The following is a 72,089-nucleotide window of genomic DNA, read 5'->3' as shown; positions in this document are numbered from 1 at the left end:
TAATCCAAGTGACAGAATCTTCGGTGTATATAAACACTGTGAGCGAAGTCCCAAAATACAAATCCAAGTGAATAATATCTTCGGTGTGTATTCACACAGTGAGCGATGTTAAGGCCAAAGATTATCCCAATGAACTATCCAAAAAGCTGACGCTGGGTGAGTGACAGTCTGACAAAAAGCAGGATATCTTCAGTGTCATTAAACACACGAAAAACGAATAGGATCAAAGACAGTCATAAAAACTCACCCAGGCGCTGTGCGTAAAGAGAGTTGGATCAAAACGGGGCGAGCGCGTCGCCACGGGGAAACGGGTTGTCCAAGCGGAGGTCTGAGTGGTGCGCGACTGCTTGGAGTACGCGCCGGTACGAAGGGCGCATCTGGCGCAGAGGTCTGAGTGGTGCGCGACTGCTTGGAGTGCGCGCCGGTACGGAGGGCGCATCTGGCGCGGAGGTCTGAGGGGTGCGCGTCTGCTTGGAGTACGCGCCGGTACGGAGGACGCATCTGGAGTGCGTCTGAATGCGCGTCAGGAGTGAAGAGCGCGTCTGCGCGGAAGAGCGCGCCGGCTCGGAGAGACGCATCCTCCCGTAGAGTATTAGGAAGCGATGCGCGTCTGGAGTGAAGAGCGCGTCTGCTGCGCGGAGGTCTGGATGCGCGTCTGGGCGTCTGCTGCGCGGAGGTCTGGATGCGCGTCAGGACGTCTGCTGCGCGGAGGTCTGAAGTGGATCACTGGGATACCTCCCGTGGAAGTTTAGAGAGCGCAGTCCAGTGTCTCCCTCAGGCAACGGCGACAGGAGGCGAAGGCTGGAGCGCATCTCACGCCGGAGATGAAAACAGCATAAACAGACAGAGGACCTCCCGAAGGAGTCTTGGTGATAGAGAATATGATACGGAATGATACGGCACGACCCGACAAGGGACAGAGGGGAAGAGCGAGGTACTTAAAGCCCACAGGGGAACTAATTAGAATAAACATCAGGTGCGTGAAGGTAATTGATACTTGAACTAAAAGTGTGTGTTCGGCACCAGACCAATCAAACACATAATGACAGGTAGTCCAAGGGTGTGGCTGCTGAGAGCAAACGAACGCGAGGGTGGGGGCTAGTGAGGTGAGGAGAATGCAATTGATTAACAGAAACTAAAGGAACAGAGCGAGTAGGCTTAAAGGAACAGAGCGAGTAGGTGAGCAATGGACAAAACCTCACACCTTATCCCCTATGATACCTACTGTATCTCCCACGAACAAACTACATGCACCCCACCTGTATGGGGCCCCGCCCCCATGGTGGCACCGCCCATATAGCAGTGACTCTGGTCACCAAACACTCTTCCTCGCCAAAACCCGTCCCAGGAAAAGATCCCTCAAGAGGGAACTCAGGGCCGCGCAGAGCGGGACGCTCAGCCAATACTAATATAACTAGGTTATCTACATAACCTATCGTTATATATCGTATTTGCTTCGCGTCCCGCTCTGAGCCTTATGAGATAATGGGGAAGAGCGGACGCGAGGCCCGACAAATGTACCCCCTGAGGACCCGTAAGCCCACATCAAGGGGTGCGGGGAGCCCTGTCACCCCATCCTTCCTAATGAAGGGGGGGCGCAGTCAACTCCACCTGAATGCGAACAAGAGGGAACTAGAACCCCTTGAACACACCGTACAGGCGGAACCACGTGTGACTCAACACACTGTGGCCCATACCCATACACTCCTGCTACCCGACCAAAGGACGGGAAGCAGGAAAGGCCACAGACCCCAGAACCGCCTGGGAGACAGAACCCCCGGTCATGTCCATGAGGTAAAACCTTACAAAGGGGCCCGGGGAGGACCATGAAGCCGCAGCACAGATGTCCTCCACCGAGGCCCCACCCAGGAGAGCGGCAGAGGCAGCCACCCCACGAGTGGAGTGCGCCCTGATGCCCCCAGGGGGATCCTGCCCAGCCAACGTGTAGCAGAGGGTAATACCCTCGCACAACCAATGGGACAGGCGCTGCTTCGACAGTGCCTTACCAACACGAGCCCCACCGTAACAGACAAAAAGCTGGTCGGTAACCCTGAAGTCCTGAGTACGGCTGAGGTAAAACCCCAAAGCACGGACTGGACATGACAGGTGAAGGCCCGCATCTAACTCACTAGTGTGAGGAGGAGGACGGAAAGCCTGAACCACAATATCCCGGGAGCGGAAGGAACTCCGGATATTTTTAGGCACGAAAGCAGGATTAGGTCGCAGAGTGGCACCGCAATCGGTCCGAAAAGACAGGCACTCTGGACGTACCGAGAGAGCACAGAGCTCACCTATGCGTTTAGCGGAAGTGACAGCCAGTAGGAACACGGTCTTGAAGGACAGCAGTCCCAAAGGCGCCTGCTCGAGAGGCTCAAACGGGTCCAAGGACAACCGACCGAGGACCAACTGAAGATCCCAAGTCGGAGCCAAGGAGCGTTGCACCGGCTTAACGCGTCGAGCGCCAAGCAGGAAACGCTTCACAAGAGGGTGGCTGAACAAAACAGTCCCTTCAAAACCCTCATGATAGGAGGATATAGCTGCCGCATATACCCTCACCGTCGAAGCTGACAGTCTACCAAGAAGAGACTGGAGATAACTCAGAACAGCATCCAGGGGGCAGGAGACTGGGTTCCAGCACCCCCCTTACACCACTCTCGGAACGCACGCCACCTGCCCGCGTAAACCGCGACAGTGGAGGGAGCATGCGCACACCGGATGGTATCAACAACCGAGGGATCCATCCTCTCCAGACTCACCCTCCCACCAGCCACACCACCAGGCGTTGACCCAACACCGGAGGCTGGAAAAGCACTCCGTTGTGCTGTGAGAGGGCCGTCGCTGACCACGGAATGACCCAAGGAGGAGCGACCAGAAGCTGAATTAAGACCGGGAACCACACTGATGTGCCCCGGTCCGGCGCAACCAGGATCACCGTCCTGCGCTCCCTCCGTATCCGCTCCAACAGCTGACTCAACAGCTGTACAGGAGGGAAGGCGTACAGAAGACCGGGCGGCCACGGAAAGGTCGAGAAGGCATCCACCCCCAAGGGGGGATGATCTGCTCGACTGAGCGAGAACCACAAGGGGCACTTGTGAGAATGTCGGCACGCAAACAGATCTGCCGAGGCCTCCCCGAATCGATCCCAGATCTGTGTGACTATGTCGGAGCGGAGTTCAACACATTGATATGCAGGGTAGCCGGGCCAGCATGACCTGTCCAGCTGCCCCCCACTGCATGAGTCCGACACACCCCTCCCCAACCTGTGAGAGAGGCGTCGGTGAAGACCGTGACGTGTGAGCCCCTGCTGCCCATGGGGACCCCAACGGAGAGGATACCCAGCCTCCTCCAATGGGCGAGGTCTCCCCATATCGACAAAGGAACCGTCAACCGTTTCCTTTTGTCCCTCACCGGATCCATTCTCAAAGAGGTAAACCACCTCTGTATCCTCCTCATAAAAAGGAGGCCAAGAGGAACCACCACGTGAGCAGCTGACATAAGGCCCAGCAGACGCATCACCTGCAGCGCCGTAACCGTCCCTCCCAGACGGAAACCCTCGAGCGCGCGACGGAGAACCCACCGACGCCGCTCCGAGAGTGTCGCCAGCATGGGCTTCGACCTCAATGTCAAGCCCAAGTACTCCACCTGTTGACTGGGAAGAGGGGTACTCTTCTTCCAATTCACAGCAAAACCCATGCTGGTGAGGAATTCCACCACTAGCCGAGTATGAGACCTGGCAACCTCCTCTGAACGGCTGAGGAGTAGAATGTCGTCGAGATAGAATAGGACTCGTATCCCCCGACGACGTAAAGGCCCCAGAGCAGCCGCCACGCACTTGGTGAATGTGCGGGGAGCCAGAGAATAACTGAATGGCATTCTGTGGTACTCGTACGCTACGCCCTGAAACAGGAACCGTAGCAACTTCCTGTGAGGAGGGAAAATAGGAACGTGAAAATACGCATCCTTCAGGTCTATGGAGGTGAACCAGTTCCCCCTCCTGACAGCAAGCAGAAGGAGTTGGACGGTCAACATCCTGAATGGTCTCGCTACAATCAACCGATTGAACGCGGACAGATCCAGTATAGGTCTGACCCCCCCTGTTTTCTTGGGCACCAGAAAATAACGGGAGTAGACGCCTGACATTGCGTCCTCGCTCGGGACCACAACGACGGCCTGCTTCGCCAACAGAGATTGGATCTCGTCGGCCAGGGCTGTCACTGCGTCCGACCCTAATAATAGGGTCGGTACCAAACCTGAGAACGGAGGATGGGGCTGTGCGAACTGCAAAACCAGCCCCGCCTCTAACGTTCTCCGCATCCACCGATTCAAAGGGCATTCCCGTCGCCATATGTGAATATAATCCCACAGCGCCCCCGCCGCCAACTGACGCTGGGCCGCAAGGAACAGTAGATAGTTGGCCCGTTCCCCCCCGTCGTGCAAAGCACCCAAGGGAGGACCCCGACAGAAAGGGCCGGTTTGATACGGGAGGAGCTGTCATCAAACTTGTGGACACACACTCGCCCCCTGAACACCCCTCCAGCGCATGCTGAGGAGTCGTTCCGCAGCTAGACACGCAAGGCATGAGGACCCCATGGGCTCCTACACGCCGAAGCCCTGCAGTGATATTGCTACCACTCAAATCACGCTCGCCTCTCCTTTGCAGACCACTGCCGGTTTGACGGGAGTGGGAGGCAACAGCGCGATACCCCGCCTGGCGAGGGCGAAGCCGGGGTAACCCCTGCTTAGCATTCAACAGAAGAGGCACCGAGTCCCCCTGCTGACCACTGGAGCTAGTGGCAGCTGTAACACCAGGTTCCACCCACCCACAACCTGCGGTGTAGGAACCACGCGACGACGGAACATTCTCACGGACAGACCCAGGCTCAGCCATCAACTGGGTGTCAGCCCCTGCCCCCATGAGAAGCGAAAAATGGGGCCGCATACGCTTCAATGAAGGTTTGCGGCCTGCTCGCGGCAAAATGACGACGGGTTGGTATACCAAACCCGAAATCACCCAAAATGGCCGATCCCTCGGCCGCCAAGGCTGTCGGCCTCGCGATACCCTGTTGACTCTCCAACCAGGGCACCACTGGCGGGGGAAACATGGCCGCCTGTCGAGGATCTCGCCACAGTCGTTGACGAGACCATGCTCCCACCTCTGGCTGCACAGCGTGAGGCGGTGTAGGACCCAGATCAATAACCGCCTGCGCCTCCACAGAACGCCCAAAAAGACTATCTGTGGAAAAAGGAGTCGTGAGGAGAGAAAACCTATCCTCTTCCCCAAGAGGAGACTGCTCCAACCAAGCATGCCTAACAACCAAAGTCGATAGCATCCGAATCCTCCCCGCAGTTATAGCTTGCGACTGAGTCAAGATCTCTATAACACCACAAACATGAATCACGTTTACAATGTCGGTCTGACCCAAAGACCTACAACCCGATGCCATCTTGGATAGGAAAGTAGCCAGCTGAGCCATAACACTGGCCGCCGCTAAATGCCATCCTGCAGCAGTATACCACTCATTCGTCCATACTGCCACCCTCCGAGCCGATATGCTATCAAGCATCGGCCGGGCGGAACGTCGTTCATCCCCGCCTGGGCACAGGAAAAAAGCTACCTGGCTGCTCAGCCAAGGTACCCCCGGCCTGCACCCCGTTGTCAGCCCCTTCACCCGTAAAAAAGGTAAATAGAGCTCAGCAAACCCCCCCACATCCACCACCGACTGACCTTCATCAATGAAGCTGGCAAGAGGAGGGAAAAGCGGAATCCCGCGGCGGGGATTATTAGACATTCCAGCGTCAACATCAGTGTCAGCAGAAAAAGCAGTAGTAGCATTAGCGTTAACAGCATGTTCCAGGATCGCCAGGACATCGCCCACTACAGTGGAACGATCGCCAAGCCGCCCCGGCCCTGGTGCCGAAACATACTCCACAGCACGACCAACACCGACATCGATGCCTACTGACACAGACCTCACCTTTGTACAAGCCGACCCGTTAGCCAAACCTTGTACGCTGCCCCTCGGTCCGTCGCCGTCAGCCGAGGAACCACCAGCATAGGTCTCATGCGTCGTCAAAACAAACTCCGGAGAATCCAGGGAAACACAATCCTCCGGTAAGCCCTCAACATTATGAACCTTCCTTAATCTTTTCATCCTGCTAGTTATCGTATGGTGCACGCAGCCATTACGCTGGGACGAAAATAGAGGAAGAGTGTTTGGTGACCAGAGTCACTGCTATATGGGCGGTGCCACCATGGGGGCGGGGCCCCATACAGGTGGGGTGCATGTAGTTTGTTCGTGGGAGATACAGTAGGTATCATAGGAGATAAGGGATATCTCATAAGGCTCAGAGCGGTACGATATATAACCTCAGTTGCCTTTCGAGTTTAAATAAAGGTTTGAAACTGAATTATAAACAGCTGCGTTGTCTGTCACAGTGTCCCGTCTGTTGGTTATCAAGGTCGCAGTCGAAACAGACTTAAACTTGTGCTCAGGCCAAGTTTGTACGTCAGAAGGGCAACTCAATGCTCAAAATACTTCCTCGTTCCTCCTTTCAATTGATCAAAAAAATTTGGGCTGACTGTCTAATAGAACAAGTGTAATCTTGTTATGGAATAAACAGGTGACTAATAAAACATTTGAATGTCAAAATAACCTCCTCTAAATATTGTTTGTGACGTCTAACATACTCGTCTATAAGGAAAGAGGTCAGTTTTCTGTCCTCGTGATGAACAGTCAATAAGGAAAGTGGCAATTATTATTATTTTTTTTAACCAAGGTTCTTTTTCAGGTTATTACTTTCGATAAGCAAATGACATAGAAACCTACATCACGTTGTACTTCAGCCAGGGTTGGCCTACACAGATAAGAGGGTTATCATTCAATAATATTTACTTTGGCCAGTTCTTGTATGAGGCAGCATCTAAAGGTGCTCCCATAGTCGAGCGGACCGTACACGGAGCAGACTCCCGCGGGCTCAAAACGACCCAAAGGGTACTCAAAGCAGACCCAACGCAGAGTCCAAGTGCGAAGCTCCTATTTTCTGACGCGCGGACATCCGCGGCGCCCACTTGGTGTCACACAAACTGGCGCGAGGTGTAAACTGGTGTAAACTGGCGCGAGACATGTAGGAAATTGGTCGGCGGAGATCCGCTCGACTATGAAAGCTCAAAGAGTCCAGTGGACCTCTGCAGAGTCCAGTCCGTGTACAGTCCGCTCGACTATGGGAGTACCTTAACTCCTAGACCTTGTCCCACATGCCGGATGAGCTAGCATGATGCAGAGTAAGCTAGCATGGTGACAAAGGCCATGTGCTTCTACTCCACTAGATCAACTGTGGTCAAATCGTCATGGTTGATACATAGAAATGTATTGTTAAAACATTACTAATCAAATCTAATTTAAATCAAGCACTCCATCATTCTGCGAGTTTGCTCTCTTAAGATTTCAGGGGGTGGGGGGGGACGGTACGATGACAACCAGGTGAGGGGTGTGAGGGGGAGAGGAAGGGGAGGATACAGGGGGGAAGGGGAGGTGTTAAGATGCCTTAAAAGGGATCTTCCACACTACTTATAGAAACAATCATGCCTATTTCCTACCGTCTAGCACAAACGCCTATCCAACCTCAAAATTAACAATTACAAATATATATATATATATATATTAGAGGTGGGCATAAATAATTTTTTTTAATCTAGATTAATCCATCTGCAATCCTGGATTTAATCTAGATTAATCTAGATTAAAATGGCTCAAAAAATAAATAAAAACTGCCGAAGGCATTCAAAATATGTGTGTTCTACCCAAATAATGACCAGAAGTAAGTCCTTACTTTTTCTTTCCTCCTTATGTTTCTCAGGCCAGGTGGCCCATTACACCATGAGCCCATCTCCCGTTTCCAAAATGCATTACAGACTGTTTGAAAAAGCTGTTTTGCTATGATAATTGGTAATGAAATATCAAAATAATGTTCAATAAGATGTACTTGTGTTTAATAAGTTGTTTTATTCAGAAGTTAACACAAATAAATAATATTACCAGTACAGTACAGTATCTAGCACACTCTCAGGAGCAAAACAGAAAGAATCATTTCAAACTTGAACTATGTGACATGGCTTGAATCAACTGCTCCAGTGGAGTTGCTCAGTGGCCAATGGTGTCAACTGTGGTTGTACTGGGCAGCTCCCAGGTGTGAATGGAACTGTGTGAATGTGAAGCAGGGCGTTCCTGAAAAAGAGCATCTGTGCTCAGCGAACCTACCCTGGATAAATAAAGGTAAAAAAAAAAAATGTAAAAAAAAAAAATACATTTTTTTTTTTTTAGATTAATGCGTTAATTATATTATCGCGCGATACTAGTATAGCGTTAACGCAGCACGTTAACGCCGTTAACGGCCCAGCTCTAATATATATATATATAGCAGGGGAACCGTCTGTGACTATAGAAAGATAACATTAATAAACCAGAGTGGACCTGACTGAGAAGAATGTGAACCATTTCACCACAGTAGAGCCAACTGAGGCTCCATAAGAGTCAAGAGAGCCAACCGAGGCTCGATAAGAGTCAAGAGAGCCAACTGAGGCTCGATAAGAGTCAAGAGAGCCAACCGAGGCTCGATAAGATTCAAGGGAGCCAAGTGAGGCTCGATAAGAGTCAAGAGAGCCAACTGAGGCTCGATAAGAGTCAAGGGAGGCAAGTGAGGCTCGATAAGAGTCAAGAGAGCCAACTGAGGCTCGATAAGAGTCAAGGGAGGCAAGTGAGGCTCGATAAGAGTCAAGAGAGCCAACTGAGGCTTGATAGAGTCAGGAGAGCCAAGTGAGACTCGGTAGAGTCAGAGCCAGCTGAGTGACAGAGATCCAACTCTAAATATTTCAGAGTTCACCGATTATCTGTAACTACAGGCCATCTGAACCGATACACCGTCTCCATTAGAAACATGGAAATAGAAATCAGAATCTTGCCGTAGGGAAGGCAGACGGGCGTGAATACAGAGTCAGTTGGCACCGTTAAGGCCCTGTAGTGAAAGTGTGACTAATGACATGTAGAAGAGGAACTGATAATCCTGACAAAAACGGAACATTTACATATATATTTTATATTTTTATAAATCTACACATGTTGGTCCATGCGGCCTACGTGACAGCCGTGCACAACGACAACGGGTTTATACCATCCAAAACACGTCGGTTCTTTACATCTGGGCCCGAAGGCGAGCTTTGTGCAGTTTTGTGAATCTTCACCAAAAAGAAAAAAATCTAGTCAAAACATTCAGTGATATGATACGCATGAGGTCAGCCAGCTTCTGCTTGGTCAGAGGGACAGGAAGCCTAGTTCGGCTCAAAAGCAGGAAGTGAAGATTGCAGAAAGCCGTGGCACGTTACACTGAAAACAACAAGGCTGGCCTGTGGTCGAAACACATAACACTCTTACAGGAGGCTACGTCGATGACAACAAGTAGCATATTCATAAACGGAGAGGTAGAAGGTTCAGATAAATTAAAAGGAAAAGTGGAATCAATTTACTCTTTAAACAAAAGACCTTTATACTCTTATACCTGTATGAAAGGTCACAAAAAAAGTCAATTCTACAATCGGACGGATACCATTTGTGCTTTTCAAACCCACATCGGCAGATAACAACTGTCTGCCGACACCTTGCATCTTTCTTCCCATTATACGTATATAGGCAGGTCCTTAAGGTCCCCAGAGTTTGCTCTGAACAGGGTGAATATACATTTTGCTATGATGCCCCTCTAGCTCATGGAATGAACTCCAACGGTCCTTAAAGTTTGAGATTCTCCCCTCTGTTGCAGAGTTTAAAACCTTGATCTCCAACCTTTGTCAATCAAGTTGTACATGTTTTAATTGATTTGTTATCCTTACTCATCTTATTGTTATGATTTTATATTCTGTGTGATTTTATATATACCTTTTTTCCCCCCTCAACTCCCGTATGTACACTCGACGTCACTGTAAATGAAAACCGTGGCACAATACACTGAAAACAAATAGCATATTCATAAAACAGAGAGGTAGAAGGTTCAGATGAGAGCGACAAGAGTAATGAAATCACCACGTGGTTAGAAGACTGCGAGGACAGAGAGGAGAGGAAGCCCACAGGGCTGAGTCCGGTTGCTCTTGGCCGTTTCTCAGCTCCTGGCTGGGCTGGGCCTAATATTCAGCATGTGACAGGGGATTATGGCTGTGCTGAATTTGACACCACTGTATGCAAACCACGCTATAGGAGGCTATGACCCCTGCACCGCTGAACGACTACACACCCTAACCCGTTCTAGTGACTGGCTTGTCCTTAAGGTCGGAACAGGGTGAATCTGCATTTCGCTACGATGCCCCTCAAGCTCATGAAAACAACTCCAACAGCCCTTGAAGCTCGAGATTCTCCCCTCTGTTGCAGAATTTAAAACCTTGATCGCCAACCTTCGTCAATCAAGTTGTACGTGTTTTAATTGATTTGTTATCCTTACTTTTGTCTCGCCTTGTTGTCCTATTGTTATGATTTTATATGGCTTTTTTTTTAATGTACAGTCGACATGACTGTAAATGTGAGAAACCTCAGTTGCCTCAGTCGCCATATCGTTATGGATCGGCTGTCGATAGAGCTGTTCATCTATTGTTAACATTCTACCGCTACGGACCTCTAAAGTGTGTCTTAGTTCCGGAGGTTCTTTGGCTTCGACGAGGTCTTCTAATATCGATTTCAGCTCGGGTCACCAGACATCAACGGCATCTTCCATCCGGTCATTTAGTGTTTGCAGCAATGTGGCTAAAAAAATACGACCTTTTACCTTTCAGTAATTTTACCTCTGTGCCAACAACATGTTGCCCACTCTGCGTAGCGTTCATAGCCTATTGATACAGATGGACCTGCTGAAAACGCAGAACCCCCCCCATCAACATATTTCTGCCGTTCCATGAGTGGAGACTGGAGAGAGCCGTGTAAAGTGGATTGGATTAATGAATTAAGTAGCCCCTTTCGTGACTGTGACGCAGCCAACACGGCTGTGTGATTTAATTCACGGTGGATCGCTGTTGTCGTTTGAACAACTTCAGATTTCATGGGAACTACCAATCCCCCAAATCAAGAATGTTTAAGATGAATGAAGTAAGATTTTGATTATTTGAAATATGGCCTGTGTAGACTAAACTATGCACAGAATTATGTCAGTCTACAAGGTCCGGATTCTACATGGTCCGGCAATGTAGACTTTGTAGACTCCACTACGGACCAATTATCAGTGAATGTTCATGCATTTTTAAGAAGGGCTACTTCCACAAAAAAACAAAGAACTCACCAAAACATCTCAGTAGCACCTTATCTAAATGTTCTATTTCATATATGGAGATTCATATTTATTTATGTATTGCATGCATTTCTACATTTTATTTCCTATTTTGTTTATTCATCCCAGTATCTTTCTTTCTTATGTGTGGATACAAGGCATTTACATTCACATTTACATTTAGTCATTTAGCTGACGCTTTTATCCAAAGCGACTTACAAGTTCTGTACGACAGGTCATCAGGAAGGATACAACTCTATCAGCTGAGTAACAATATTCATCAAAGTGTTGCGTGTTACAGTGTAGGTTAGTTTATTAGGACAAGTGCATGACAGTAAGGTTAGTAGGGTTAGATTTTTTTAATTTTATTTTTTTAATTTTATTTCAGATAATGGTTGAAGAAGTGCGTCTTTAGTCGACGGCGAAAGATTGGACGGGATTCGGCTGTCCTAACTGGGGTGGTTTCATTCCACCATTGTGGGGCAAGGACTGAGAATAGGCGTGTAGGTCGGTGGCACAGTGGTGTAGTGGTTAACACTGTCGCCTCACAGCAAGAAGGTCCAGGGTTTGATTCCCGCTTGGGGACCAGGTTTCCATGATGCCATGTACCCAGGTGGGGTATCTCCCAGGCCTTTCTGTGTGGAGTTTGCATGTTCTCCCCGTGCTCGCAAGGGTTTCCCCCCGATAAGATAAACCCAATGGAAAAACATGCACAACAACAGATCGCTAACGCTGTGGCGTCCTTGACGAAGACGGACAGGAGCACTTGGATTGGTCCCCTGGCGCGGCTCACGTTGACGCCTGTCTGCTCCCGGCTGCCCTTGGGGGGGAAGGACGACGGGATGGGTTAATCGCAGAGACGAATCGCATCTGCGATCCTAAAGAGACAATGCATGCGTGTGTGTTCCGGTGTGTGTGCTAAACTAACCGCTGTGTGTACCACTAAAACATTGAGTGTTGTTGCATGCCGAATAAAGACCTCTGCAACAGGTCCTGCATTATTATAAATATATGTGTTTGAGGATGATATCCTTCAAACAGGCAATCGTGATGATATAATTTGGGCAGTGCTGAGCTGGGTTCCTTTCCTCCAGTGTATTTGTCCCCCGGCCCCACCCAATGGCCCCATGCACACACACACACACACACACACACACACACACACCGAAGTAAAAATTAAAATTAAAATTAAAAATTTGAAGAAAAAAAAAATTTGAAAAGAAATTAATATTAATTTTTATTTATTTTTTTTAACTTCGATTTTTTTATAATGTTCGAAGCTTGTGCCATCGAACGAAGCTTCGAAGCTTCGAAGTATTTAAGACAGCCCTAGAGCTCAATAACGTTATACCTCGGGTCGATGGTCTCTAACTACACACCCTCAAGACCCCTTAGAAGTTCGTTCTACATCTTCTGGACGCCTCAGACCCACTCCTATCCAAGGTCATCAAAGAGAAGCAGGCTATTCTGTCCTCACTCCACAATGGTGGAACAAACTTCCCAGTCTGGACAGCTGAAACCCGCCCAATTGTCTGCTAAAAACAACACTTCTTCAATCAATATCTGAATAATAAATAAATAAGAAAATACTAACATTCATACTGTCTTTTACCATTATGCACTCTGCTACTAAGGAATCGACCTTGCCTATATTACTACTACCTACTATGCACTAGGGTTGGGAACCAGAGGCCTCACGATACGATATTATCACGATACTTACAGTAAGTCACGATACGATAGTATTGCGATTCAAAATATATTGCAATATGCTGAGTATTGCAATATTAATATTGTGATATATTGTGATTTATTACATTTTTTTCAACTGCAAAGTAAAACGTTGTCAACATGTTTTATCTAATAAAATAAAGTTTTCAGTGTGTTCATCTCACTTCAATCATTTTTATTGCAGCAAATGGGATTTTCTCAAGCAGACAGATGTCAACACTGTAATCTGTGTTGCATGTACCTGACAAACTTTGTATTACAGTCATATTCCAACTTAACTGAATGCACACGTGTGGACTACTGTACTATTGCAGGTATTGAAATGAACAATGCAACTTCCTTATACAAAAAAAAACATATATATATATATATATATATATATATATATATATATATATATATATATATATATATATATATATATATATATATATATATATATATATATATATATATATATCAGTGCTTCTTGAGAGTCGGGACAAAACACTTTTTAAATATTATATTTTGAGAATACACACTATATTGACTAAATGTTTTTAAATCATTAAATGACACGGCTCCTCCCTATCTGTACGAGCTCTTGCACCGCCACACCCCCCACCGATCCCTCAGATCAGCTGACCAGCTGCTATTGGTGGTGCCCAGAACTAGGCTCAAGACTAGGGGAGACAGAGCTTTCTCCACCGCAGCGCCTAGATTGTGGAACAGCCTCCCCCTCAGCGTACGGACCGCCCAGACTGTGTAGGCTTTTAAATCACTTTTGAAAACCTACCTGTTCTCCTTGGCCTTCCCCCCCACTTAATCACCACTAGACCCCTGGCCCTTCTATCCTCTTTGTTTTACTGTGTCCTACCAGTTTTTATTACTTTCATTGCTTTATTATGTTTTTAATCTTATATCTTGCATCATATTATTTAGTTTTTATTACTTTCATTGCTTTACTATGTTTTTATTCTTATATCTTGCATCACATTATTTTGTTTTTTTATCAACTTGCTTGTGAAGCACTTTGGTGCCAGCTGCCGCTGCCTGGAAATGTGCTATATAAATAAAACTGACTTGACTTGACTTGATTAGAGTTATATATTCATGTAGAGAAAGGTCTGAGCTATTTAACCATGTAAAGGTGCGGGCTCTACATAGAAAAACATTTTCAACAAATTCACATGTTTCCCTTTGAAACTTGATTTGTGTTAACTCCGTCAGACACACAAAAAAGTATATAATTCTAATTATTCCAGTCCAACAATAATCTAAAGTTCTGAAGTATGTTGTAATAGTGTTTAGTTACTCTGGTATGCAATAAAATATAATATATAAACCTCAGGTATAATTTCACACTATTCTGAAAACCCAGAGTTAGAAATATTAGCATTTTCAAACTTTGTTTTTAATTTTGATATGATAAAAAAAAAGATCATTAAGTAAATAAGACACAAGAGGATGAAGATCTAATGCTACTTTATTACTTAAACAACATAAACTGAAGAAGGAATTTGTATTTTCCCCAAGATTAACAAAAATAAACATCTGACGGTGTTGACAATGATCTGACGGTGTTGACGAGAAACTGACGGAGTTGACAAAATTGGATTTGCATCTCTGCTAAATTTTTTAAACAGATGGAAGTGACAATAATAAGAACTAATAACTCCTTGTCTTATACTGAACATTTTGTTAACTCAATTGTAATAAACAACAAACTTTACATACACTGTTTCCAACTATTACAAAATGCACAGTTTCCAACAACAAAAACAGTAATGGAGAACAGGACCCCTTCTTCTCATCCCTGTTTTCATCTACCTCCTCTACACCACTTACTGATCTCCACTTTCTCACCCTGCACTTCTCCTCTTCCTTTCCTTCTGCATTTCTGATTAGTTTCACTATGATGTCTTGAACTGGGCAGAAACAGACATCCTTCTTGCCACATTTGGGCTGAACCTTTTCTGTTGGACCATGGGGATGCAGAAATTCCACTTTCACATCTTGTTGCTCATTATCCACATCGATGGTCTTGGCTAGCCACCAGTGGTCATCATATACTACTGCTAAACAGTCTCCATTACTAAGGCTGCTAACAGTCGTTACTGTCACCGTACCCTCAGGACCTTTCAAAGGTTCTTCATCCAACTCCTCCATTATATCTTCCATCTCCATACCCTCTTCCATCTCATTTTCCATCTCCTCCCACAACATGGCCAGAGGTCTCTTCTTCCTTGCCCTCTGTGTATCACTCTGCTGTTCTCCTGGGTTGCCATGGTAATAGGAGGTAGCTGGGCAGAAGCACTGACAATCCAACATCTCGCTGCAAAAACAGGATAGTTGTCTGTTGTGGATCCTGTCCTTATGTGCGATGATCTGGTGTATTTGTCTTGTTGAGGGAACCGGTTTGAGAGGATTCATGAGAAGTGTGTCGTATCTTTGCATGTCTTCTTCCTCAATGTGATACAGCTGAACACCATTCAGACTGTTTGAGACCTTTTTGAAGAATATGTGTCCATCCGTCACATCATTTCCTCTCAGGACCAGGTTGTCAGCTGTTCTTTTTACTGTTCCGCCAATGCCGTCTGGTGCGCCCTTACCATGAGAAGTGGGGAAGAAGTTCCACGTTGTCCTTTCAAACCCCAGAAGAAAAAAGTTCTTCTTGTTCTTGTTTGCTTGGACCATCAGACAAAAAGTGCACGGTGGTAAACTGTGTATATTTTGTGTTGATATCTTTTAGGACTGGATCCATTTGTGTCCAGATTTCCGCAGCATCCTGTCTCTTTGACTCTGACAGTGTGCAAAACCCTGCCTTTCCACCCTTAGTGTAATACATTCTGGTATGGAGTGTTATCTGAGGCAGATTTTGTCCGAAATGGCAGGCCTGAACTTCAGCTTTATATTTTAATTTCCAGGATTCTGAAAAGTCAACATGGACGATTGCTGTACTCTCATCACAGGACTCAATTGTGTTGCTGTATTCTTTTGACTGGTTTCGCACTGAACACACATGTGTTGTGGTTTCCTTTCTGAGTTTTTGCTCATAGAGGTTGATGAGCTCTGAAAGGCTGCCTCGGTGTTCGACGAGCTTAGTGTTGATGTCGATTCCATTGCGTGTGTCTTCTTGAACTCTCTCCCACTGCCTCCATTGAACATCGATTTTGTCTTGCTCTTGGGTTGTAACTGTACCTTTGTTTAGACATCGTGAGCAGGCGCGAAGAAGGCAGGCCTCACTTGCTGGAGAGCAACAAACTAATTGAAAACTGTCATCCAGTTTGTTTGTAACAAGGGCCTAAGACAATTATTCAATAAGCAGACCACAGCCTGCCCATTCTCTAAAAGTCAGAAGTGTATTGTAATGCATGCTATTATATGCACACATCTGTGCAGATACAACTCTGAAATAACATTTAAATCCTTTACCATGTTCAAAAATAGTATAATAATAGCATATTATGAGGTTATTGATGGATTTGTCAACTCCGTCAGCTTACACGTCAACTCCGTCAGACACAAAATCTGATGGAGTTGATGTCTGACTGAGTTGACAAAAAGGCAGACATTTTCCCTCCAAGCATGTATTGTGCACTGCAGCTAGCTAGTTTTTTGGCAGTTGCTAGCTGTCTTAATAATCTCACTGAAACACTTGAATTCAATCCACTATTGTTTTTTAAAAGTATAATAACGGAGAGATGGTGTATCCAAAGAGACTTACATTTAGTCATTTAGCTGAATGCTTTTATCCAAAGAGACTTACATTTAGTCATTTAGCTGAACACGTTTATCCAAAGAGACTTACATTTAGTCATTTAGCTGAATGCTTTTATCCAAAGAGACTTACATTTAGTCATTTAGCTGAACACGTTTATCCAAAGAGACTTACATTTAGTCATTTAGCTGAATGCTTTTATCCAAAGAGACTTACATTTAGTCATTTAGCTGAACGTGTTTATCCAAAGAGACTTGCATTTAGTCATTTAGCTGAACACGTTTATCCAAAGAGACTTACATTTAGTCACTTAGCTGAACATGTTTATCCAAAGAGACTTACATTTAATCACTTAGCTGAATGCTTTTATCCAAAGAGACTTACATTTAGTCATTTAGCTGAACACGTTTATCCAAAGAGACTTGCATTTAGTCACTTAGCTGAACACGTTTATCCAAAGAGTCAAACAATGTTTAACTTGAGTGCTACAGTGTTGAGTGCATAGTAGCATAGACACAATTACCATGAGAAGTAGTAGTATAAGTATAGAAGCATAGTAGTGGGGTATTATATAATAGTACAATTATGGGTTTTTTACCAGATATGTTTGGAAGAGGTGTGTTTTTAGTTGAAAAATTTGCCGGGTTTCAGCTGTCCTGACTGTGGTGGTTTCAGCTGTCTGTCCTGACTGTGGTGGTTTCAGCTGTCTGTCCTGACTGTGGTGGTTTCAGCTGTCCTGACTGTGGTGGTTTCAGCTGTCTGTCCTGACTGTGGTGGTTTCACCTGTCTGTCCTGACTGTGGTGGTTTCAGCTGTCTGTCCTGACTGTGGTGGTTTCAGCTGTCTGTCCTGACTGTGGTGGTTTCAGCTGTCCTGACTGTGATGGTTTCAGCTGTCTGTTCTGACTGTGATGGGTTCAGCTGTCTGTCCTGACTGTGGTGGTTTCAGCTGTCCTGACTGTGATGGGAACCAATAATGATGGTTTCAGCTGTCTGTCCTGACTGTGATGGGTTCAGCTGTCTGTCCTGACTGTGATGGTTTCAGCTGTCTGTCCTGACTGTGATGGTTTCAGCTGTTCTGACTGTCGTCGTTTCAGCTGTCCTGACTGTGATGGGAACCAATAATTAATCACCAATAATTCAAAGCTCAATTCTCCACAAACAACACCAGTACAAGAGTGAGAACACAGTGAAAACACAGCCAAGTAGCATGATTGAGGACAAACAACAACAAAAACAGTCCCTTGTAAGTCATTAAATGTTTCTGTCAAATATTCTTTTGGTAACATTACCTGACCTACAAAAATTGGCTGCAAAAGTTCCTGAAAGTTTCATGTCTTACCTTCTGAGTTGATCTGTTCACACCTGTGTTCTCCTTCTTCTTCTTCTTCTTCTTGGACCTGTGTTCTCCTCCTCCTCCTTTTTATTAGGCCCAGAAAGACACGCCTCTACTGACCTTTTCTCTGTTTGAATATATCTCCTCCCAAAGGGATCAAACACGGGTTCAGGTTGTGTAACACAAATACCTTGTCGGGACCGAAAGGGGTTGAACCATTACTGCGTTGTGTAGGTGTAGATTACCCCGCCTACCCCACCCACCCAACCACCTCCAATGTACAGTTTCCCCCCCCCCTCACCCCACCCCGCACACTGAATCAGACAAAATAGGCAATCTCACTGACCCTTAGCTGCCAGAGTTGTACCCTTCCTGCTGAATTGTTGTACAGAACTTGTAAGTCACTTTGGACAAAAGTGTTCAGCTAAATGACAAAAACAATTGATATTTCCAAATGAGAGGAATGTGTTTTTTATCTGGAATTGTTATGGTTTGTAACCGACCCCAATCGCACAACACAAGACAGGTATGATGGTTTGCCAAGAAACAGATATTTATTTAGAACAGGGAAAAAAGGGCACTGTCCCTTTAAGGGAGAAAACACAAAACACTGGAATAACACAAGAGGGGAAGGTAAAGTGCCTTTAAGAGGCGGGCAGGAAAAGGGAACACTAAGGGAAGGTAAGGGAACGCCTAAGGGAAGGTTAAGGGAACGCCTAGGGAACAGAGGAACTAGAGACTAGGAGAACTAGGGAAAGAGGACTAGGGACTAGGAGAGCTAGGGATAGAGGACTAGGGACTAGGTGGAACTAGAAGGGGAGAACTTAGGACAGGGGGGACTGAGGCCCGCGGAGGCGGGCTGGGGAAACAGGGAGGAACTGGGGACAGAAAACCGCGGAGGCGGGCTGGGGACAGGGAGGAACTGGGGACTGGTGGGAAAACATCTGGGCCGCTCTGCAGAACAGAGGAGAGGGTTAATATTCAAAGGGAACAAACAGAGCAGATGCAGAACAGTCCAAATAACAAAGTAACAAAGTAAATACTATCTTCGTGTGAACAAACACACAGTGGGAGATGAAATGTCCAAAATAATATCCACGAGAGAACAAAACAGAGTGGGAGATGAAATGTCCAAACTAATAACTAAGTGAGAACTAAAGGAGGCAATACGCTGAGTGAGTGACATCACAATCAAAACTCACCCAGGCGTATGCGTAAAGGTACAGGGACAGCAGCGGGAACGGGGGCAAGGGCACTACGCTGAGTGAGTGACATCACAATCAAAACTCACCCAGGCGTATGCGTAAAGGTACAGGGACAGCAGCGGGAACGGGGGCAAGGGCACTACGCTGAGTGAGTGACATCACAATCAAAACTCACCCAGGCGTATGCGTAAAGGTACAGGGACAGCAGCGAGGCGAGGGCATCGCCACCGGGTGGCTGGCTGTCCGAGCCGAGGAACAGAGTGCTGGAACAGTGGCGGTGGCGAGGATGTCGTCCACCGGGTAGCCGCTGTCGGAGCCGAGGAACAGGGTGCTGGGACAGTGGCGGTGGCGAGGATGTCGTCCACCGGGTAGCCGCTGTCGGAGCCGAGGAACAGAGTGCGCGCCACACCTTGGTGTGCGCGTCGGAACAGTGGCGGTGGCGAGGGTGTCGTCCACCGGGTAGCCGCTGTCGGAGCCGAGGAACAGGGTGCTGGGACAGTGGCGGTGGCGAGGATGTCGTCCACCGGGTAGCCGCTGTCGGAGCCGAGGAACAGGGTGCTGGGACAGTGGCGGTGGCGAGGATGTCGTCCACCGGGTAGCCGCTGTCGGAGCCGAGGAACAGAGTGCGCGCCACACCTTGGTGTGCGCGTCGGAACAGTGGCGGTGGCGAGGATGTCGTCCACCGGGTAGCCGCTGTCGGAGCCGAGGAACAGAGTGCGCGCCACACCTTGGTGTGCGCGTCGGAACCGAGAGACGCCTCGGGGTGCGTCTGCGAGGAGGAGTGTGCCAAGCACGAGGATCCTTGGAAGATGCGCGTTGCGCGCTGGAGACTGGAGAGCGTGCCAAGCCCTTGAAGATGCGCGTTTGTGCGCTGGTACGGAGGAGCGTGCCAAGCTCGAAGGTCTGGAAGATGCGCGTCTGTGCGCTGGTACGGAGGAGCGTGCCAAGCTCGAAGGTCTGGAAGATGCGCGTCTATGCGCTGGTACGGAGGAGCGTGCCAAGCTCGAAGGTCTGGAAGATGCGCGTCTGTGCGCTGGTACGGAGGAGCGTGCCAAGCTCGAAGGTCTGGAAGATGCGCGTCTGTGCGCTGGTACGGAGGAGCGTGCCAAGCTCGAAGGTCTGGAAGATGCGCGTCTGTGCGCTGGTACGGAGGAGCGTGCCAAGCTCGAAGGTCTGAAGTGGAACACTGGAATACCTCCCGTAGAGGATTAGAGAGCGCAGTACAGTGTCTCCCTCCAGGCAAACGGCGGCAGGTGGCGAAGGCTTGAGCGCATCTGGCGCGCTGGTCTGGAGTGGAACACTGGAATACCTCCCGTAGAGAATTAGAGAGCGCAGTACAATGTCTCCCTCCAGGCAAACGGCGACAGGTGGCCAAAGCCCTTGAAGATGCGCGTTGCGCGCTGGTGACTGCAGTGGAACGCTGGGGTGCCTCCCGTGGAAGTTACAGGGAGCGCAGAACAGTCTCCTCCACAGGCTACGGCGACAGCAGACGAAGGCTGGAGCAAAACATCTCAAGGCTGGAGAGATCCATCTTACAGCATTGGTAGACCAGAGGATCTCCCGAAAGAGTCTAGATGTTAGAGAATATGACTCAGCATGAATACAACACGACCCCACGCCGAAACGAGGGGAAGAGCCCTGGTATTTAAAGCCCACAGGGGAACTAATTAGCCTGCCACCACAGGTGCGAGAGGTAATTGATAATAGTCCAGGTGTGGCCACTGAGAGTAAACGAGAGTAAGGAACGAGAGGGTGGGGGCTAGAGAGAGTGAGTGAGAAGGGAAAATAAACAGTATAGGCTTAAAGAACAGAGAAAAGGTGGTGAGCAGCGGGCAAAACCTCACAGTACCCCCCCCTCAACGGGAGCCACCCGGCGACCCAAAACAAATACAGACAGAGTGGCAGGGGGCAAAACAAGAGGTACTGGCCAAGCCAGCAGGGGAAGCCACCACAAGAGTGGGGCTAGCAAAAGAAACAGGGTCGCCGAGGGGTAACTAGGGTAGCAGAGGGGCAACTGGGGGAACTGGTCTAGAGGAACTGGGTCTAGAGAACTAGTCTAGCGAACTGGGCAAGAGGACTGGTCTAGAGAACTGGTTTAGAGAACCGGTCTAGAGAACTGGTCTAGAGAAACTGGTCTAGAGGAACTGGGTCTAGAGAACTGGTCTAGAGCAACTGGTCTAGAGGAACTGAGGGGCGAGCAGGGTAGCTAAGGGGTAACCATGGAAGCACCGGGAAAGGGCTAGCAGAGGGAAGGTTAGCTGCCAGGGCACTGATAGCTACAGGGCCTATGCTAGCTGTACTGCTACATCAACATAGAGGCTGCGCAAGCTGCCGGAGCCAGGCTAGCAGAGGGAAAGGGTAGCTGCCAGGGCACTGATAGCTACAGGGCCTATGCTAGCTGTACTGCTACATCAACATAGAGGCTGCGCTAGCTGCCGGAGCTAGGCTGGCAGACAGGGCTGGACCAGCATGAGAGCACAAGCTAGCTGGAAGGACAGTCCTAGCAGTGGGAAAAACTACACAAAAAAGTGGAGGCCATGCAGAGGGACCGGGTTAGCTGCTTGGGCCTGGCTAGCTACAGGGCCTATGCCAGCTGCAAGGCTGCATTAACATAGAGGCTGTGCTAACAGCCGGGGCCAAGCTAGCAGACCGGGGCCATGCAGAGGGAAACTGGGTTAGCTGCCAGGGCATGGCTAGCTACAGGGGGGTCAAACAGGGCAAAACGGGAAGCAAACAGGGGAGCTAACCGGGGAGACTAACAAGCTAAACAGGGGAGAAACAGGCTAACAAGGGAGCTAAACAGGACTAACAAGGAAGCTAAACTGGGCTAACAGGGAAGCTAACAGGGCTAACAGGGGAGCTAGAGGGGAGACTAACAAGCTAACAGGGGAGCTAACAGGGCTAACAGGGGAGCTAGAGGGAACAAGAAAAAAAAAAGGCAAACTCAACATACACCGTCTGTGCTGGCTGGGGTCGTCGATTAGGTGGGGTCGTACTGTTATGGTTTGTAACCGACCCCAATCGCACAACACAAGACAGGTATGATGGTTTGCCAAGAAACAGATATTTATTTAGAACAGGGAAAAAAGGGCACTGTCCCTTTAAGGGAGAAAACACAAAACACTGGAATAACACAAGAGGGGAAGGTAAAGTGCCTTTAAGAGGCGGGCAGGAAAAGGGAACACTAAGGGAAGGTAAGGGAACGCCTAAGGGAAGGTTAAGGGAACGCCTAGGGAACAGAGGAACTAGAGACTAGGAGAACTAGGGGAAGAGGACTAGGGACTAGGAGAGCTAGGGATAGAGGACTAGGGACTAGGTGGAACTAGAAGGGGAGAACTTAGGACAGGGGGGACTGAGGCCCGCGGAGGCGGGCTGGGGAAACAGGGAGGAACTGGGGACAGAAAACCGCGGAGGCGGGCTGGGGACAGGGAGGAACTGGGGACTGGTGGGAAAACATCTGGGCCGCTCTGCAGAACAGAGGAGAGGGTTAATATTCAAAGGGAACAAACAGAGCAGATGCAGAACAGTCCAAATAACAAAGTAACAAAGTAAATACTATCTTCGTGTGAACAAACACACAGTGGGAGATGAAATGTCCAAAATAATATCCACGAGAGAACAAAACAGAGTGGGAGATGAAATGTCCAAACTAATAACTAAGTGAGAACTAAAGGAGGCAATACGCTGAGTGAGTGACATCACAATCAAAACTCACCCAGGCGTATGCGTAAAGGTACAGGGACAGCAGCGGGAACGGGGGCAAGGGCACTACGCTGAGTGAGTGACATCACAATCAAAACTCACCCAGGCGTATGCGTAAAGGTACAGGGACAGCAGCGGGAACGGGGGCAAGGGCACTACGCTGAGTGAGTGACATCACAATCAAAACTCACCCAGGCGTATGCGTAAAGGTACAGGGACAGCAGCGAGGCGAGGGCATCGCCACCGGGTGGCTGGCTGTCCGAGCCGAGGAACAGAGTGCTGGAACAGTGGCGGTGGCGAGGATGTCGTCCACCGGGTAGCCGCTGTCGGAGCCGAGGAACAGGGTGCTGGGACAGTGGCGGTGGCGAGGATGTCGTCCACCGGGTAGCCGCTGTCGGAGCCGAGGAACAGAGTGCGCGCCACACCTTGGTGTGCGCGTCGGAACAGTGGCGGTGGCGAGGGTGTCGTCCACCGGGTAGCCGCTGTCGGAGCCGAGGAACAGGGTGCTGGGACAGTGGCGGTGGCGAGGATGTCGTCCACCGGGTAGCCGCTGTCGGAGCCGAGGAACAGGGTGCTGGGACAGTGGCGGTGGCGAGGATGTCGTCCACCGGGTAGCCGCTGTCGGAGCCGAGGAACAGAGTGCGCGCCACACCTTGGTGTGCGCGTCGGAACAGTGGCGGTGGCGAGGATGTCGTCCACCGGGTAGCTGCTGTCGGAGCCGAGGAACAGAGTGCGCGCCACACCTTGGTGTGCGCGTCGGAACCGAGAGACGCCTCGGGGTGCGTCTGCGAGGAGGAGTGTGCCAAGCACGAGGATCCTTGGAAGATGCGCGTTGCGCGCTGGAGACTGGAGAGCGTGCCAAGCCCTTGAAGATGCGCGTTTGTGCGCTGGTACGGAGGAGCGTGCCAAGCTCGAAGGTCTGGAAGATGCGCGTCTGTGCGCTGGTACGGAGGAGCGTGCCAAGCTCGAAGGTCTGGAAGATGCGCGTCTGTGCGCTGGTACGGAGGAGCGTGCCAAGCTCGAAGGTCTGGAAGATGCGCGTCTGTGCGCTGGTACGGAGGAGCGTGCCAAGCTCGAAGGTCTGGAAGATGCGCGTCTGTGCGCTGGTACGGAGGAGCGTGCCAAGCTCGAAGGTCTGGAAGATGCGCGTCTGTGCGCTGGTACGGAGGAGCGTGCCAAGCTCGAAGGTCTGAAGTGGAACACTGGAATACCTCCCGTAGAGGATTAGAGAGCGCAGTACAGTGTCTCCCTCCAGGCAAACGGCGGCAGGTGGCGAAGGCTTGAGCGCATCTGGCGCGCTGGTCTGGAGTGGAACACTGGAATACCTCCCGTAGAGAATTAGAGAGCGCAGTACAATGTCTCCCTCCAGGCAAACGGCGACAGGTGGCCAAAGCCCTTGAAGATGCGCGTTGCGCGCTGGTGACTGCAGTGGAACGCTGGGGTGCCTCCCGTGGAAGTTACAGGGAGCGCAGAACAGTCTCCTCCACAGGCTACGGCGACAGCAGACGAAGGCTGGAGCAAAACATCTCAAGGCTGGAGAGATCCATCTTACAGCATTGGTAGACCAGAGGATCTCCCGAAAGAGTCTAGATGTTAGAGAATATGACTCAGCATGAATACAACACGACCCCACGCCGAAACGAGGGGAAGAGCCCTGGTATTTAAAGCCCACAGGGGAACTAATTAGCCTGCCACCACAGGTGCGAGAGGTAATTGATAATAGTCCAGGTGTGGCCACTGAGAGTAAACGAGAGTAAGGAACGAGAGGGTGGGGGCTAGAGAGAGTGAGTGAGAAGGGAAAATAAACAGTATAGGCTTAAAGAACAGAGAAAAGGTGGTGAGCAGCGGGCAAAACCTCACAGGAATCAAACAGAACCCCCAGGCTGAGGGACAGTCGACTCACCGGTTTGAGCCAAGATGTCATCTGGAGAGCAGACTGGTTTTTGACGGAACTAAACTGTCCCAGTTTCTATCTCAATGTTGTTTGTCGCCCATCTCGTTAATCTGCATGACAAATACAGACTTCTTGAAGGGTGTTTTCACATTATAGTCCCTTTTAAACAAACTAAACTCAGTCCTTTTGGAGAAGAAATGTACTCATTCCTCTTTGATCCCATTTACACTTGATATAACATGTGCTGTAAGTGGTATTTGTTTATTAAAATAAGTAGCTCTACATTCTGACAGTCATCACTTATATAGAGTAGAGTGGTTGGTCAGTAACATGGGTCGCTCTCTGTCCCTCCACTCTGCAGTAAACACAAAATACATTTTCTAGTATCCCTTCCCACTTCATCCAATCAAGATAAAGAACCCTAGATATTTTTTTTCTTATTTCAAGAAATCTTGCCGAGCCAAATTAGCTGGCAGATTATTTTACTTATTTCAAGCACATACTATCCGTTTTTATTTCTTATTTCTCTCTCTCCTGATTGTATGCAGTTTAGGTTTAGGTTTACTTTATTTGATCAAGGGGGACAGCGTACATTAATAAAACATTTTACAAATGTAAATGCACCCAGTTTTAGCCAAAAGGCTAATTTCCATTGGCAGTCCCCCTGCCAGAAGGTACAGGCAAAAATCCTGTGTTAGCAATAAAAACTGAATAAAATCAAGATAAATAACATTAGAATAAAAACACAACAAAAGCACATAGAACATACGATAGGGATACAAGGCACAATACAGTCATGGACACAAGGACAGAGCACATCATGACATATTAGAAGACCCAGACATAGACAAACGCACCATATCCACACACACACACACACACACACACACACACACACACACACACACACACACACACACACACACACACACACACACACACACACACACACACACACACACACACACACACACACACACACACACACACACACACACACACACACACACACACACACACACACACAGACGCCTCAGTGTTGACAATTCTGGTTTTCAATGAGCCATTCCCTAACCCTGCACTTGAATGAGTGATATGATGTGGACACTCTAATTGTTTGAGGTATTGAGCTCCATTGGTGGGATGCTCTATATGAAAAGACCGCCTGGCCAAATGCACTTTTTTTAAAGGGATTGTAGGCCTACAGTCCCCCCTTGCCGCACCTCTAATGCATGGTTGAGGCAGACTTGAGGTTGATGAAACCAGACAAAGGAGGAGGAGGCAATCCGCACTTTATTTAAAAAACTAGACAGACGTTTTGATAAAGAATCAGGTTTTCCCAATTGAGTAGACTATATATATTTTTTTTTGACAGTGATGGTACCTGAATGGTTTCTTGTCTAGAATTTGTATTGCTTAATTGTTTGTATAGTGATTGAAGTGGTTTCAGAATGGTGGAATGTGAATTGGACCAGGTTATCAAACAGTGTAATGTGGGAAAGAACCATTGAGTGAAGGTATAGCTTTGCTGCCTTTTTTCTGATGTATCTGAAGTTTGATAAGCTGAACTTAACCTTATTGCAGACTTTTTGTGATTTTTTAAACTAATGTTTGGGTCAATGTGTACTCCTAAGTACTTGTATTCTGATACTACCTGTAATTTCTGACCAGAGATGAAGATATCCTGCTCTGCAACTTCTCTGTGTGAAGTGGGAACGGGATACCAGGAAATTTATTTTCTGATGATGGCGGTCAGAATGTAGAGCTATTATTTGAACATGTAGACCACTGATTTTAACAAAGAAGAAAAGGCTTACAGTACTGAAGCCCTAAGAGGCCACTTTCATACATTTAATTTACTTTGTTTTCCCGTGATAACGAGTTAATTTAATTTGTTTTCTTGTGATAACGGGATCATTTTCTTGAGATCTCGAGAAAACGAAACGATAGTCTAGTTAGTATATATTAAATCACTGCAGGAAACATCATTCAGTGGCGCAATGTCAGAGGAGCAGGTAGCCCCTTTGGTGACTGTGATGCGGTGCACCATCATCAGTGAATACCACGACCACAACACCAGAGGGAGCTCCACAAATCATGTTAAACCCAGATTCGGCTCAAACAAGGGACTAAACACGTTTGTATTGAGATGTATTGTTGTACTTTAAGTGAACATATATGCCTTGAAACATGATTGAGTAGATGGGTATGTGTGATTGGTGAACTTAGATATTTTATTATATAATATTTGTATGTGTTATTGAGGTGTATTGTATTGTTTTATTGTATTGATTGTATTGTATTGTATTGATTTGTGTGGACCCCAGTAATACTAGCCTATGCCTGTGGCAATGGCTAGTGGGGATCCGAATAAACTAAACTAAACTAAACAACAGCACCTTGCTGACTGTGCTTAGCCACCCACCACTACACACACACGCACACACACACACGTCACACACACACACACACACACACACACACGTCACACACACACACGCACACGCACACACACACACACACACACACACACACACACACACACACACGTCACACACGCGCACACACACACACACACACACACTTGACTCTGAAGCTGAAGGTTCACTTTAGTTTATTCTTATTTATTGTGTCTATAATATAACTAAACCATATTATGTATGCAATTGCTCTTAATCAGGCTACATTTAATCATAAAACAGGCTTGCAACGGTTAAAGCCTATTCAGTCCAGTGTTTCCATTATTATTTGTTATTATATCTTCACTACTAAAAGAAGCACAGACTTGGAAGAATTACTTTGGTTTCCCCCCCCCCCCCCCCCCCCCCCTCAGACTCGTGACGTCACCACATCCTGCATCTGGACTGAACTACTGGAACTGCAGGCCGACGCCTAGAATAACAATAAGACACCAAACTGGTAAGTTCACCATATTTTACCTTCTCAAAAGAGTTCACCAAAACCAACAACACTATTTAAGCATTACATCACACGCAGGAGTGGTTTGTGACCAATAAACCATGCCTAGGGGTGGTCGTTAGGCCCGATTTAACACACACACACACACACACACACACACACACACACACACACACACACACACACACACACACACACACACACACACAGACACCTCAGTGTTGACAATTCTGGTTTTCAATGAGCCATTCCTTAACCCTGCACTTGAATGAGTGATATGATGTGGACACTCTAATTGTTTGAGGTATTGAGCTCCATTGGTGGGATGCTCTATATAATGCTCTATATAACAGATCTGGAATATATAACCATCAAGTGTCGTCCTTTCTTCCTCCCGAGGGAGTTAACGGCGATCGTCCTGATCGGAGTGTATATTCCACCGCAAACCAGTAACAACGTCGCGCTCTCCAGACTCCACGACGAGGTAAATAGAATACAAGCGGCGAACGTTAACGCCGCCATTTTAGTGCTGGGTGATTTCAATAGCGCCAATCTGAGAAAGGTATTACCTGACTTCTATCAGCATGTGACTTGCAACACCAGAGGCGGTAACATCCTAGATCACTGTTACACGCAATTTAAAGGTGGCTACAAGGCTCATTCTGATAGTGGCTTTGGTAAATCAGATCACGCGTCCATTTTCCTTTCACCAAAGTACAAACAGAGAATCAAAAGCACTCCCGTAGTCTCGCGAGAGGTGCAGAAATGGGATTTGACATCAGAGGAGACACTCCAGGCTGCGTTTGACTGCACAGACTGGAACGTGTTCCGCGACACAGATAACATTAATGTCTACACGGAGACAGTGCTGGACTATGTTTGTACTTTGGTGGAAGAAACAATCCCCACTACCAAAATGAGAGTTTACCCAAATCAAAAACCCTGGGTAGACAAATCCGTCCGTGAAGCTCTGAGAGAGCGCACCAAAGCATACAACGACGGCCTAGTGGCAGGCAACATGAATGACCACAAGGTGGCGCGATACAACGTAAGGAGGACAGTGACAGAGGCCAAACGGCGCTACAGGGATCAAATTGAACTCCAGTTTGAACAAGCTGACTCTAGAGCTATGTGGCAGGGGCTCAAAACGATGACAGACTACAAAGGCGCCTCCCTCAAACTGAACAGTGACATCTCCTTAGCAAATGACCTCAATACCTTCTATGCGAGGTTTGATGCTGGTAATAACAACACCAGCCCACAAGCCACGGCAATGGGGGGGGGGGTCTGCTGCTGATGGAGACTCAGTGTTCAGGGTAACAGAGCACGAGGTGAGGCGGACCTTTAAAAAAGTGAATATCAGGAAGGCAGCAGGTCCGGACGGCATCCCCGGCCGCGTCCTAAAAGTCTGTGCCGACCAACTAGCCCCGGTATTCACTGACATATTTAACCTGTCCTTAGAACAGGCTGTCATCCCCACCAGCTGAAGAAGTCCACTATTATCCCTGTACCCAAAAAATCCAAGCCTGCTTGCCTCAACGACTACCGCCCTGTAGCTCTCACCTCCATAGCCATGAAGTGCTTTGAGAAGCTAGTAAAGGGCTACATCTGCTCCTCCCTCCCCATCAACATGGACCCCCTGCAATTTGCATACCGCCCCAACAGGTCCACGGAGGACGCCATAGCCCATGTGCTGCACACAGCAGCATCACACCTGGACAAGAGGCAGGGGAACTATGTGAGAATGCTATTCATCGACTACAGCTCGGCATTCAATACCATAGTCCCCTCCATACTCATAGCCAAGCTCAGGGACCTGGGCTTGAACTATGACCTCTGCCAGTGGGTCTTGGACTTCCTGACTGGCAGACCCCAGGTGGTGAGAGCAGGCAACTGCACCTCCTCACCCATCACCCTCAACATAGGGGCCCCCCAGGGCTGTGTTCTGAGTCCCCTCCTCTACTCCCTGTACACACACGACTGTGTGGCTCAGCGGAGTAGCAATACAATCATCAAATTTGCTGACGACACAGTGGTGGTGGGCCTGATCTCTGCCAACGACGAGAGGGCCTACCTGGAAGAGGTCAAGGTCCTGGCGGGATGGTGCCAGGAAAACAGCCTCTCCCTGAACGTCAGCAAAACAAAGGAGATGATCGTGGACTTCAGGAGGTCGGGGGTCAAGGACTACAGCCCCCTCAGCATCGACGGGGCACCGGTTGAGAGAGTCAACAGCTTTAAGTACCTCAGAGCCTACATATCCGAGGACTTGACATGGACCACACACATTGACAGTGTTGTGAAGAAGGCACGACAACGCCTCTACTTCCTCAGGCGCCTAAGGAAGTTCCAAGTCAGTCAGAAGATCCTTAAGAACTTCTACTCATGTACAATAGAGAGCATCTTGACTGGCAACATCACCTCCTGGTTTGGGAATAGCACTGCACAAGACCGAAGCAGACTACAAAGAGTGACACGTTCAGCCGAACGCACAATTGGAGGGGGGCTCCCCACCCTCCAGAACATTTACAACAAGCGTTGCAAGGGCAAGGCTAAGAGAATCATTAAAGACTCCAGTCACCCGAACAACTGCCTCTTTGAACTGCTGCGGTCAGGCAAGCGATACCGGAGTCTCAAGGCGAGCACAGAAAGACTCAGAAGAAGCTTCTATCCCCAGGCCATCAGACTGCTAAACGAACAATGAACACTACACAACAACAACCACCAAACGCACATAGCACACACATCCACACGCACACACTCACTTTAAACAGACACACTGTAGCACCCACTCCACACACTTTATAGCACACACCCACTTTAAACAAACACACTGTAGCACCCACTCCCCACACTTTATATTTATTGATGAAGGATTGCACTACAACTCGTACACCTTACTGTAAATTGTACCTAAACTGTACCTCATCCCATTTCTGCTTTGCACTATATAGTACTGTACATTAGTACACTGCATAGTATTGTATATTATATGGTAACTCAGAACATTGTACATATGTCTATACCGAACACTGTGACCTCATTTTCTTCTTCTAAATTACATGCTATACTATGTTATTTGATACTATCTTGTCTAGCACAGTCTCTGGAGCGTAACAGTAAGAAGCATTTTGCATGAAAGTATTCTGTACTTCTGTATGACAACTATTAAAGAAACTATATGAAAAGACCGCCTGGCCAAATGCACTTTTTTTAAAGGGATTGTAGGCCTACAGTCCCCCCTTGCCGCACCTCTAGTGTTCCTGGTTGAGGCAGACTTGAGGTTGATGAAACCAGACAAAGGAGGAGGAGGCAATCCGCACTTTATTTTAAAAACTAGACAGACGTTTTGATAAAGAATCAGGTTTTCCCAATTGTATTTTTCTAGAATGTGACAGTGATGGTACCTGAATGGTTTGAGTGGTTTCAGAATGGTGGAATGTGAATTGGACCAGGTTATCAAACAGTGTAATGTGAGAAAGAACCATTGAGTGAAGGTATAGCTTTGCTGCCTTTTTTTCTGATGTATCTGAAGTTTGATATGCTGAACTTAACCTTATTGCAGACTTTTTTGTGATTTTTTAAACTAAGGTTTGGGTCAATGTGTACTCCTAAGTACTTGTATTCTGATAATACCTGTAATTTCTGACCAGAGATGAAGATACTGTATCCTGCTCTGCAACTTCTCTGTGTGAAGTGGGAACGGGATACCAGGAAATGTATTTTCTGATGATGGCGGTCAGAATGTAGAGCTATTATTTGAACATGTAGACCAGTGGTTCCCAAAGTCGGGGTCGCGACCCAAAGGTGGGCCGCGAGCAGCCATGGGTGGGCCGCGAGATGATTAAAAAAATAAAAATAAAATTGTCAGGCCACTGAACTTAGAAGCAGGCCAGGACAGTGTTTCTAGTTGTATTCTAAAATTATATTGTATTGTATTCTAAAATGTGACTATATGGTTTTATATTAACTTAATAAATAAACAAAAACGAAAAATCTACTTATTTCAACGAACATTTCAAACTAAATAACAGATTATGCACATAAAACGCTGAAAACAACCGAAGCAACAATAGTATTTTAATGAGACTATTATTATTATTATCATTATTATTTTGCAACAAGTTAGCCCTCTCATAAATAGCACATATAAATGAATAACTAACTTGAACTAACTTAATAGGATTGAAGTGATATTTGGCTTAAAAAATCGGTCGCCTGGCAAAAAGAAAAAAAAAAGAAAAAAAAAAGCCTGACGATGTGCATTGGGCCGCGGCTCTCTGACGCCTTATTTTCTGGGTCCCGGCCTGAAAAGTTTGGGAACCCCTGATGTAGACCACTGATTTTAACAAAGAAGAAAAGGCTTACAGTACTGAAGCCCTAAGAGGCCATACATTCATACATTTAATTTACTCCATTTCCCGTGATAACGAGTTAATTTAATTTGTTTTCTCGTGATACCGGGATAATTTTCTCGAGAAAACGAAACGATAGTCTAGTATATATTAAATCACTGCAGAAAACATCATTCAGTGGCGCAATGTCAGAGGAGCAGGTAGCCCCTTTGGTGACTGTGATGCGGTGCACCATCATCAGTGAATACCACGACCACAACACCAGAGAGAGCTCCACAAATCATGTTCAACCCAGATTCGGCTCAAACAAGGGACTAAACACGTTTCACAATTATGCCACAACAATGTGGAACGCTCTACCCACAGCTGTAAAGGAATGTGAATCACTACCCACCTTCAAAACCACTCTCAAAGAGCACCTACGGGAGACTGCAATTCGAAACTGGCCCCTGTAAATGTCCAAACCCAACCCCCTCCAATGTACAGTTCCTCCCCCCCCACCCAACAATGTACAGTTCAAACCCTTCCTGCTGACTTGTTGTACCTTCCTGCTGACTTGTTGTACCTTCCTGCTGACTTGTTGTACCTTCCTGCTGACTTGTTGTACCTTCCTGCTGACTTGTTGTATCTTCCTGCTGACTTGTTGTACCTTCCTGCTGACTTGTTGTACCTTCCTGCTGACTTGTTGTACCTTCCTGCTGACTTGTTGTACAGAACTTGTAAGTCGCCTTGGATAAAAGCGTTCAGCTACATGACTAAATGTAAATGGTTTATACCAAGATAGTTAATACACCTCTCTGGTTAATAAGCGCCTTTTAATGTTCATTTAGTTTGTGATTAATGAGCCCCTTTTAATGTACATTTAGTTAATGATTAATAAGCGCCTTTTAATGTTCATTTAGTTAATGATTAATAAGCCCTTTTTAATGTTCAGTTCGTTTGTGATTAATAAGCTACTTTTGATGTTCATTTAGTTTGTGATTAATAAGCGCTTTTTAATGTACATTTAGTTAATGATTAATAAGCCACTTTTAATGTTTATTTAGTTTGTGATTAATACAGCACTTTTAATGTACATTTAGTTTGTGATTAATACGCCACTTTTAATGTACATTTATTTTGTGATTAATAAGCGCTTTTTAATGTTCATTTAGTTTGTGATTAATACACGCCTTTTAATGTTCATTTATTTTGTGATTAATACGCGCCTTTTAATGTTAATTTAGTTTGTGATTAATACGCACCTTGAAATCCTGAGTTTATCTGTACATTGGAGGGGGTTGGGTTTAGACATTTACGGGGGCTAGTTTTCAATTAGGTAGGTGTAGGTGCTCTTTTAGAGTGGTTTTAAAGGTGGGTAGTGATTCACATTACAGCTGTCGATGCCTGTGTGTTGGGTCTCACCACAGCACAAGTGTGTCTCTGGCAGTGACCTGCCAGCTTAATTCTCCTGACTGCTACTTTCTCACTCAACCTTAGCGGCCCCCCATACAGGTTTGCATTGGTGACATGCTCATCCTTGTTGATGTTAAGTACTACATGCAGCATTCTGGTGTAGCGCCCATCTAGGGACTATAAAGTTAACCATCAAGAATGTCTGTTTTGTCTATTTTACTATGCTTGATGTTAGCTAACCCATCAGTGTTTGTTAGCCTACTGTGAAGTGCTTTTTCAATGTTTTCAGCCTGACATGTGTGACAACAGCACCACCCACCACTACACACACACACACACACACACACGACTCTGAAGCTGAAGGTTCACTTTAGTTTATTCTTATTTATTGTGTCTATAAACCATATTATGTATGCAATTGCTGATAAACTGTGTCTTCACACACACACACACACACACATATGAGGGGCCGATTAGGCCATATACCGTCACTTAAATCATACGTATGCTATTGAAAAAGTTCTGCGTATACCATTGAAATCTGTCACGTATGCTAGTGAAAAGCTTGTGCGTATATACAAACACTGTCGCATATGCTACTGAAAGCTGTCACGTATGCTACTGAAACGTTCTTACGTATACTACTGAGATCTGTTACGTATGCTACTGAGAAATATGCAAATATTTTTTTATTTATGCAAATGTAGGCAACTTTATAGTTTTGTTTAACTCTGTGTTAATAAATAAATACAAAATACAATACAAATACAAATACCACCTTTCATCCAATTAAATTAAATTAGGCACAAAGCCACCATCTCTTCTTTGTTGAGTGTTTGTTGAGTGTTTGTTGAGTGTTTGTTGAGTGTTTGTTGAGTGTTTGTTGAGTGTTTGTCTGCTAGTTGGAGACACTCCTCAAAGCAGCCTCTAGGTGGAGACAGTCTTCAGCAGCAGGCTCAGGACGATGAGGCCCAGCGAGAAGCCGGCTCTGGAGCCAGAGCTGGTGGTGGGGGTGGGGGCGGTGGTGTTGGTGGTGACGGTGGTGGTGACGGGCTGAGCGGGCTGGACGCGCCGGAAGATGTTGGTCATCAGTGGTGTGGAGGACACGTTCCCGACATGCAGCTGACTGCTGAAGAGGTCAATCTGGAGGCCGGGGAGAGGTCAGGCGGTTAGCAAACAGAGAGGATTGTGGGACAGCGCCGCTGTTAGCCTTTTCTTCACAAACGTTACCTAGCAACAGCCCCATCTCACTTCAAACATGTAAATATGAACTAGTAAAACTACGTTATAGCCATGCCTACTGAGTAGTATATCAACGTATTTTATAAAACATTTACAATGTGTACATATTACAAATAAGTACATATATTACATATTATTATTATAATTCTTTTTTACGTTCTCAGAAAACGTCAGAGTTCCCCTGCTGGAGAGCGAACCTGGGGCTTCAAGACACCAAGACACCAGAACCACACTGTTACATTAACCAGAACCCTCAAACCCTAACCAGAACCCTAACCACACTGTTACCTTTAATTAATAATTAATAATACCAAACCCTAACCATAACCGTTAGCTGTGTTTGTATCAGGGTGGGTGTCTTAGTCTAGTGGTGAAAGCTGTGTTTGTATCAGGGTGGGTGTCTTAGTCAAGTGGTGAGAGCTGTGTTTGTATCAGGGTGGGTGTCTTAGTCTAGTGGTTAGAGCTGTGTTTGTATCAGGGTGGCTGTCTTAGTCTAGTGGTGAGAGCTGTGTTTGTATCAGGGTGGCTGTCTTAGTCAAGTGGTGAGAGCTGTGTTTGTATCAGGGTGGCTGTCTTAGTCAAGTGGTGAGAGCTGTGTTTGTATCAGGGTGGCTGTCTTAGTCAAGTGGTGAGAACTGTGTTTGTATCAGGGTGAGTGTCTTAGTCTAGTGGTGAGAGCTGTGTTTGTATCAGGGTGGGTGTCTTAGTCAAGTGGTGAGAGCTGTGTTTGTATCAGGGTGGCTGTCTTAGTCAAGTGGTGAGAGCTGTGTTTGTATCAGGGTGGCTGTCTTAGTCAAGTGGTGAGAACTGTGTTTGTATCAGGGTGAGTGTCTTAGTCTAGTGGTGAGAGCTGTGTTTGTATCAGGGTGGGTGTCTTAGTCTAGTGGTGAGAGCTGTGTTTGTATCAGGGTGGGTGTCTTAGTCTAGTGGTGAGAGCTGTGTTTGTATCAGGGTGGGTGTCTTAGTCTAGTGGTGAGAGCTGTGTTTGTATCAGGGTGGGTGTCTTAGTCAAGTGGTGAGAGCTGTGTTTGTATCAGGGTGGCTGTCTTAGTCTAGTGGTGAGAGCTGTGTTTGTATCAGGGTGGGTGTCTTAGTCTAGCTAACATCTATGATGAAATGAAACCTCACCAAATCTTTGCTGATTTTGATCGATTCCTTGAACACGGTCCAAACCACAGCCTCGTCGCAGGTGGGGGTGGTCAAGGAGCCCAGGTAGCGGTAGTACTTGGTACGATCCACTCCTTCTAGCAGATCGTCCAGTGAAAGGCCTGCTGGCAGGGACGCGTGCTGACCTGAAGACGAAGAGACACAGACACACTTCCTCAGAGACGAAGAGACACGGACACATGTCCTCAAAGAAGAGACACAGACCGGTTAACCGTCTGTAGTGTGATAGTGAAAGGGTTAACCGTCTGTAGTGTGATAGTGAAAGGGTTAACTAGTCTTAAAAAGTATTACGTTCATAATTCTCCATTTAAAGCCTTAAAAGGTCTTGGTTTAACTTGTTGAACCCTGCAGACAGACAGGAGATGATTTAACTTGTTGAACCTACAGACATCCTGGTAGGAGATGATTTAACTTGTTGAACCTACAGACAGCCTGATAGGAGATGATTTAACTTGTTGAACCTACAGACAGCCTGATAGGAGATGATTTAACTTGTTGAACCTGCAGACAGACAGCCTGATAGGAGATGATTTAACTTGTTGAACCTGCAGACAGACAGCCTGATAGGAGATGATTCAACTCTCGTTGGAGAAGATGACGTATGGAAACATCCTCTTACCTTTCAGCGTGACGTTGCTCAGGTAGGAGGCCAAGGTGTTCCAACTGGCAGGTGAGTTAGTTGCATTTCCAGACATTTCCTGTCAAAAAACGCAGTCAAAGTTTAGCGCTTGAGTATATTGTACCCTGTTCTCTCTCTCACTCACACACACACACACACACACACACACACACACACACACACACACACACACACACACACAGTGTCCTCACCTCGATGAAGAAGCTGAGGCCAGCCAGCCCGGTGGAGTCGGCGACGCCCAGCGATAAGTTTCCACCGTAGGACGACTTGAGGTTCCCGATGTGCATCTGGGAGGAAGCGATGCGGGGGTTAATGAACATCTGGGGCTCACTTTGGACTCCTTTTTGAACACACCTGCATCTTTTTTCTATTGTTTTCAATTGTTTTATCGTGACAGATGGTCATATCGTGACAGATGGTTTTATCGTGACAGCTGGTCATATCGTGGCAGATGGTCATATCGTGACAGATGGTCATATCGTGACAGATGGTCATATCGTGACAGATGGTCATAGCATGACAGATGACCTTAGTGTGACAGATGGTCATATCGTGACAGCTGGTCATATCGTGACAGATGGTTGTATCGTGACAGATGGTAATATTGTGACAGATGGTAAAATTCAGGGAACTGACTAACAGGTTTGACCTGGAGGCCTGTGAGCAGTAATGTACCTGACGTTAGCTAATGTACAAAGGAACAAAATTGTAAAGCGCTTTGGATAAAAGCTGCTATATAAATGCACCATTTACCATTTATATTAAATAGTACCACTGAGTAATTGTGCTAATCAGATGCATATATACAGAGTTGTAGTATTAATATGTCCAGTGATACAGGTATAGAGAGACCCAGTCTGATCCCTGGTTGAACCCGTACCTCCATGGCGTAGCGCTTGCCGTTCACCGTGTGCTCGGACCCCTTCACCTCAGAGCCGTTGCCCCAGTGCAGGTGGAAGAAGAAGCTGTCGTAGGCCTCGGACAGACCCCCCCCGGACACCTGCACGCCACTCCTCAGAGTCACTTTGACTGGAAGACAAACAAAACAGAGGGTGTGGGGGTTCAGCTACGTACCGCGACGTTACTGGGCTCAATCCAATCCAACTTTATCTATAAAGCGCTTTAACAGCCACAGGGGCACACAGTGCTGTACAGAGGGAGCGTATTAAAAAACGATAAGCAGCACTAAAAAATAGATATAAGAACAAGAGTACAAAAAAAAAAAAAAAAAAAAAAAAAGATAAACATAGGCAACAATAAAAATTTAAATAGATGAGAGTACTTAAAAGTATTTAAAAGCAAAGGACACAGTAACAAAACGATACAACAGTAACACAATAAAACAATAAGATCATAAAATCAATACGCTACATGGTGTCAAAAGACAGAGAGAAAAGGTGGGTCTTAAGGAGGCCTTTGAAATGGGACAGTGATGAGGCCTAATCTGCAGCGGCAGCTCGTTCCACATTTTGGGGGCGACAACGGAGAAAGCACGGTCCCCCCTGAGCTTACGCCTAGTTCAAATCCAGGTTTATGACCTTTCGTCGAATTGTCATGGTGCACAATTCGTCAAACTAAATGTCCCTCTATTCATAACTGCTAAACTGTCCTCTATTCATAACTGCTAAACTGTCCTCTATTCATAACTGCTAAACCGCCCTCTATTCATAACTGCTAAACTGTCCTCTACATAGAGAGGTCCTCTAGGTCAGGGGTCTGGACTGGGAGAGAGGCCCTCTAGGTCAGGGGTCTGGACTGGGAGAGAGGTCCTCTAGGTCAGGGGTCTGGACTGGGAGAGAGGTCCTCTAGGTCAGGGGTCTGGACTGGGAGAGAGGTCCTCTAGGTCAGGGGTCTGGACTGGGAGAGAGGTCCTCTAGGTCAGGGGTCTGGACTGGGAGAGAGGTCCTCTAGTCTAGGTCAGGGGTCTGGACTGGGAGAGAGGCCCTCTAGGACAGGGGTCTCCAGGGGGTCTTCTTGTTGGGATGGAGGTGATGCACTGAACACAAACTACACCCAGACTGACTGGAGACTCGAGTGAAAGGAATCCTGTTTCTCCTCAAACTAGAAACTCTTTACAAACAAACAGAGTCTGATGGCGTTTTTCTAAATTAGTACTAATTATCCTGTTTATTTTTGTTCCTCTTTATGCGACTGAATACTATCGTTTCTCAATACAGGTTCCCTCTAGTTTATCAATACAGGGTCCATATCCTTTCTCAATACAGGGTCCCTATCCTTTCTCAATACAGGGTCCCTATCCTTTCTCAATACAGGGTCCCTATCCTTTCTCAATACAGGGTCCCTATCCTTTCTCAATACAGGGTCCCTATCCTTTCTCAATACAGGGTCCCTATCCTTTCTCAATACAGGGTCCATATCCTTTCTCAATATAGGGTCCCCATCGTTGCTCACCTGTCGTGCCGGTGTTCTCGATCTCGTACAGGGCAGAGGTGTCGCCGTAGTTGACGAAGGAGAAGGCAGTGAGGGCAGAGTCCTCGATGGCATTAGCCGACACGATGTCGATGGGAGACTGTCTGGAACCATTGCAATGGTCTGGGGCGATAGTGGGCCAGTGGCTGTCACCTGGATACAAAATATACAATATAAAAATTAAGTACTAAAATGAGGTAGAGATGTAGTGCAAATCGTTTAGTAATACATAGATATTATATGATGGAGTGTTAAAATGTTTTTAAAGTGTCTAAAGTGAATGTTAAAAGTGAGTGTTTAAAGTGGAATGCGCCAACATTATGGGAAATTATCTTATCGTCTTCTCCAGAGTCAGACAAGAAGATAGAAACCGGTTTCCTCTCTGTGCGTTCAGTAGAAAGATATCCTGCTGAAAGCTAGCCTAGCTTAGCGCAATGAATGGAAACAGAACAGGCAAGCTAGCCTAGCTTAGCACAATGAATGCAAGTGGATACAAACCAGCTAGCCTAGCTTAGCACAATGAATGCAAGTGGATACAAACCAGCTAGCCTAGCTTAGCACAATAAATGGAAGTGGATACAGACCATAAAGTTGCCGTGGTCCTTTAAACAAAGAAAGCAGGTAAAGGTACTTACTGCAGTTTGTCTCATGGTAACACCAGTCTGTGGGGAAGGAGAGGCATCGTCATTACTGTGTTTCTCACTCACTTCAATGTGACATTGTCTTCCAACATGGATGAATGAGTAGGAACCGTTAGTGGTTCCATTATTACCTACCTATGTCTTCTGCAGAACCGTGCGCCATGGCGCTGAGGGCACACAACACAAACGCAACGACGAGTGGATTCATCTGGAGAGAAGGAGGCAAAGAGATCACAAGAGAAGAGGCTGCTTACAAATGGAATCCGGTGAATTATTTACATTTAGTGACTTAGCTGAACACGTTTATCCAAAGAGACTTACATTTAGTCACTTAGCTGAACGTGTTTATCCAAAGAGACTTACATTTAGTCACTTAGCTGAACATGTTTATCCAAAGAGACTTACATTTAGTCACTTAGCTGAACGTGTTTATCCAAAGAGACTTACATTTAGTCATTTAGCTGAATGCTTTTATCCAAAGAGACTTACATTTAGTCACTTAGCTGAACATGTTTATCCAAAGAGACTTACATTTAGTGACTTATCTGAACACGTTTATCCAAAGAGACTTACATTTAGTCATTTAGCTGAATGCTTTTATCCAAAGAGACTTACATTTAGTAATTTAGCTGAACACGTTTATCCAAAGAGACTTACATTTAGTCACTTAGCTGAACATGTTTATCCAAAGAGACTTACATTTAATCACTTAGCTGAATGCTTTTATCCAAAGAGACTTACATTTAGTCATTTAGCTGAACACGTTTATCCAAAGAGACTTGCATTTAGTCACTTAGCTGAACACGTTTATCCAAAGAGTCAAACAATGTTGAACTTGAGTGCTACAGTGTTGAGTGCATAGTAGCATAGACACAATTACCATGAGAAGTAGTAGTATAAGTATAGAAGCATAGTAGTAGGGTATTATATAATAGTACAATTATGGGTTTTTTACCAGATATGTTTGGAAGAGGTGTGTTTTTAGTTGAAAAATTGGCCGGGTTTCAGCTGTCCTGACTGTGGTGGTTTCAGCTGTCCTGACTGTGGTGGTTTCAGCTGTCTGTCCTGACTGTGGTGGTTTCAGCTGTCTGTCCTGACTGTGGTGGTTTCAGCTGTCTGTCCTGACTGTGATGGTTTCAGCTGTCTGTCCTGACTGTGATGGTTTCAGCTGTCCTGACTGTGATGGTTTCAGCTGTCCTGACTGTGGTGGTTTCAGCTGTCTGTCCTGACTGTGGTGGTTTCAGCTGTCTGTCCTGACTGTGATGGTTTCAGCTGTCCTGACTGTGATGGTTTCAGCTGTCCTGACTGTGATGGGAACCAATAATGATGGTTTCAGCTGTCTGTCCTGACTGTGATGGTTTCAGCTGTCCTGACTGTGGTGGTTTCAGCTGTCCTGACTGTGATGGTTTCAGCTGTCCTGACTGTGGTGGTTTCAGCTGTCCTGACTGTGATGGTTTCAGCTGTCCTGACTGTGGTGGTTTCAGCTGTCCTGACTGTGATGGGAACCAATAATGATGGTTTCAGCTGTCTGTCCTGACTGTGGTGGTTTCAGCTGTTCTAACTGTGATGGGAACCAATAATGATGGTTTCAGCTGTCTGTCCTGACTGTGATGGTTTCAGCTGTCTGTCCTGACTGTGGTGGTTTCAGCTGTCCTGACTGTGATGGGTTCAGCTGTCTGTCCTGACTGTGGTGGTTTCAGCTGTCCTGACTGTGATGGTTTCAGCTGTCTGTCCTGACTGTGGTGGTTTCAGCTGTTCTGACTGTCGTCGTTTCAGCTGTCCTGACTGTGATGGGAACCAATAATTAATCACCAATAATTCAAAGCTCAATTATCCACAAACAACACCAGTACAAGACTGAGAACACAGTGAACACAGCCAAGTAGCATGATTGAAGACAAACAACAACAAAAACAGTCCCTTGTAAGTCATTAAATGTGTCTGTCAAATATTCTTTTGGTAACATTACCTGACCTACAAAAATTGGCTGCAAAAGTTCCTGAAAGTTTCATGTCTTACCTTCTGAGTTGATCTGTTCACACCTGTGTTCTCCTTCTTCTTCTTCTTCTTCTTGGACCTGTGTTCTCCTCCTCCTCCTTTTTATTAGGCCCAGAAAGACACGCCTCTACTGACCTTTTCTCTGTTTGAATATATCTCCTCCCAAAGGGATCAAACACGGGTTCAGGTTGTGTAACACAAATACCTTGTCGGGACCGAAAGGGGTTGAACCATTACTGCATTGTGTAGGTGTAGATTACCCCGCCTACCCCACCCACCCAACCACCTCCAATGTACAGTTTCCCCCCCCCCCCCCCCACCCCCTCACGACTTACCGGTTTGAGCCAAGATGTCGACCATTGTCGACTAACGAGGCAGTAGCCACACCGGAGTCAGCTGTTGGTCAATAACATGCTTTGTTTCAGTTGGCATCTGGAGAGCAGACTGGTTTTCGACGGAACTAAACTGGCCCAGTTTCTATCTCAATGTTGTTTGTCGCCCATCTCGTTAATCTGCATGACAAATACAGACTTCTTGAAGGGTGTTTTCACATTATAGTCCCTTTTAAACAAACTAAACTCAGTCCTTTTGGAGAAGAAAAATGTACTCATTCCTCTTTGATCCCATTTACACTTGATATAACATGTGCTGTAAGTGGTATTTGTTTATTAAAATAAGTAGCTCTACATTCTGACAGTCATCACTGATATAGAGTAGAGTGGTTGGTCACTCAGTAACATGGGTCGCTCTCTGTCCCTCCACTCTGCAGTAAACACAAAATACATTTTATAGTATCCCTTCCCACTTCATCCAATCAAGATAAAGAACCCTAGATATTTTTTTTCTTATTTCAAGAAATCTTGCCAAGCCAAATTAGCTGGCAGATTATTTTACTTATTTCAAGCACATACTATCCGTTTTTATTTCTTATTTCTCTCTCTCCTGATTGTATGCAGTTTAGGTTTAGGTTTACTTTATTTGATCAAGGGGGACAGCGTACATTAATAAAACATTTTACAAATGTAAATGCACCCAGTTTTAGCCAAAAGGCTCATTTCCATTGGCAGTCCCCCTGCCAGAAGGTACAGGCTAAAATCCTGTGAAAAAGGGTTAGCAATAAAAACAGAATAAAATCCATTTATAAATAACATTAGAATAAAAACACAACAAAAGCACATAGAACATACGATAGGGATACAGGGCACAATACAGTCATGGACACAAGGACAGAGCACATCATGACATATTAGAAGACCCAGACATAGACAAACGCACCATATCCACACACACACACACACACACACACACACACACACACACACACACACACACACACACACACACACACACACACACACACACAGACGCCTCAGTGTTGACAATTCTGGTTTTCAATGAGCCATTCCCTAACCCTGCACTTGAATGAGTGATATGATGTGGACACTCTAATTGTTTGAGGTATTGAGCTCCATTGGTGGGATGCTCTATATGAAAAGACCGCCTGGCCAAATGCACTTTTTTTAAAGGGATTGTAAGCCTACAGTCCCCCATTGCCGCACCTCTAGTGTTCCTGGTTGAGGCAGACTTGAGGTTGATGAAACCAGACAAAGGAGGAGGAGGCAATCCGCACTTTATTTTAAAAACTAGACAGACGTTTTGATAAAGAATCAGGTTTTCCCAATTGAGTAGATTATATTTTTTTAGAATTTGACAGTGATGGTACCTGAATGGTTTCTTGTCTAGAATTTGTATTGCTTAATTGTTTGTATAGTGATTGAAGTGGTTTCAGAATGGTGGAATGTGAATTGGACCAGGTTATCAAACAGTGTAATGTGGGAAAGAACCATTGAGTGAAGGTATAGCTTTGCTGCCTTTTTTCTGATGTATCTGAAGTTTGATAAGCTGAACTTAACCTTATTGCAGACTTTTTGTGATTTTTTAAACTAATGTTTGGGTCAATGTGTACTCCTAAGTACTTGTATTCTGATACTACCTGTAATTTCTGACCAGAGATGAAGATATCCTGCTCTGCAACTTCTCTGTGTGAAGTGGGAACGGGATACCAGGACATTTATTTTCTGATGATGGCGGTCAGAATGTAGAGCTATTATTTGAACATGTAGACCACTGATTTTAACAAAGAAGAAAAGGCTTTGATTGATTGATTGAAAAGTTTATTAACAGATTGCAGAATGGGTACAGTACAGTACATCTCAATACATACAATTGTTAAGGGGATGCAGACCAGAGAAAGACTTTCGTCTTGTTTCCACCAGGGTCCCCCATTTTCAATTCATCATAACATATATGACATACATGACATACAGATAGACAGTACTGCTACATCTATACATTTATGACATATCAGATTTGCAAAAACAGTACTGTTTGTGATACAAAAGTGTCCAGAAAAGGAGTGTATATACATTGTATATACGTATATACATAACTGCTTACAGTACTGAAGCCCTAAGAGGCCACTTTCATACATTTAATTTACTTTGTTTTCCCGTGATAACGAGTTAATTTAATTTGTTTTCTTGTGATAACGGGATCATTTTCTTGAGATCTCGAGAAAACGAAACGATAGTCTAGTTAGTATATATTAAATCACTGCAGGAAACATCATTCAGTGGCGCAATGTCAGAGGAGCAGGTAGCCCCTTTGGTGACTGTGATGCGGTGCACCATCATCAGTGAATACCACGACCACAACACCAGAGGGAGCTCCACAAATCATGTTAAACCCAGATTCGGCTCAAACAAGGGACTAAACACGTTTGTATTGAGATGTATTGTTGTACTTTAAGTGAACATATATGCCTTGAAACATGATTGAGTAGATGGGTATGTGTGATTGGTGAACTTAGATATTTTATTATATAATATTTGTATGTGTTATTGAGGTGTATTGTTTGATTGATTGATTGATTGAAAAGTTTATTAACAGATTGCAGAATGGGTACAGTACAGTACAGCTCAATACATACAATTGTTAAGAGGATGCAGACCTGAGAAAGACTTTCGTCTTGTTTCCATCAGGGTCCCCCATTTTCAATTCATCATATGCCACACATGACATACAGATAGACAGTACTGCTACATCTATACATTTATGACATACCAGATTTTCAAATACAGTACTGTTTGTGATACTAAAAAAATCCAGAAGAAGAGTATATACATTTGACATAGAAACTGTGCATTGGGGGAGGTTGGGTAGGTGGGGTGGGGCTGTACATTGGAGGTGGGGGGGGGGGGGGGGGGGGGGGGGTTGGGTAGGGGGGGGGGGACACTGTACATTGGAATACTGACATACATTTGACATGGAAACTGTACATTGGAGGAGGTTGGGTAGGTGGGGTGGGGTTGGGTGGGGCTGTACATTGGAATACTGACAAAGCCATGCTTGGTCTTTATTGTACAACTGGGTTAGGACATTTGTAGGGGCCAGTTTTGAATTGCAGTCTCCCGTAGGTGTTCTTTGAGAGTGTTGTTTTATTGTATTGTATTGATTGTATTGTATTGTATTGATTTGTGTGGACCCCAGTAATACTAGCCTATGCCTGTGGCAATGGCTAGTGGGGATCCGAATAAACTAAACTAAACTAAACAACAGCACCTTGCCGACTGTGCTTAGCTACCCACCACTACACACACACACACACACACGTCACACACACACGCGCACACACACACGCGCACACACACACGCACACACACACACACACACACACACACACACACACACACACACACACACACTTGACTCTGAAGCTGAAGGTTCACTTTAGTTTATTCTTATTTATTGTGTCTATAATATAACAAAACCATATTATGTATGCAATTGCTCTTGATTGATTGATTGAAAAGTTTATTAACAGATTGCAGAATGGGTACAGTACAGTACATCTCAATACATACAATTGTTAAGGGGATGCAGACCAGAGAAAGACTTTCGTCTTGTTTACATCAGGGTCCCCCATTTTCAATTCATCATAACATATATGACATACATGACATACAGATAGACAGTACTGCTACATCTATACATTTATGACATATCAGATTTGCAAATACAGTACTGTTTGTGATACAAAAGTGTCCAGAAAAGGAGTGTATATACATTTGGCGTAGAAACTGTACATTGGAGGAGGTTGGTGGGGTGGGGTTGGGTGAGGGCTTAATAATCAGGCTACATTTAATCATAAAACAGGCTTGCAACGGTTAAAGCCTATTCAGTCCAGTGTTTGCATTATTATTTGTTATTATATCTTCACTACTAAAAGAAGCACAGACTTGGAAGAATTACTTTGGTTTCTCACCCCCCCCCCCCCCCTCAGACTCGTGACGTCACCACATCCTGCATCTGGACTGAACTACTGTAGCTGCAGGCCGACGCCTAGAATAACAATAAGACACCAAACTGGTAAGTTCACCATATTTTACCTTCTCAAAAGAGTTCACCAAAACCAACAACACTATGTTGATTTAACAACGAGTTAACAAACTCGATAGTCTGGAAGTATTCATAGTAGGTCATGTGAAATGGGTTATTTCAGAGAAGAACATAAATAGTCGACATCGTCCAAGAAGACATTTTCTCTCTCTCTCTCTCCCTCCCTCTCTTCTATCGCAGCCAGGTGGTCGGGATCTTCTTAACACGGGCTGAATTATAATAATAAAACACAAGGAATTATGAATTATAAAAAAATTAATAAAAAAAGGGCTTTCATGCACGCGCGACACACACGCGCACAGGGACAGACGCTCAAGGAGAAAGTAGAAAGAAAGACGCGCGTCTTGAAATGATGTGTTGTATATTATTTTATTTCCCGTTGCTCCAACAAGCCATCTTTACGCAATCCTGTCACGATGATCAAGTTTTTTTTTTGCTCATATTTGCTCACTTCTGCCGTGCTATGTCTTTGTGATCGAGCCTTATTTGATTGATTGATTGAAAACTTTATTAACAGATTGCAGAATGGGTACAGTACAGTACGGCTCAGTCAATACACACAATTGTTAAGGGGGATGCAGACCAGAGAAAGACTTTCGTCTTGTTTACATCAGGGTCCCCCATTTTCAATTCATCATATGACATACACGACATACAGATAGACAGTAGGTAGTATACTCAGTAGATAGTAATTATAACACTACCTCATGCATACTGCACCTTATGTGACACTGTGAATACTGTGCATATTTTTTTTCAGCTAGTTAGATAGTAAATTATATTGACCTATTTGTTTACACTGCTTGTGTTGTTTTTACTACCTGTACCCCCACCCCCCCCCCCCTTCCCCCACGCTGCTATGATGCCTGAATTTCCCCAAGGGGATCAATAAAGGAATATCTTATCTTATCTTAGTACTGCTACATCTATACATTTATGACATACCAGATTTGCAAATACAGTACTGTTTGTGATACAAAAAGAGTCCAGAAAAGAGAGTGTATACATTTGACGTAGAAACTGTCCATTGGTACTGTACACTTATCTGTGCGTCTCTGGACACCACAGCGTTGATTTGTGTCGAGCTGTGGTGACTGACTCCAAACAGATCACTCAGGTCAAGTCAATTTCACTCTTCAGGGATTAATGAAATAGGAAAAAGTGAGGGAATGCATTTGGAAAGATATGAATGACTTGATTATTATACCAGAAGGGGACAGTGTAACATTGTTGGCACAACTATTATTACAGCGATGCAATGGCGTACACACTTACAATATAATGGATAATATTCACTTAATGTTCATTGGGATATGGGCAGATAATCAGTTATCCGGGTATACGTGTGCAAATGTTGATCATATTTCTATAACAAATATAATTAGGCTATACGTCGTACAGATGTCAGATAGTAAAGGTCATGTGGCCTACATATGTGTGTGTGTACCATACATTTAGCCTACATATCTCATCACACACACACACACACACACACACACACACACACACACACACACACACACACACACACACACACACACACACACACACACACTTTAACATATTTATTTGTGTTCACATTTTAGCCAAAAGTTATTGAACAAAAACAATAATAGCTGCATAAACACATCTTGGATTCTCAAAACGTCATATGTATCTAGTCTGAGTCTATGGATACATAGCCCCTTTCGTGACTGTGACGCACGCAGGGGAGGAAACAAACTTTTTGGCTTACCAGCCAACTGGCGAGTATCTGATTTTTTTTACCAGCCAAACTGATTTTTTACCAGCCAAAAAGAATCGCTAATTGTGATAATTACTTCTTTGTACGTCTTCGTCTAAATAGATTTTCAATCATAGTAAAAATCACACCGTGTCTCTACTCTTTAAAATATTTATTAGCATAAAACATTAATAACAGTCTCTACTCTTCACAATATTAGCATACAACATGTATTAATCACACTGTCTCTACTCTTCAAAATATTAGGATATCACATATTAACATGAAAGAGGGAACTATTCTGGACTGGGTTGGGCTGAACTAGTCAGTGAAAGATGCTGGGCTGGGCTGGGCTGGACTAGGTTGGACTGGGTTGGGCTGGTCTAGGTTGGACTGAGTTGGGCAGTGAAAGAACCAAGCATTTCACTGTAATGTAATAGCTAAATAAAACAACTTGACTTGTTACATTTGCACTCTGGTTGTATGCCAAATGTATTCTGGTTGTACTGTACTTGTGCTGTAAGATGACAATACATTGGAACCGAATCGACAACGCTAGGGGTTCAGCAGGTGTATTCTGAATGCCAAGTATGACAACATCACCGTTGTGAAGGGCATATGGGCGAGTGGTGATATGGGGGGAAACCCGGTAATAATAAAATGTCACTCGGCTGCATTTAAGCAAAGCCGCTCAGTATAGTCCACTATGTTGAACGCGTGTTATGGTAGCTTGTTACATGCTAGGTAGCTAGCCGGCTAATGCTGGTTGACTTGTCATTCTCATCCGACTCGAAGGAGACGTGTCGTGTGCTGTTGTTCGCCCCCATGTCAGACCGCACCGATATCCGAAAGCGACGACTCTACATGCAATTATTTTCATCCACTGATGTGTTTTTGTCTAAGTTTGTCTACGTTGTCAAGCCGGTGGCAGGAGTCTGTAGGTCCGCGCGCAGTGATCTGTCCACTTCCCCTAGATGGCCGGCATCTTCTAGAAAATGAGTGTTCATTGGAGGAGCTTAGAGCGCATCTGTACAACGATGATGTTCATTGGTTATGGTTGGATTATTATGAGGCGCAAATGGGAGGAATCAAGGGGGGAGTCAGAGTTCGGCTTGTGCCAGTGAGCGAATCAGCAGATTGCAGAATGATTTTTTTGTTTTGTTTTGTAATTACTAGTACTCGCCAGACTGGCGAGTGCTCTTCATGAATTACTCGCCAAACGTAAAAAATACTCGCATTTGGCGAGTAAAGTGGCCTAATTTCCTCCCCTGGACGCACGCCAACAAGGTTTGGCCGAGAGTGAATCCACAGTCACTTGCTCCTCAATAGGAAACCAACCTAGATTTACCATGAAGGACTGGTCCTACCCGAACCGTTCGTTATACAAGTATCACAGAGACATGTCAAAGGTACTCACAGTTTCACGAGGGTCTTGGACAGATAATCGCAATGGTTAATTATCACAGCGCATGCACACCAGGCACCCAATGCCGGAAATAAAGCTGTGTTGACCAGTGTTGACCAGTTTATAAAAATTATTTAAAATGTTTATTAGCAACCCCGAGCTTTCAAACCATTGCAATTATCTGTCCAAGACCCTCGTGCAAATGTGAGTACCCGCTTTGAAATGTCTCTGTGATACTTGTATAACGAACGGTTCGGGTAGGACCAGTCCTTCATGGTAAATCTAGGTTGGTTTCCTATTGAGGAGCAAGGGACTGTGGATCCACTCGGCCAAACCTTGTTGGCGTGCGTCACAGTCACGAAAAGGGCTAATGGATACAGGAAGCAGCGTGGCGACTGCCAGTCATCACAGATATAGAGCAGAACTCTGCCAGTGCTTAGCTTTTGGCTCTGACACTCCTGTCATCCGCAGCCCCTCACTGCTAATCTATGGACATCACTTAGCCGTGCAACAGCATCCTTGAACAGTTGGTACTTTAAAACCTTGGTAAGAAGAAATGCCTCTTCCAGACTGTAATCAAAAGTACATCCTACTTCTAAAACGGTGACCTCTATACTGTCCTCATCAACAACAACAACAACAACAACAACAACAACCACATCTGGTTTATTTAGCTGTAACGTTTGAAAATACACCATAGTATTAGTCAGTATTACACAGTTTGAACATAGTAGTTGAAACACAAGAATTCTAACAAAAGATGGCACATTTTAACAACAGGGGGGTCATACAGAACCGAGCATTTCACTGTAATGTACATGTAATAATAAAACAAAACTTGAACTTCAACTTGATCTGGCATGACTCAGAAGGAGCTTCTATCCCCATATCGTCGTTTCTGTAAATGAGGGAAACCTCGGATGCTTACGATTTAAATAAAGGTTGAAATGAAATGAAAAATATCCCCGGGCCACCAGGATGCTCAATGACAATGACAATCTGACAGTGACACTATGTAACAACCCATCATCTACACTCACTGCACACACACATCCACATGTACACACTCACTTTAAACAAACACTTTAGACACTCTAACACACTTTATGTTGATCTATTATTAACACTTTGGCTGCCATGGGTTAAATTCATTATCAACCGTAGGTTGCCGGCTCTATTTGTCTATAGAGAAAGTCCCCTTCTTTGCAGGGCTATAACTTTTTAAATTCTATTGCTACATTGCCATTATTAGGGCCCATTCAAAGTCCTATATGTATTGTTCATTGTGTAGCAACGTTAAACTTTTTCATTCACATATTCATAGTAAAGTATGGTCTAATGTATAAGTATGTTTTCATCTCTTTCTGCAGCTTTCTCCAGAACGTGATCTATAGCCCCAAATACATTATATTGATGATGCAATACAGTTTTATGGCAATCAGCGCGATATAAAAAATTCCAACTAGACGTACTTCTAGAAGTTACTACACGTCATCTGATGTTGACCGGATGGGCTAGGGGGCGTTTATAATTCCGTGGGCAGCGTTATACCAATCATCTAATGTGGGTCAAATGTTGATAATAGCAGTTAGTATCGAAGACGGTAACTTTACACGCTAAAACTCACCCCAGTCTCCGCGCGCCGTTGGGCGATCATCGTAGAGTAGAAATTTTACCATTATGGGATGTCGATTTACCCGGTCCATCTCCAGCTTGTATAATGGTATATACGTCCAAATCATGTTGTTTATCGAGTTATTGGCAATCAATCGCTATGTAGTGTGTCGAGATCGAGTCCCGGGACCTATTAGCGAGTGCCCGGAAGTAATACGGCCGACCAGCACAACCTCTATGGCACTTCCTGTTAAGCGATTGCGCCGATCGGCCACCAGATGGCGCTCCTGAACCGCCAGAGAGCTCAGTGGGTCCTCCTGGTGGATCTCAGGCCAGCGGAGGGGAAATATGAATCCGATCCCAGATTTTTTAAATATTGATACTAAAGACGCTGTAAAGCGTCTTCGGCAACTTGAGCATGGCCGGGAATGACGTGTTTAGGCGTTTTCCGGCAGCCAAAGTGTTAAAGAGATTTGCACGACATTCATACCTCATTTGCACCCTATACCCTAAGTTTTGTACCTCATCTCATTTCTGCATTGTACCTCACTGTTACTCATTTACTCTGTATTGTATACATATTGACTGAACATTCCTTTACTTACTTTTTACTTACTTCTTAATAAATGATTATTATTATTATTATTTATTTTTTTACTTGCGTTGTTTTTTTTTACTGTATGTAGCACACTCTCAGGGGCTCATACAGAAACAAGCATTTCATCATAAAGTATTCTGTATTTTGTTGTGACAAATAATTGACAAACTTGAAACTTGAAACATTATGTCCGTAACAATGGACATGTCCTTATTATACACATAGCAGCCGTTCAGAATACGAGACAAAGACTCGGTGACTGGATTGTGATCACGGGGCAGACAATGAGGAGACAAAGCATTAGGACACTGCCAGAGAGAAAAGACTCAGGGAGGGATCCACAAAGAATGGATTGCACGGTGCTAATTGCACCCTTACTTTACAATTCATTATGAATTGAAAATGGGGGACCCTGATGTAAACAAGACGAAAGTTTTTCTCTGGTCTGCATCCCCTTAATAATTGTGTGTATTGAGCCGTACTGTATTGTACCCATTCTGCAATCTGTTTTAAAGATTTATTTTTTGGCGTTTTATCGTTTTATTTCTACTGGGCAGTCCAGTAGAGAGAGACAGAGGAGGAATGGGAGACAGAGTGGGGGGAAGACATTCGGCAAATAACGACGGGTTCGGGAGTCGAACCCGGGTCGGCCGTGTCGCGGCTGAGCGCGCTATGTGGTTCGCCACTGGGGCGCCCCATTCTGCAATCTGTTAATAACATTTTCAATCAATCAATTCCCTGCCCTGAGTCTAGTTGAAAGATTGAGAAACAGTCTGATCTGCAGCAGGAAGGCAGGCTAGCTGTCCTTGTAGTATTTACAGTTTTACTGCCGTCTCTGTTGTTGTAACTTTATGCATTACCTGCTGCTAAATGAAGTGCACACTACACAGTAGTACACACTAGGGATGAACGATTAATCGATTTTAAATCGAAATCGCGATTTTAAATGATGCAATTAGCAAATCGCAATTTTTTTATTATTTTTTTTATTTAACCAGGAAGTCCCATTGAGATACAAGATCTCCTTTGCAAGTTGTTGTTATTGTTGTAGGAACGGTTTGGGAGAGGGAGGTAAGGGGTTTTAGATTGTGTTGTTGGAAAGTAAAGTACAGAAAAAAAGGTACCGTTGGGTACCGGTATTGATTCCCAGGTAAAAAGAAACATTTTCAGGCTCGGTGTCTCGAACAGACCCACCGCGTAGGCCAGATGCAAGCCGCATTTTACAATAAACCTCTGTGGGGCTGCTTTTTTGATAATCGCAAATGTTATCGCAATCGCAATATCTGTCAGAAGAATCACAATTAGATTATTTCCCAAAATCGTGCAGCCCTAGGAATCTACCTTGCCTATATTACTACCTACTATGTCTATACTACTTTGCACTCAACACTGTTTGACGAACAATCTAACTGACGCTTAGCTGCCGGCGTTGTACCCTTCCCTTCCTGCTGACTTGTTGTGCAGAACCTTTAAGTCACTTTGGATAAAAGCATCAGCTAAATTACTAAATGTAATAACATAGATACACACACACACAGACACACACACACACACACACACACACACACACACACACACACACACACACACACACACACACACACACACACACGTCACACACACACACACTATGTAAACAAATAAAATGACCTATCAAGGTTGCACAACGTTTCCTTCTAGTGGCCAACATCCGAAGTATTCCCAAACAGGGCTTTTTAGATGAACCCTTTCACTGCCACACTACAGAAGATTAACCCTTTACTATCACACTGTGGGGGGTTAACCTTCTGTGTAATGTCGCAGTGAAAGGGTTAAACGTTTGGTAGTGCGGCAGTGAAAGGGTTAAGAGTGCAAATCACTGTCTTATTGTGGCAGAGTTGGTTCTGAACTCGTATCATTGCCCTGCAGATAAAATGTTCAGTCCATTGTCAATGAAAGTGATGTTGCATGTTTTCTTTTACAAGTCAATTATTAATTTGAATATATAGAATATTCGTTGACAGCCCTAGTAAACTCTCACCTTCTGGTATTTCCTCATGAACTTGATTTGAGGAAGCGGTCTTCCAGCTCTTTCATTTACCTTCTCCAGTGTGTGTGGCAGGGCACCGCTAACTAGAAGCACTAGAGGGCGGTGTAGTCTGATGACGTCACTTTGGTGCGGCTATTGTAACAATTCTGCCTCATGAACATACATGTGTGAGTGAACGGGTGAATGTGAGGCATACGCTGTAAAATGCTTTGGATAAAAACAAGCGACATATAAATGCAGCTCGTTTACATTTCCTCTGGTTCTGGGGATAGCCACGAGGCCCTGCCTCAAACCACCGGCTCTCCCTGAAGCTATGGAGGACTGGCCCCGGTCCACCCTGGGACGGGAATCCATGGGTATCCTCGGGGTACGATTTGTGTGTTATTACATTGTAGACCATAAAAACTGATATACAGTTATACATCCATACAAATCACATCCAATAACATGATGCAACAGAAAGTCATTTTCTGTTTAGTTCGTTGTTTGTTTTCGTTTTCTCAAGCGAGGGGTTTGAACCTCGAGCGCTCGCAGCGAGAGAGGGGTTTGAACCTCGAGCGCTCGCAGAGAGTGAGGGGTTTGAACCTCGAGCGCTCGCAGCGAGAGAGGGGTTTGAACATCGAGCGCTCGCAGCGAGAGGGGTTTGAACCTTGAGCGCTCGCAGCGAGAGAGGGATTTGAACCTCGAGCGCTCGCAGAGAGTGAGGGATTTGAACCTCCAGCGCTCGCAGAGAGAGAGGGATTTGAACCTCGAGCGCTCGCAGAGAGAGAGGGATTTGAACCTCGAGCGCTCGCAGAGAGAGAGGGGTTTGAACCTCGAGCGCTCGCAGAGAGAGAGGGATTTGAACCTCGAGCGCTCGCAGAGAGAGAGGGATTTGAACCTCGAGCGCTTGCAGAGAGAGAGGGATTTGAACCTTGAGGCTCGAGGGCTCGTAGAGAGAGAGGGATTTGAACCTCGAGCGCTCGCAGAGAGAGAGAGAGGGAGTTGAACCTTGTAACGGATACCTTCGTCTCCTGGCTCATCATATCAGTTCTTACTCAGTTTTATACTATCAACCTCGAGCGCTCGCAGAGAGATTGAAGTAACTTATTCTCCACAGGCTGTTTTACTTTCAAACGGATGCTTTCCGGAATATAATTCGATGGTTTGCTGCTTTTCATCGTGTAGTTTGACCAAAATGCAGGACAGCGTGGCGATTTTGCGGCACAGGGACTGAAGTAATACTGAATACAATATATACAAATAAGGTTATTAGCATTTAGATTAATTAACAAATTTCTTAAAAGCACAGTAGGCTAAGTACCCCCTGATTTCATACACTACTAAAATGGCAAATGGTAAACGGTGCATTTTATATAACAGCTTTTATCCAAAGCGCTTTACAATGTTCTGTTCCTCACATTTGACCCGTTCACTCACACATTCACACACCGACGGCGGAGGCGACCGTGCCAAAGGTGCCGACCTGCTCATCGGGAGCAGTTAGGGGTTAAGTGTCACTACCTACACTACTTCCTGCTTTCACACACTACTACCTATACTACTTCCTGCTTTCACACACTACTACCTACACTACTTCCTGCTTTCACACACTACTACCTACACTACTTCCTGCTTTGGTACACTACTACCTACACTACTTCCTGCTTTGGTACACTACTACCTACACTACCTCCCGCTTTGGTACACTACTACCTACACTACTTCCTGCTTTCACACACTACTACCTACACTACTTCCCGCTTTGGTACACTACTACCTACATACACTACTTCCTGCTTTCACACACTACTACCTACACTACTTCCTGCTTTCACACACTACTACCTACACTACTTCCTGCTTTCACACACTACTACCTATACTACTTCCTGCTTTCACACACTACTACCTACACTACTTCCTGCTTTCACACACTACTACCTACACTACTTCCTGCTTTGGTACACTACTACCTACACTACTTCCTGCTTTCACACACTACTACCTACACTACTTCCTGCTTTCACACACTACTACCTATACTACTTCCTGCTTTCACACACTACTACCTACACTACTTCCCGCTTTCACACACTACTACCTACAGACACTACTTCCTGCTTTCACACACTACTACCTACACTACTTCCCGCTTTGGTACACAACTACCTACATACACTACTTCCTGCTTTCACACACTACTACCTACACTACTTCCTGCTTTCACACACTACTACCTACACTACTTCCTGCTTTCACACACTACTACCTACACTACTTCCCGCTTACATACACTACTACCTACACTACCTCCTGCCTTTTGGGATAGGCACATGGATAGTGAAAGTTAATGGAACTTTGCCTATGACAGCTCCTTATAATGTCATATCCCCTGTTAGGCCTGTTTGTGAGAATACTTCCAAATAGTGTCCAAAGGAAACAGAATTGAATGAATTGACATGCTAATGGAATGCACTGCGGCAAATCACATTCATTGTCTTAATGTTTGCAGCATGAATTATGGGAGTTTTGCGGGGGAAGGAGTCCTCATACTGGTTTTGGTTCAATGTGTTTTTAACGAGATCCAATTAGGGTTTTGCTTGAGGGCAAGTCAAGTCAAGTCAAGTCAAGAGTTTTAATTGTCACGGCATACAGGTATACAATGAAATGCGGCTGGTCTTGCCCGCGACGATGTGCAATACAGTGGTACAACATATAATAGAGTCCAATAAAAATACAGTGGTACAACATATAATAGAATCCAATAAAAAACAACAGTGCAATAAACATGGTTTGAGTTGATGCGTTGCTGCTGTTTTGGGATGAATATTGATACAGAGTATTGTGATACATTCTTCACCCACCCACACACAATATGATGATAAATGATAAATGGATGCCCAGTTTATTTTCCACAGTCTACTATTCTGAAAATCTGGAAGGTGTTGAATTCCATCAGTCTGTAATTGAGTTGTGGTGTTTTTGATTTTATTTCCCTAAAAGGATATTAGCTCATCACTGTGGTCAGATTAAAGAAATACGGAGTGATAAATCATATTGAATTAAACATAATTTAGTTGTCAAAAGATTGAATACATAAAAAACTCAGAAAAGGAGTAGGAAGAAGTATAAACATATTTAATAATTTAACCCTTTCCCTACTACTTACTACCTACTCTACTAACTACACATACATTACATACACATCCACATATCTACACATAAGTGCACTATTCATCATTATACATTTAAATATATGTACCCACAATGATTAAGTACATAAATAAATTGTAATCTATGTAAACATGTAAAAGCATGTCCTTATAGCTCTTTTTAAACTGGTTCATGTTTTTAACTGGTTCGTGTTTTTTTTTAAACTGGTTCATGTTTTTAACTGGTTCATGTTTTTTTTAAACTGGTTCATGTTTGGTCATTTTGCTTTAGCTCCACATTCAGACTGTTCCACAGTTTCACTCCGCAGATTGAAATACAAAAACCTTTCATTGTCGGACTCGTACATATCATCGCAACACATAAGGTACCACTGAACTTGAGAAGATTAGATTACATTCAATTGTATGTATTCTTGTATTGTCATCATGCAGCACAAGTACAGTACAATGAAAAGAAGTTTGGCATCCAACCAGAGTGCAAATGTAACAGTAAAGTGCAACAGCAAATATGCAATGTACAGGTGATTAAACTGGGTAGAAAATATACAAATGAGTCCTACTGAGTAATAGTGCTAATCAGATGTATGTACAATTCTGAACAGAATTGTGCGTCTCGCATGCAAGACAATCAGGGTTAGCCTGCCAGCTCTAGAAGAGATCTATGGTGCCAGGCTGCTTTCCCGTGCCTCTGGCATTATCAACGACCCCTCTGGTCACCCAGCCGCAGGCCTCTTTGTGCCCCTCCCCTCGGGCAGACGTTACCGCTCTATCACATGCTCCACCTCTCGGTTTACAAAGAGTTTCTTCCCCAGTGCTGTGCGCAGCCTGAATAACTCCAAAGGCTAGATTTGTATATTATCCTATTTTTGTTTTGGTGTGTTATTAGTCAGGTTGTGGAAGTGCTGTTTTTGTGTGTCTGTGCTAGGGCTGTCTTAAATACTTCGAAGCTTCAAAGCTTCGTTCGATGGCACAAGCTTCAAACATTAAAAAAAAATCGAAGTAAAAAGTGTGTGTGCGTGTGCGCGCGCGCGCATGGGGCCATTGGGTGGGGCCGGGGGACAAATACACTGGAGGAAAGTAACCCAGCTCAGCACTGCCCAAATTATATCATCACTATTGCCTGTTTGAAGAATATCATCCTCAAACACATATACACCTACATGCCTTGTAGAATTCCACACATAAGAAAGAAAGATACTGGGATGAATAAACAAAATAGGAAATAAAATGTAGAAATGCATGCAATACATAAATAAATATGAATCTCCATATGAAATAGAACATTTAGATAAGGTGCTACTGAGATGTTTTGGTGAGTTCTTTGTTTTTTTGTGGAAGTAGCCCTTCTTAAAAATGCATGAACATTCACTGATAATTGGTCTGTAGTGGAGTCTACAAGGTCTACATTGCCGGACCATGTAGAATCCGGACCTTGTAGACTGACATAATTCTGTGCATAGTTTAGTCTACACAGGCCATATTTCAAATAATCAAAATCTTACTTCATTCATCTTTTTTTTTTTTTTTTTTTATTGGTCTTTTTCCCCCTCCATTTTCCACCGATTTTCTCCCATCCCAATGTTAGTCGTATGCCAATTCCCAGTCCCTTCCTGGTCGCTGCGCTTTACCCCCCACAGTCAGATCATTTTGGGAGAGTGGAGGCTACCACGTGCTTCCTCCGACACACGTCCAGCCAATCACCGCTTCTTTTCACCTGGCAGCACGGATTCTCATTGAGAGGGCGTAGCGTGTGGGAGGACCACACTATCCCCCTCACGTCCAATCCGCGCTTAGCAGGCGCCCCGACCGAACTGTAGGAGTCGCTGTTTACAACGACCCGGACCCACCCCGCCAGCTTCTCCCACCCTCTGATACAGCCAATTGTATCAGTGCAGACGGCCAGCCAAGCTGGTGACAACCCCGGAGCTGTGAGCTGGATTCGAACAGGCGAACCAAGCTCACAGCTCCGGGGCTGGTGACGAACGCAATCTCCGCTCGACCACCTAACCGCCCTACTTCATTCATCTTAAACATTCTTGATTTGGGGGATTGGTAGTTCCCATGAAATCTGAAGTTGTTCAAACGACAACAGCGATCCACCTTGAATTAAATCACACAGCCGAGTGAAACCTTGTTGGCTGCGTCACAGTCACGAAAGGGGCTACTTAATTCATTAATCCAATCCACTTTATTTATAGAGCACATTTAAAAACAACAAAGTTTACGAAAGTGCTGTACAAGTCCCACAACATAAGATAAAAAAAAGAAAAAAAGAAAAAATCGAAGCTTCGAATTAAAATCGAAGCTCGGCCCCGAAGCTTCGATTGTAAAAAAAAGCTTTGGAGGTCAGCCCTAGTCTGTGCATCATGCACTTTGATTATATGCACTTTTACTGTAAATTGTGCCTCTATGCATTATGCACTTTACTATGATATGCACTTTTAGGGTATGTTGATATCAACTTTAGCATTTTGTCCTCTGTGTTTTTACATATTTTCCCCTGTACTGTTTCTACTCTGCTCCTGTATTGGATTAGTTGTAGACACTACTTGTATTCCAATGTGGATTCGTCCATACATGGCAAATAAAATCTCTGACTCTCTGACTCTGTACAGAGTTGTAGTATAATATGTACAGTGATACAGGTGTAAAGTAGTAGTAGTGTACAGGTAGTAGTAGTTATGCGTAACTAGTAAGAGTAGGATATGTACAGATATAGATATAGTATCTACAGATATGTAAAATTACTATGTGCAGGTAAATACAGACAGGTCTGGATATATATATATATATGTGTATTGTGTACATAATATACTGTATATATATATAAATATATACACATGTAGTATCATTATATATCGTGGCATGGCTCTCGTGTGTGTGTGTGTGTGTGTGTGTGTAGTGCATAATCTGCCATATTTGCGAGGCCATAGCATGATCGTCCCACTCTCTCTCATTCCATTCGCTGCTGATGACTTCAGCCACTTCTCGTTCGTTACATAATTTCCCTATTGTCTCCCGCGTCGTCCATCTGTAACCAGGAAGCTCACCATAACAATCACACGTCGGTGGCCATTTTGCTCTTATGTCACGCTCCGTTGGGGTTTTCCTTTCCTCCCTGTCCCTTCCCACCCAGGGTGGAAATCCCAACCTTTAGTGGGACATTAGGGGAAAATGGCCGGTGTGTGTGAATAACGGTCAATCGACGCGTCCGATGACGTTATTGATCCGCTGTCTCGTTATTGGAGGAGACAGAGGAAGCTGATTACCCTGCCTCACCTGCTTCACCTGGCTGTACCTTGTGTAAAACGGTTTACTTTTACTCTTGCCCATAGTATATATATAGAGCCATATGAAATCCGCGATCACGGAATCGCGGACGGAATCGCGGAATTGAGCAATAAAAATGGAATCAACTGTAAATTAAAAAAAGAAAAAAAGAAATTATAATATTTTTTTTTTTTTTTTTTTATGTTGTGTGACTTGTACAGCACTTTGTTCAACTTTGTCAGTGCTGTAAAGTTTAAACCTTTTTAAATCTTAGACAAACAAAACACTTTGCTTTCATGAAATATTGTAAGCCGTCATTTGAGGCTTTATAAAAGCACAAATCTGTCAGTGCCAAGTCCGACCTCATCTTAAATAACAAACAGCATTGCTTGTTGTAGTTAACAAAGAGAGGCAGAGTTGATTTTGCAAAAAAATATATATATATATCATTTATATTTTTATATTTTTTAATAATCAAATTTTATTTTCATATTCGAATCCCATGCCCATCGAACGAAGCTTCGAAGTATTTAAGACAGCCCTATTAAATGGACTGTTATATCTTATTAAATTGTGGACATTTATTCATTCCCACTTATTAGACACTATTTCTGATGGTAAAATGAGCGTACAAAGCAAAATACAGAATTCTGAAATATTAAAACGGAAAAAACGGAATTTGGAAAAAAATAAAATGGAATTTGGAAAAAAATAAAACGGATTTCATATGGCTCTATATATATATTCAGATAAAAATTCTACAAACATAAAATGGTGCATTTATATAACAGTTATGTTCCTCACATTCACCCGTTCTCTCACACATTCACACAACGACCACGCAAGGTGCTGCCAACCTGCTCACCGGGAGAAGTTAAGGGTTAAGTGTCTTGCTCAAGGACACTTCGACACACACGCTGCCCGTGGTGGGGAATCTAACCGGAAACCTTCCGATTACCAGACGAGCGCTCTACCCCGCTGAGAAACTGTTGCCACCCCCTTCTCTGTGAAATGATGAAAATGAGAAATATCAAGGTCTTAGTGAGTGATGATCACCCGTTCCTAAGGAAGCCATAATATGCAATGGTCTCGATGTATATTCCTCCGTTTCCATCGTTTCACCGAGCTGTATTTATTATTTCTCGAAATAATATAATGACATCATCACACGTCGTAAACTCTTACCTCAGTAACACCTCTCGAACCAAATAAAACGCTGTTACACACGCGTGAGAGTGTGACTACAATTAATGGCCTTTATTACTTTCGCTGCTGCTGGAGCGTTTCCTTCTAACGTTTCGAGCGCGGGACCCGTTTGACCCCCCGAGTACATTAGCCTCACCCTGTGACTCAGACACATTAAAACTCAGACGAGGGCCCCCGTGACCTATTTAGTATCCCGACCTGCAGTTTATTAACTGTTTCAGCGATCTAAATATATTAATAACCCACGGTCAAGGACCGAACGAGAGGCCCGGGCCTCCTGCCTGGCTCTCGTCTCACACGTCCCCCAGTTGTTCCAGGTGTCCCACTAAAGTCGTAACATACAGCATACTGTCTTTATCTGATCCGCTACACGGCTACAGGATTCTAGGGGTGTCGCTGCTGGGTAGTGTAGAGGTCTCTAAGCACTTGGACGGCTGGGTAGTGTAGAGCAGGGGTTCCCAACGTTTTCAGGCCGCGACCCCCGAAATAACGGTGTCAGAGAGCCGCGACCCCCACTATTATAGGAGGTAAAAAAAAATTGAAAAGTATTTAATATTCTTTTTATTTTTATTTTTATTTTTTTATAAATGGAAATGTATGGTTGAAACATGCAAACGTTCAAACGCACACACACTAATAAGCATTGGAGGCTTTTAACCAGGGCCAGACTGGGGAAATCATTCAGGCCAGGAAATATAGTGCAAAATATAGCCCCAGTCAGGCCACTTTTTAAGTGTGGGGGGGGGGGGCGGGGGGGGATCTGGGGGTCCAGGATTTTTTTTTGTTACAAAGACTTCATTTCCTGCATTCTGGTGCAGGCACTTTTTTATTTGTACCCTTTAAATGCCAGTGTTTGTGATGGCATCACAAATTATTGTTAAAAAACAGGCTAATGTATGATTAGCAACAACACAGATTTAGATGGATTTTCCATTTTTTTGTAATGTCAGATTGAAAAAAATACTCACTCTTATCATAAGGGACTAAATTGTCATCTTCAAAAACCCAATACAAATATTACTATATGTTGAAATAATTTACCACTTTTTCTTTCATAAATCTTTTATTCAACTTCAGCCCTGATCATAACACCACATATTCATTTTATAATTCTAACCCTTTAAATGCCAGTGTGTGTGATGGCATATATTTGCAATATATCAAATGCAAAGTAGATTTTTCTGGGGGGGATTATTACAGGCTAGCATGTGTCAATGATTAGCAACAACACTGATTTTGATGGATTTTTAGTTTTTTGTAAGGGTCCCGCCTCCACCAATCACATGCGGCTCCCTTTGTGTGTGTGTGTGTGTGAGCAAGAGAGAGAGAGAGATAGTTCTCCAACTTGTGTGAGTTGCAGTGATCTCCTGGTTGTTCCTCACCTAGGTTATCTATTGCGCCACTGCAACTAGAAACACTGGCCTGGCCTGGTTCTAAGTTCAGTGGCCTGACTGCATTAAATTTTTTTTTTAAGAAAACGTTTTCTTTTTTTGGATTCCTTAACACATTCCCTGCCACGGTTATATCCATCAATGTAGCCTCACTGCCACCACTCTAAGCCTATGGAGATGTTCACCTTCTTTGCAGGGCTATAACTTTTTAAATTGTATTGCTAAATTGACATTACTATGGCCCATTCAACATCGATTATCTATCGTTCAGGATGTAGGATGTATACTTTTTCATTCATAGATTCTTCCAAAAATTCCTTCTAGAATATAAGTATGTTTTTATCATTTTCTGCAGTAATTCATAGAACGTGAGTTATAGGCATAAACGCATATATAGATTATCAACTGCCGTTTATTCCCGATACACGCTATATTAAAAAATTCAACTGTACATGATCGTATACGTTATGTGTCATCATGCGCGGATGAAAGGGGGGGGGGGGGTAATTTATAATTCCGTGATCGTCAGTAAATGCTTTATGTAGTATGGGTGATATATTGATCAGATGGTTTGCAGTGAAAAGAATAAACAATTGGGCTGAAATAACGTTATATTCCTCTTACCGTGCGTCAATGAGACTGGCGGTGAAAGATCCCAGGTATAGGACGTCGATCGCCTAGGTCCATTTCCGGTTTGTATGTCGCAATAAACGCCGAAATCATATCGATTATTACGTTTATAAAGCGATCGATATGTACTATAGTATCTGTCGGGAGCCTTGCAACAATGTCTGACGGCCGGATGAATTTAATGGACGCACAGCAGTCATATCCTGTTTACCAGTGTAACTCGCCTGACCATCCACCAGGCGGCGGTATTGAGCCGTAGTTTTTTTTGAGCCGTAGGGTCCAGCTGCAGCGCCGGAGGTGTATATATGAATTATGAATGCCATGGCGAAAAAATGAAATATTGATCTCAATATCGCTGTACAGCGTGGTCTGGCGGTCAAAGCATGGCGGGCAATAACGTTTTAAAGCGTTTCCGGCGGTGGATGTGTTAAAAATAAATTTGGAAATCATCTGGCGACCCCCCCATGGCGGCTCGCGACCCCTACCCCCACTTTGGGAACCACTGGTGTAGAGGTCTAAGGCTTAAGCACTGGAGTGGCTGGGTAGTGTAGAGGTCTAAACACTTCGACAGCTGGGTAGTGTAGAGGTCTAAGCACTTGAACGGCTGGGTAGTGTAGAGGTCTAAGCACTGGAACGGCTGGGAAGTGTAGAGGTCTAAGCACTAGGAGTGGCTGGGTAGTGTAGAGGTCTAAGCACTAGGAGGTGCTGGGTAGTGTAGAGGTCTAAGCACTAGGAGTGGCTGGGTAGTGTAGAGGTCTAAACACTAGGAGTGGCTGGGTAGTGTAGAGGTCTAAGCACTAGGAGTGGCTGGGTAGTGTAGAGGTCTAAGCACTAGGAGTGGCTGGGTAGTGTAGAGGTCTAAACACTAGGAGTGGCTGGGTAGTGTAGAGGTCTAAGCACTAGGAGTGGCTGGGTAGTGTAGAGGTCTAAGCACTAGGAGTGGCTGGGTAGTGTAGAGGTCTAAGCACTAGGAGTGGCTGGGTAGTGTAGAGGTCTAAGCACTAGGAGTGGCTGGGTAGTGTAGTGGTCTAAGCACTAGGAGTGGCTGGGTAGTGTAGAGGTCTAAACACTTCGACAGCTGGGTAGTGTAGAGGTCTAAACACTTCGACAGCTGGGTAGTGTAGAGGTCTAAACACTTCGACAGCTGGGTAGTGTAGAGGTCTAAACACTTGGACAGCTGGGTAGTGTAAAGGTCTAAGCACTAGGAGTGGCTGGGTAATGTAGAGGTCTAAACACTTGGACAGCTGGTTAGTGTAGAGGTCTAAGCACTTGAACGGCTGGGTAGTGTAGAGGTCTAAGCACTAGGAGTGGCTGGGTAGTGTAGAGGTCTAAGCACTAGGAGTGGCTGGGTAGTGTAGAGGTCTAAGCACTAGGAGTGGCTGGGTAGTGTAGAGGTCTAAGCACTAGAGAGGCTGGGTAGTGTAGAGGTCTAAGCACTAGAGAGGCTGGGTAGTGTAGAGGTCTAAGCACTAGAGAGGCTGGGTAGTGTAGAGGTCTAAGCACTAGGAGTGGCTGGGTAGTGTAGAGGTCTAAACACTAGAAGTGACTGGGTAGTGTAGAGGTCTAAGCACTAGGAGTGGCTGGGTAGTGTAGAGGTCTAAGCACTTGAACCTGCCGAGTACGAATGCAGTCAATGCTCGAGTCCAAGTCCGAGTCCGAGTCATCATTGCTCAAGTCCAAGTCGAGTCACGAGTCCTGAAAATCAGGACTTGAGTACTACAACACTACAAACAACCACTAGGGCCCTTCCAGAGTCCAGGGATGAGGGCCTCTAACAGGGGCTCTCTGAGGTAGTATCCCTACAGGAATGTTGTGTGTTCTCAGGCCCCCGCCCCCTCCACTGGCTGCCTTACTAAAGGCTTCGGCATGCTGCTAATCTGAGTGGGTGTACAGCACAAGGCAACAGTCAATCATTAGCATGTGTTTGTATCATCGTAGGTGATATTATCTTAAAAAAAAAAATTATCTCACTGATACTCAAGAAACTTTAATGGATCATCGTTACGAAACGTATTTAATAGGATGCCAAAAAAAAGTGTTTCCTATTTTTTTTTTATCCACTTTTTCTCCTTATTTTTCTATTTTTCTCCCATCCCAATTTCGTATATTTCCAATTCTTCCCTCCCCTGTCTTGAACGTTGCTAGACTATGCCTCCCACTGGTCGGCGTGAGGTAGTGAGGATAGAAGCCTTGCATCACGTGTCCCCTCCGGTACACGAGGAGGCAGCCTGTCGCATCTTTTCACCGCAGCAGCTCGATCTCTCAGTGGCGAGGAGTAACGCGCGGGAGGCTCACGCTGCCCCCGATACTTCCTGCTTCTGCTGTACAGGCGTCACCCAACCGACCTGTAGGAGTCGCTGTCCACAACGTCCGATCCCCACCCACCGGCTTTCCCACCCTCTAACACTTGCCAATTGTGTTAGTATGACGGCCGGCCAAGCCGGTAGCAACGCCGAGAGCTGGGCTCGATACCAGCATCTCATGCGTTAGTGGCGAGCACCTTGCCCACTGCGCCACCCAGCCGCCTCAAAATAAAGTGTTTCTAAAGATAATCCTATTAAATATGTTTCTAAAGATAATCCTATTAAATATGTTTCTAAAGATAATCCTATTAAATATGTTTCTAATAATAATAATAATAATAATAAATTGCATTTATATAGCGCTTTTCTAGACACTCAAAGCGCTTTACGATGTAGGGTTAGGGAAATTGCCTCCTTCACCACCACTGGTAGCACCCAACCTTGGGCTACGCTGCAGGCTCAATGGCTGCCATACACTGGCACCAGGCACACATCACACACTACTACACGATGGCTGAACGGCTCAGGAGACAGGGGTTGATATCAGTCAATTAAGGGGAAGGGATGATTAGGTGGCCTAAAGATGATCCTATTAAATATGTTTCTAAAGATAATCCGGGCCTTTTTTTTTACGACTATGGTCCATGAACAGCTCTCTCAATGTTTGAACTCAAGAAACCTTATTTAACCCCAGATTTGTGCTGTACACTCAAAGTCTTACACATCTTTACACCTACGACCACTAGGGATGGGTACCTTTCACATTTGAACCGATACCGGTACCGGTACCTGTGAATCGATACCGGTACCCAACGGTACCTTTTTTCGGTACTTTAGTCTCAAGAAATTTTATTTACCTACATCAGTCGTAAAAAGAAAATCCAAACTTCAAATAACTACAATTTCGACAGTTTTCGGCTTGTCATTGCTCCGACTGCTTTGTTGTTGAATCAAGTCAAATCCTAGGTAAGCATATATTGTGCGTGTGAACGTTGACATGAAAAGAAAAAAGTTAAAAAAAAAGTTTATTTTTTATTTTTATTTTTTTTCTGTATCTCACTTGATTCGATACTCGGTAGTACCGACATGTTTCGGTTCGGTACCTCAAAAGTACCGAATTCGGTACCCATCCCTAACGACCACAGTCTTCTGACAGTGCCTTGCTCAACGGAGGGAGAGGAGATTGTTACTCATCATTTCATCTCCTCCCACACGGCACTTCCGGTCGGGAGGCTTCGACCTGCGACCTGCGACCTTGCGGTTACGAGCCCACAACTCTGACCTTTAGGCAGTGGTGGAAGAAGTCCACAGTTCCTTTAGTTAAAGTAGAAATACCCAGATAAATGAGTACTCTGGTATTAAAGTCCTCCATTCAAATTCCACTTAGGTAAAAGTAGAGAAGTATTTTCTATTGAAGTATCTAATGTAGGTGAATGTAGTGGAGTAAAAGTATAAAGTTCCCTAAAAGGAAAATGCTCACGTAAAGTACAAGTAGCTCGAAATTGTACTTAAGTATACAGTACTTGAGTAAAAGTACTTAGTTACTTTCCACCACTGCCTTTAGGCCACTGTTTGTTTGTTTGTTTGTTTGTTGTGTCTCTCTTATTCATCTGCTTTCAGGGCCCAGGGATACAACCTGTTCTGACTTAGGCCATGGTTACACTGGGCTAAAACAGGAACGTTTTGTTGCTGAATGATAGGGCTGACCCCTATTAGTCGACTAATCGGTCGAAAGGAGCCGTAGTCGACTAACTAACCTCTTAGTCGAATAGTAAAAAAAAAAATTAAATTAAAAAGAAAATTATAATATTTAAATTTTTTTACATTTTTTGTATCATTCTTTCCAAAAGAAAAGAGGCCTAGAAGTGTGGCTAACGCTAATGGCACGCATACCAGAGGCTAACTGCCTACGAAAACAGGCACAGAGGCACTGAAAGAGGATTTCACCCGTCTAATGAACACACTACTAGACAAATATCAAGATGTATCCATCAGTGGACCAATTGCATGCTTTTGCAGAGGACAAGAAGCCTTCAGTCGACTCCTTCAGACATTAAGCACCCCCCACAGCCCAAATGGAATGATACAAAAAATAAAAAATATAAATGTTAGTCAACCAATAGTCGACTAACGGCAAATTTTGGCCAATCATAGTCGACCATCCAAATCCTTAGTCGGGGACAGCCCTACTGAATGATTACGTTTGCATGTCCAAGTTAAGAAGAAACGCAGTTTTGGCAGGAAAACGTGTTCCCCTAGCGGGAACGCTGAAAAGGTGTTTTCGTTTTGGAAACTCACCGACAATGGTGCCATGTAATCTGCGCGAGCCGGATACGGAGCCGTTCTGCCCAATGCCCATGCACAGTAGAGACCCGCACGGTTATTTCCAGTGTTTACAGCAGAGCTGTCCCAAGTAGCTGCGGCTACCATGTGTTGTCAAGTTATTGTTATAAGGAGCCCAGTCCAAGCTACAACAGTCTGCATTCCCTTAACAATTGTTTGTATTGAGCCGTATTGTATTGTACCCATTCTGCAATCTGTTAAATAAAGTTTACATCCATTCATTCTGCTAGCATTAACGTTACCAAGCTGCTAGCCACAATGCTATACTGTTATAATGGCATATCCCAATCACGTTAGCACGTAAGCTAACAAAATCTGCGATATTTTTGTGAGACTAAACTCCGCTCTTGGTGGGCAATTGTGTTGATGTTAGTTTTGTTTCATCAACAAATCATCAACAAATGAGGCAGAACACAGTGAATGTATCCGTTTTTGTTTATTGCATTTTATTTCTTGCTGAAAAATAAATGCTATGTGGCTAAATGGCTCATGCGAGGTATAAAGATGGTGGCTTTTGAGATTTTGAGCAGGATGTGGAGTGTCTCGTTCAACCTTTCTGATTGGTTGAAAATGCCCTTCATGTATGAACTACATCGCCACCTACTGCTTTGGCATTGTACTACATGTATATAGTAGACGAGACAAAACGACGTCTAACTTAACTCTTACTTGCCTGCCAATACGCAGCGTTCTGAAAAGCTAAATGAAACGAAAATGAAATGGCCCTAGTGTAACCGTAGCCTTAGGCCTTTAGTCCAGACTAAAACGATTTTGTTCTTTTCCGTTTTCGTTTAGTTTTCATTTAAAAAAAGGTTTCCGTAAAAACGAATGCCATGGGGATACTATTTACTAAATTATGGAGGCTTTTTAATCGTCAAGGTAAGAGAGGATTTGTCATGATCAACTGAAGGGGTATGCTATGGAACAGTATGCTTGCCAATTGTGTTAGTATGACGGCCGGCCAAGCCGGTAGCAACGCCGAGAGCTGGGCTCGATACCAGCATATCCTGCGTTAGTGGCGAGCGCCTTGCCCACTGCGCCGCTCAGCCGCCTCAAAATAAAGTGTTTCTAAAGATAATCCGATTAAATATGTTTCTAAAGATAATCCTATTAAATATGTTTCTAAAGATAATCCTATTAAATATGTTTCTAATAATAATAATAATAATAATAAATTGCATTTATATAGCGCTTTTCTAGACACTCAAAGCGCTTTACGATGTAGGGTTAGGGAAATTGCCTCCTTCACCACCACTGGTAGCACCCAACCTTGGGCTACGCTGCAGGCTCAATGGCTGCCATACACTGGCACCAGGCACACATCACACACTACTACACGATGGCTGAACGGCTCAGGAGACAGGGGTTGATATCAGTCAATTAAGGGGAAGGGATGATTAGGTGGCCTAAAGATGATCCTATTAAATATGTTTCTAAAGATAATCCGGGCCTTTTTTTTTACGACTATGGTCCATGAACAGCTCTCTCAATGTTTGAACTCAAGAAACCTTATTTAACCCCAGATTTGTGCTGTACACTCAAAGTCTTACACATCTTTACACCTACGACCACTAGGGATGGGTACCTTTCACATTTGAACCGATACCGGTACCGGTACCTGTGAATCGATACCGGTACCCAACGGTACCTTTTTTCGGTACTTTAGTCTCAAGAAATTTTATTTACCTACATCAGTCGTAAAAAGAAAATCCAAACTTCAAATAACTACAATTTCGACAGTTTTCGGCTTGTCATTGCTCCGACTGCTTTGTTGTTGAATCAAGTCAAATCCTAGGTAAGCATATATTGTGCGTGTGAACGTTGACATGAAAAGAAAAAAGTTTAAAAAAAAGTTTATTTTTTATTTTTATTTTTTTTCTGTATCTCACTTGATTCGATACTCGGTAGTACCGACATGTTTCGGTTCGGTACCTCAAAAGTACCGAATTCGGTACCCATCCCTAACGACCACAGTCTTCTGACAGTGCCTTGCTCAACGGAGGGAGAGGAGATTGTTACTCATCATTTCATCTCCTCCCACACGGCACTTCCGGTCGGGAGGCTTCGACCTGCGACCTGCGACCTTGCGGTTACGAGCCCACAACTCTGACCTTTAGGCAGTGGTGGAAGAAGTCCACAGTTCCTTTAGTTAAAGTAGAAATACCCAGATAAATGAGTACTCTGGTATTAAAGTCCTCCATTCAAATTCCACTTAGGTAAAAGTAGAGAAGTATTTTCTATTGAAGTATCTAATGTAGGTGAATGTAGTGGAGTAAAAGTATAAAGTTCCCTAAAAGGAAAATGCTCACGTAAAGTACAAGTAGCTCGAAATTGTACTTAAGTATACAGTACTTGAGTAAAAGTACTTAGTTACTTTCCACCACTGCCTTTAGGCCACTGTTTGTTTGTTTGTTTGTTTGTTGTGTCTCTCTTATTCATCTGCTTTCAGGGCCCAGGGATACAACCTGTTCTGACTTAGGCCATGGTTACACTGGGCTAAAACAGGAACGTTTTGTTGCTGAATGATAGGGCTGACCCCTATTAGTCGACTAATCGGTCGAAAGGAGCCGTAGTCGACTAACTAACCTCTTAGTCGAATAGTAAAAAAAAAAATTAAATTAAAAAGAAAATTATAATATTTAAATTTTTTTAAATTTTTTGTATCATTCTTTCCAAAAGAAAAGAGGCCTAGAAGTGTGGCTAACGCTAATGGCACGCATACCAGAGGCTAACTGCCTACGAAAACAGGCACAGAGGCACTGAAAGAGGATTTCACCCGTCTAATGAACACACTACTAGACAAATATCAAGATGTATCCATCAGTGGACCAATTGCATGCTTTTGCAGAGGACAAGAAGCCTTCAGTCGACTCCTTCAGACATTAAGCACCCCCCACAGCCCAAATGGAATGATACAAAAAATAAAAAATATAAATGTTAGTCAACCAATAGTCGACTAACGGCAAATTTTGGCCAATCATAGTCGACCATCCAAATCCTTAGTCGGGGACAGCCCTACTGAATGATTACGTTTGCATGTCCAAGTTAAGAAGAAACGCAGTTTTGGCAGGAAAACGTGTTCCCCTAGCGGGAACGCTGAAAAGGTGTTTTCGTTTTGGAAACTCACCGACAATGGTGCCATGTAATCTGCGCGAGCCGGATACGGAGCCGTTCTGCCCAATGCCCATGCACAGTAGAGACCCGCACGGTTATTTCCAGTGTTTACAGCAGAGCTGTCCCAAGTAGCTGCGGCTACCATGTGTTGTCAAGTTATTGTTATAAGGAGCCCAGTCCAAGCTACAACAGTCTGCATTCCCTTAACAATTGTTTGTATTGAGCCGTATTGTATTGTACCCATTCTGCAATCTGTTAAATAAAGTTTACATCCATTCATTCTGCTAGCATTAACGTTACCAAGCTGCTAGCCACAATGCTATACTGTTATAATGGCATATCCCAATCACGTTAGCACGTAAGCTAACAAAATCTGCGATATATTTGTGAGACTAAACTCCGCTCTTGGTGGGCAATTGTGTTGATGTTAGTTTTGTTTCATCAACAAATCATCAACAAATGAGGCAGAACACAGTGAATGTATCCGTTTTTGTTTATTGCATTTTATTTCTTGCTGAAAAATAAATGCTATGTGGCTAAATGGCTCATGCGAGGTATAAAGATGGTGGCTTTTGAGATTTTGAGCAGGATGTGGAGTGTCTCGTTCAACCTTTCTGATTGGTTGAAAATGCCCTTCATGTATGAACTACATCGCCACCTACTGCTTTGGCATTGTACTACATCTATATAGTAGACGAGACAAAACGACGTCTAACTTAACTCTTACTTGCCTGCCAATACGCAGCGTTCTGAAAAGCTAAATGAAACGAAAATGAAATGGCCCTAGTGTAACCGTAGCCTTAGGCCTTTAGTCCAGACTAAAACGATTTTGTTCTTTTCCGTTTTCGTTTAGTTTTCATTTAAAAAAAGGTTTCCGTAAAAACGAATGCCATGGGGATACTATTTACTAAATTATGGAGGCTTTTTAATCGTCAAGGTAAGAGAGGATTTGTCATGATCAACTGAAGGGGTATGCTATGGAACAGTATGCTTGGCTACTACTTGGGTTTTCAGAAAAAGTACGTTTAGCTGTAAAAGCCCGATCAAGCTCTGTAACTCTGAGAGATGTCAATCTGTTGTTGACGGTGGTTGGTGATGTTTGGCTGAGTTTGCGCATGCGGGGTAAGGGAGAGGTGGGCCAACGCGTCATCGGTTAAGGAGAAGACGCATATCGCTTGTAAATTATGGTGACGCAATGGGGG

The 72,089-nt window shown here is 44.7% G+C and overlaps 1 protein-coding gene across 1 annotated transcript; it reads right to left on the bottom strand.

Moving 5' to 3' along the window:
- Window positions 1-34,457: 34,457 nt before the first annotated feature.
- LOC311239890 (carbonic anhydrase 4-like) lies at window positions 34,458-53,829 on the bottom strand (the record flags this gene model as incomplete). Its single annotated transcript, XM_084328334.1, has 8 exons — window positions 34,458-34,673; window positions 35,901-36,064; window positions 36,559-36,637; window positions 36,771-36,866; window positions 37,460-37,608; window positions 38,992-39,162; window positions 39,786-39,858; window positions 53,725-53,829. 8 exons carry the CDS (start codon window positions 53,827-53,829, stop codon window positions 34,458-34,460), a joined length of 1,053 nt encoding a protein of 350 aa, XP_084184460.1.
- Between the last annotated feature and the right edge of the window lie 18,260 nt (window positions 53,830-72,089).

This window comes from Notolepis coatsorum (assembly GCF_963971535.1).
Source record: "Notolepis coatsorum genome assembly, chromosome: 14".
Taxonomy (NCBI): Eukaryota; Metazoa; Chordata; class Actinopteri; order Aulopiformes; family Paralepididae; genus Notolepis; species Notolepis coatsorum.
Note: the sequence above shows the minus strand (reverse complement) of the source record. Positions and strands in the feature narration are given on the sequence as shown.